Source organism: Acyrthosiphon pisum, chromosome A1, assembly GCF_005508785.2.
Source record: "Acyrthosiphon pisum isolate AL4f chromosome A1, pea_aphid_22Mar2018_4r6ur, whole genome shotgun sequence".
Taxonomy (NCBI): domain Eukaryota; kingdom Metazoa; phylum Arthropoda; class Insecta; order Hemiptera; family Aphididae; genus Acyrthosiphon; species Acyrthosiphon pisum.
The window spans coordinates 39,447,188-39,505,907 of NC_042494.1; the positions used below are offsets into that span (position 1 = coordinate 39,447,188).

The 58,720-nt window shown below is 26.5% G+C and overlaps 1 protein-coding gene across 1 annotated transcript; it reads left to right on the forward strand.

The window, feature by feature from the left end:
• The first annotated feature begins 4,131 nt into the window (after positions 1–4,131).
• On the forward strand, positions 4,132–53,171 carry LOC100164656 (collagen alpha-1(V) chain). The gene is made up of 32 exons (XM_029486220.1): positions 4,132–4,184; positions 12,082–12,145; positions 12,622–12,675; positions 13,233–13,287; positions 13,808–13,905; positions 14,703–14,771; positions 14,830–14,905; positions 15,154–15,243; positions 15,335–15,370; positions 16,766–16,845; positions 20,388–20,450; positions 21,625–21,688; positions 22,600–22,644; positions 22,722–22,774; positions 23,825–23,881; positions 23,959–24,037; positions 24,130–24,210; positions 24,517–24,588; positions 26,215–26,303; positions 26,398–26,470; positions 27,106–27,202; positions 28,135–28,234; positions 28,375–28,447; positions 32,898–32,986; positions 34,420–34,483; positions 34,748–34,792; positions 37,478–37,584; positions 40,968–41,075; positions 41,284–41,614; positions 43,317–43,501; positions 48,080–48,301; positions 52,547–53,171. The coding sequence occupies exons 1-32, from the start codon at positions 4,132–4,134 to the stop codon at positions 52,688–52,690; spliced, it is 2,916 nt and encodes a 971-aa protein (XP_029342080.1). The 3' UTR covers positions 52,691–53,171.
• The last annotated feature ends 5,549 nt before the right edge of the window (positions 53,172–58,720 follow it).

Sequence of the window (58,720 nt, forward strand, 5' to 3'; positions counted from 1 at the left end):
TTTCAAATGTCAAAAATAATAATTTAATAAGAGTTAGAGATTATACAACTAAATCATTACTTTATCCTAGTGAAAGCTTTCAAAAAATAATATATCAAATGTTGTATATTACCAAATATATTTTACTTACCTAATATTGACAATGAAAGTATAGGCAAGCAATTGATATTGTTAATTGAAATAAATATAGATTTTACAATTAAATGTCCTATTCATGATATAAAATATTTAATTTATGATAAATTCAAAAACTTTTTTCTGTTCACTTACATCAAACATATAAACCATATTTTGAACGGTTTGGATAGAAGTGATTATTCAAAAAGTACTGATATTATTAAAGCAGCTGCTTATAATTATTATTTAAAACATAAAACACGCAAACGTTTATAATTTAATATTTTGATTTTTGAATTATTATAAAAAAACTAAATATATTGTTAATCTTGAAACTACTTTTTTTTTGTTTGAATATTTGTCAATATTTTATGAGATCATTAGCTTTTTATAATTTAATTTATGCATTAATATAATGAAGTATTAATATTTAATGTCATGTTATTTGTTGTGTATTTATATAATAAAAAAAAAAAACTTGTAAAATTTCTGTGTATGTTTTTGTAAAAATAAAAATAAAATATTTCAAATGATCAATTGTAGTTTTATTATACTTCGCGGAAGCAGTTCCCGCGACGTCGTCGGTTCTAAACTGGGAAAAAAAAAAAAAAAAAAGTTTTATGATACTTATTATGTAAGCTTAAGGTAATATGAAAATAACGGTATGACCAGTAAGAACAAACATACCTAATGTCCTTATCTAGTTAGGTATTTACTATTTAATAATATAATAAATTAAATAAATAAAATAAATAATATGCAATGTACAAATTACAACATATTAATCGATATAACAGCATTAGATACTATCGATTTAAAGAACAATCGATTATACAAACTATCGATTTTTGTTGCAAAAGAGATTCACTCACTGCGCTAGTGTTCCCATTCTTCATGGTATCAGAATAAACTATCAAGTTGGCGTTCTAGGTATCTTTATTCTATGGGCACAACTTATAAGCTTACTGTACTTGAAATGATTTGAAAAGTGTAATATCTATTACTCTGAGGCATAAAAATCCAAATTGCTGCGGTATCTACCGACTAGGTAAAACACATTAACACACAAACACCTGCCAAAACTACCCAACTTTGAGGAGTTATATCTCATCAACGGATTAATGAAAAATGAAAATTTAAACGTGATAATTCATTAAAAAAATAGCTTTATTAATTTATGAAATTAAAAGTATAGGTTACCATTTGAAAATCAGAAGTTGATAGTGTTTTTCCTAATAAATATGAGGGTGAAAAATATAAAAAAATTATATAATTCTAGAACAGCGTAGATCTAAAATTTTGAAAAAAAAAAAATTTGAAAAAAGTGAATACTTTTTGAGATAATGAGTGTTTTACGCTTAATCAATCACCCTGTATAACATAATGATATTAAATAATGAAATGAAATATTGTCAGCATTTTTGTTTTTGTAAACAGAAACACAGAGAAAGTTTAATATTTTATTTAGTTTTCATTGTTTTCAATAACTTATTATTTACATATTATTATACATTTGTTTTGTTATATTAATTAAAAATGTATATAAAATGTGTGTTTAGTTGTTTCTGTTTAATGCAATGCAATAGTGTCTGGATTTCATTTTAATAAATAAATTGGACAACAATTTTATTAAACTGTTCATAGGTAAGCGATACACCGTAAAACCAACAAATGAACATATTTTGTAAAATGTTATTATAATATAAAACAATATATTGTATTTATACTGCATTAATGATGTGTGATGATTAAAATGTTAAGGTGATCTGCAGCAATACAGAATATTATGTGATACGTATTACATATGTATTATGTATAACAGGTGGGTAGCTAATACGGTGTAATCTTGAGGGATCATTATTTAGTTTAACGATCTGAATATCCAATGAAAAGGTTTGTTATTATACTGTATATGATGAAATGTTATCGAGCGTATATAAAACGGCATCGAGCGGTGGCGGTGGATAAGTAAACGAGTAGGTATTATACTCGAATAGAGAGACAGTAAAAAAAAAAAAAAATAAACTACTATAATATTACTAAAATCTCAAAGAATGCGTATATACCATATAAGGGTTATATACTTAACTCAAAGTCATAAAGTTTGAGCCAACGAATATATCTTTAGGGTTTGGAATCAGTTTACGGCGTAAATTGTGTTTCATTATTAAAGTATATTTATAATACTGAGATATTTCATTTTTTTTGAGCAACATAGGAGCGTTTATGGTTATTAGAAATATATTTTTCATACATTCATCAAAAATACATAATATATTATTATATTTGGGGTATTAAATATTTATTAACAAAAAATAAAAAATAAAACAATTTTGTTAGATACTTTGGTGGAGATTTATAGGTAGAGATTTGGTCATGTTCCTACTTTTAAGTTTTAAATGTTTTTCATGACTCCACGTTTAAATTTTAAAATATTTCGCTATGAATACACTCAATTATGTTTTGAGTGACTTTTCATCGGTGACATCCGCTCTCTCTCGATTATTTTTCAATTTAGTTCGTATAATAATATCACGATTATCTACAGAGGGATAAATAATCGCATTTTAGAGCGATATTGTCCTATACAGAATCATTGTGAATAGTATATTATTATTTATTTTTTATTACAATCAAGTCTGTTTTGTACTGTTTCCTCTCGGGTGTGTGTAAACCAACTTCAAGGCTACGATCGGCTCTCGGGTTATTTTCCCATTTCATTCTGCTATTTATTGTGTCTTTGCATTTTAATGCATTTATCTCGTTTGTTTTTAATGTTTAATTTGTTTTTATCATGTTTACGTCACGATCATTGTTCATGCGTGAAATAAATTCAATATAAAAAATAAAAATCACTGAGTTGAGCAATTATTATTTCAGACATTCAACGTTTATTATAATTTAATCTGGAGCAAAATATTTTTTTTTGATGATGATTTTGGTTATTTATTTGAACATAATATTAAATTTATATTAGCGAAGTAGAGTATCAACATTGCATATTATTATTTTCCTATATACCACGTTATGGGGCACGACAGACTCTTTCAACAGTTCATCGCCTTAAGGTAAAAATATGTAAAATATTATGATCACCCCGTTTATATATGTAATACAATATAATAGTAAATAGTTATACCATAGGTATATAAATCAACAAATGTATCTACATAACGAAAACATGAAAAATAATAGGACGAATTCTGAGTAAGGAAAAATAAATAAATTATAACTAACTTATTATTATAGTTATTACGTACTAATTAATATTCTCCAAAATTGTTTTTGTTAAAAGTAAGTTGTGGGTGGGGGTTTTAGGAAACGCCCGTCCTTTTTGACACAATACCGCGGCCGCAGACGGCAATTGCCGGAAAGATTATTTCTATAATATATAGGTATACGGCGGGGAGAATATAAAAAAGTGAGGTATATTAAATATTTTTATTGCCAAAACAACCCACCGATATTATACGCGTGTTTTATCCATCTGCGATGCATTAATAATAAGTTATTGATAACATTGACGATTGGTGGCGCTGATTGTTATAAATTCGATCGATTCATAAATATTATGGTAAGAGAATATCGTTCCTACCTATTTCCTTCGGCGTGGAAATTAATTTACGTATTAATAATATTGTAAATACGATGTAGATAAACCACGTGCGGTGATCGATCGTACGTCATTATAGCATATACCATGGCTACCATCAAAAGTATATCGTGATTACGTCGTTCGGCTCGATTTTTAATTTCCTCCTTTGAACATATCTCGTTCTAAATCGACAGTTTCAAAATTGCACCATACACAAAACTATTATTATTATTATTATTATTGTTATATGTACCGTATAAAATAGAAAGTGACGCTTTTGCCGAGTGTCCTATTATAATAAACTATATTTATATATTATATTATTATATTTATAAGCTGTCTCTTTTTAGATTCTGAACGGATGTGTGTTTCTTTTTTGTTTTTTTCTTCGTATCTGAAAACTTTTTTTGAATTCTTAAATGTTGAGGGTAACTGCTAGCAGTGAATTGGATCTAGTTTGTGCTGCGAGAAGGTAAAAAGTAAAATATTCTCGTAGCTATTCAACATGTTATCGGGTAAGACAAAAAAATTAATTATTTTAATTATTATTCGTAGAAACTATTAGTCAAATCAAAATATTGATTTTGTTAAAGTACCAATTAGCTTAAAATTAAAAAGAGCACTTAGATTAGTACCTTAAAATATAATAATGGTCATGTATACACACAAAATTACAACAAATCAATGTAAAACCGATACTCTTTTGATTCCGAAAAAAATATTAAGTTGACATTCACACGAAATAAATGACAAGGAGCTTTTTCTAGTTGAGATTTACCGTGTTTTTAGAGGTTGAATGACGAAATTCACTTTTATTCTGTGTTTCTAAATTTTATTCACTTACATTATCAGAATAAATGTATATTCGCTTTTACGGTAAATTGGATTCATCTATATTTCGCGCGTAAATTTCAACTAGTAGAGCGGCGTAAATGAAATGTACACACTTTTTTTACGGCGTATTACACACGCAGTTCATCGAAATAGTTTTGTTTTTATTTATTTTTATTCAATGGAGAATAATCGTTAGTAACTTGGTTTATTTGTGCCCGTGGCCAATTTTCGGTATTTTCGTACGTTGGTTTATAAAAAATAAGTTTAGCCGGTTTCCGGTACATAAATAAATATTAATCACTCACGTCAAAGGTATCAGCTATCGAAATAAACAATATTCTGTACGTATTTTGGCATTTCACAGAGATCGTGTCCGTAAACATTGTCATCAATATCAACTCGTGAGTCGTGTGTACCTGTGAACCTATATACATGATTATGCATCGCAGATTTGATGAATAATTAATAATGTACAGAGTGCGAATATATATAATGTATATGCGAGTTAAATATGGAGCAGTTTAAAAGCTACACGAACACGATATACCATAGACATTAAGTGTACCTACCTACGCAGGAAAGCTGGCAGGAAAGCTGCTCTCGATAGTATGTTGATCAGTGATCTCCACCATGCACGTTTAGATTGAAAAACTACAAAAATCTAGTTGCGATGTACATATATGTTTGAAAAATCTATAATTCGTGTCCGTGTCATAAAAACCACTAATAAAGTAATAAATATCCATTTGTTGCGAGCATTACGAATAATTTTTAATACCTACGGTCTAAAAGTTAAAACGCATTTTCGTATAATCTATTTATTCTATACCTGTATTATTGAATATCGGAGCTCTCGACAATTCGCCCGGCATCAAAGTCCCGTCCACGACTGAATTAATACTCCTAGTTATCAATGATCTCCGGACAAATGGATCGAAACTATTGGAAAGCTGCGATTTCAAGAGTTTGAAGGTGCACAAAAGATGTATATCAATGTCTAATATGTCTGTGCACACAAATTCCACAGCCGAGACACCAGAGACCGGGTGGAAATTAACAATAATATATTATACTTGGCATTAAGTACAAACGAATTTTTAATAAAATTACACTAGTATATATTAAAATCAATGAATTGTATACAAAATTTAGAGTACCATATGCGGTAGGTGCATATTATTTAAAATTGCGAAAAATTTGAATTAAATTACAAATTGTTAATTAAGTATAATCTATTTCTGGAGAATAAAATTAAATATCTACTTGTATAATAGAAGCGTTTATATACTGTAGGTAGCTGGTAGTTATACTAACTGGGTATCCTAATTTTTTTTAAGCTTATCTATTCAATATTATTATAGGTTTAGTCCCTCCTCCCCAGAGGTGGACTGTGGAAAAATCGGCCCAGGGAGATGCGAAGAACCCGCGTATTTTTAATAAACAAACTAGTAATAACATCTTAATTGTAAAGCAATCTTGGTTTATACAATTTTTAAAAACAGTGATGACAAATTTAACTTATTCCCACATTTAATGTATTATTAGCAGTATTGGTTGAAATCAGGGGAGGATTTGAGATCTAAGGCTCTTCAAAAGTTTACCATCCCTTTAAAAAAGTTTGGCACTGTATATTTTTTATATGTGATAGAACTTTTTTAGACTTTATATTAGTTATCGAGATAATATAACCATGTCAAAACACGATATGGGAGAGACTTTTTGTGTGTGTTTATACTTGCCCTTATTAATTCATAGTCAATTATACAAATCATTGAATCAGAGTAATCTGCAGACGGCTTATAAACTTTATCACACAGAACGTCATAATAACATCTAGAAAATATGGAATATCAAACTTATTGTTTTAAATATTAAGCTTTAAATCATTATACATTTAAAATAAACCACAGTAATTATTTTCATATCGGACCTGTACGTATTTGTTTTAATGGCCTGTCCTCTGATTGGTTGTAGTAAGAAATATTTGGATGGAATTAATTATAAATATATAATAATGATATAGGTAGGTATATATATTTTATAATAAATAATAAGCGAACAAAAAAATAAAAAGTCTAAAACATTTGGAAACTGATAATGTCCGTGAACAGATCAAAACAAGTCAAAATATTTTGTAAATACTATGGTATATAGAAAATGATAATATAAACATTTAGTAAAAATGTCATGGATCTATGGTAATTTGTTTTAGAGTTACACCAAAAACCAAAATTGATTTTTTCAAAAACCTCCCGATTTTGACCTTCCGATGCACCAACTAGACTTACTTTCCCGTCGAACAAGATACTGAAGTTGAAAATCGAAGCATTATTTCAACTACTTATTGTGTAGTGTGTATAAAGACACAAAATAAAATTAAAAATTAAAAAATTAAACACACATAATTGTAGAAAGTCAATACTTTCATCGCTTCGCTCATTATCTAAAACTCTGATAAAAAAGATTTGCATTGTAGATTAAAATACTTTCGAAATTATATTATAAAAAATAAATATATTTCACATAATATAGTTAGAAATTAGAATGCCTAAATAGTGTAATTGTAAAAGTTGCAATTCTTTATTTTTCAATGTATATTATTTACTTACGATTTAAAACATCTGCATCCGTACATTAATTCATCAGTTTAGTTGATTACCGTGACTCAAAATTAAACCAGTCCAGCTTGTGCGGTCCTCTAAATTTGATTTGGTACTTAACTTCTGAACTCCGTTATTCAGCTATTACCTTGATTTTATTTTCCGTAGAAAAACACATTCATTTTCAACATACCCGTAACGTTCTAACGTGTATGTGTAAAGTGTACACACCCTTGATAAGAGTTAATTATATAAAGCCCGTAGGACCATTATTGCTGTATCTAACCTTTCTTTTAATGAGTATATAGTGTCTGAAGTTTATTTACGTGTTACAACTCTATAAATGATTTATTTATCGAAAAACCTGCGATTATTGTTTTGGTTTCCAAAAATGATTTTGTTGTTTGCGCAAGTTATAATTTATTAGATTTTTGAACAGATAGAGCAACTTTTGTATGTAATTTAACTCTACACGTTTGAATTTCCTAGCCTAATATCCAGAGGTTAGGAAAACCCATTCGGTGAACTTTCAAAAACGTTTAACCTGATGCAGCAGAAGTAACCGTTTGATTTGCTTATATAAAAGGAAATATGATTAGGGCAAGATTACATAGTAAAATTTCTGCTTAAAATAGATCAACAGTATAATTCTCTGTTAGTATCTGCAGTAACAGGTAGCAATAATAATCGGCTTAGCCGAAATGTTGATACATCTAACTAATATTTTTGAAACATACATATACAAACTTCGGTACAACTATTCTCCGAAATTGGATTTAGATGTAGTTTTGGCTCACACATCATGCTCATTATTTGATTGGTTTAAAATGAATAAAAATAACTATTTAAAAGTGTTTAAACAAATAAGGAATAGACAGTTCAATTATTATAGATAGTTATTGTTATTTCTTCAGATAAGGTAATAGCATTGTTATTATAGTTTTTGTTTTAACACACATTTTTTTTTTTAATATAGAAGGGAGAAATTCACAACGTTTATTGTACCTATATTATTTTTGCTTTCAATGTTTCTGTTTGAGTAATGGCTTTTATACATGCCACATACAGCTCTTAATAAGAGAAACTAATATCTCTTAATTCCACATCAGTCACCTCCAAGGACTTTTTAAGCGTATTACCCATAGTATCAAGTAATAAGTTCTCCATAAATAATTTTTAATTCAGTGGGTACTCACTAAATATTCAGTATGAGGATGGATTTCTTTTAAATAAAATAATATAGCATACTTACTTTAATATCAAAAAAGAAATATTAATTTTTTAGGGAATAAACATTTTTAAAAGATACTATTCAAGTCAAACAAGTTCATTTAATTTTTGAAATCAGAATGTTTTACTATGAAAATTAAATAATTGGTTATTGTTAAAGTTTCAATAGTCAGTTTTTTTTTATAATTATTAACAATTATTGTTATGAAATTATAAATATCGAATCTTTATAAAAAAAAAAAGGTGGGTAAGTGGATGTCGCTCTGCTGTACAGTAGATTACAAGTGGGTCACTGTATAATGGATAGTATTAAATTTGAATTCAATGATAAAATATCACTGTATAAGAAAAACGATTCTGAGCGGAGACGGTTTGTCAGTCTAGGTATTAGACATACCTATTATAGGTATACTTATCGGTATACTTATCTATAGATCTATAGTATTGAAAAACAATTATATAATTATATAATAGGTATCAATAATAAATTCCAAATTAATCATATCACAATATCAATCAGGTAACGCGTTATACATCAACAATAAACCGTGGTACTATCGTAGATATATATTAGTATACTTTAGAAGTTTCAAGTACCCACAAATAATATTATACAATCACAACAAAATAACTAAAATAGTTATTCCAGGTTTTTTAATATGTAATTTCGTCCAAATTTGAACTTAAAATGACTGTAAAAATAAACTGTGCTTATGTATTTCATAGAATTATTGGTAACAGAATTAATTATTTACGTGGAATCTTGTTTTAAATTTTCAATCCTTAGATATAAAAGTTGAACATTTTATAAATTTTTAACTACAAAATAATTATTCAATTTTAAAATTGATAAATTTTGTTAAAATTTGAACTTCAAATGCTTATAAAAAATAATTGTGCCTATGTATTTTTAATATTTTTCAACTGCTATTGTAACAATGTATCAGGAGCTTTGTATTAATTTTTTACACTTTTTGGCCCAATAGATAAAACTTTATTGATATTTATAGAAAAAAAAACTAAAAAAATTGAAAACTTACAATGTCCGTAAACAGCTCAAAAAGAGTCAAATTATTTTCAAAATTTTATCGTATATATAAAATGCTAATATAAACATTCAGTGAAATTTTCAAGTTTCTACAGTCATTCGTTTTTTAATTACAACAAAATAAGAAAATCGTCTCATGAGAAATCAAGCAAATATCAAATGTCAAATTTCAAACGCTCATAAAAATTTAATTTGACTTTCTTATAGACATTTTTTTTTTTGATAAAGATAGATTATCCTATAAGGAATCTTGTATCACATTTTAAAATCTTAGTTCTAAAAAGAAAAATTTTTATGAATTATAAACTCAACATAATTAGGTAATTTTCGTGATTTTTCCATATTTTGTAAATTTTTAAACTTTAAATGCTAATAAAAAAAACTGTGACAAAGGATTTTAATATTTTTAAAATGTCATTTTATCAATATAGTAGGAGCCTTGTATTAAATTTTCAAGTATTTTTACTCAACAAATAAAGTTTTATTGACATTCATAGAAAACAAAACTAATTAAATTGGAAACTGAAATTGTCCGTAAACAGCTCAAAACAAATCAAAATATTTTGAAAATTTTATCATGTATAGAAAATGGAAATATAAACAACCAGTGAAAATTTCATGTATCTACGGTCATTTGTTTTAAAGTTACACCAAAAACCAAAATCAATTTTCTCGAAAACAGATTTTGTGGAAAAATTCACGTTTTTCCTTAATTTTTCTTTTGTTTTTCACGGCGCTTTTGAAAACTATTGGAAAAATGTTTGACCCCCCCCCCCAAAGTACCAATTAGATTCACTTTCCTATCAGAAAAGGTACTGTTGAAGAAAATCCAAGCACTTTTACTGTCCTAAAAGGTGATGACAGACACAAAAATAAAAAAAAAACACACATCAAAATCAACACATTCATCTGGAACGATGAATCTAAAATTACTAGTAAAGTAAATTTTAATGTGTAATCAAAGGATCATAAAATAACTTGTTGCAAAAAACGTACATATAGGGTGACTTTTAAAAAGTTTTTAATATATATAGGTATATCTTAAAAATATTATTTTAATTAAAACAAATTTTTATTGTATCAATTACGAGCATAGTTGAATGCATTTTTAAGATTTACACTTTAGTCTTGTATAATTTTCACTGTTATTATATAAATTACAATCTAAAAAAAAAACATAATAAAAATAGATGAAGTACTTAAACATTTTTATCGATGTCTTACAATAAAATTAGACTACTATTATTTCTTTGAAGATCGTTTAGGGTATAAGTGCAAAATGTTTTCAACTGGGTAGTGGGTACACTGTTAAAAATTAGAATATCAAATATAGGTAATTATCATATTTCAGTTATTAATTGTTATATAAACACTATAGATGACGACGGATAATATAGGTACTAATAAATTTAGTACACTAAATATGTCAATTATTATTATGATATTATGATGCATAAAAATTTAACAAAATATAACATTTTGAAAACATTTTGGCATGCATATTATAATGATTTTGTGAATCTGAATTATATTTTGATGAAATATTCGTAAAAAATAAATTGTAAAATAATAATACATGTTTATATGACTTTATATATATAGGTATTTACAATAAATAGGTACAAGTGATGTAAGGTAATACAAAATAGTTCAAAGTAAAATAAAATTTAATTAATTAAATTAACTAATATTATGGAGACGAGGGACTTGATTGAAGGAACCGTCCATTGACGGAACATCATGACGTGGAGTGTTTTGTTAGAGTTGAGAGAACAATGATGAGGTCATGAGGAGGTATACGAGTATAAGGGTATTTAAAATAGATTTTAATTCACCAGGGAACTTAAAAAGTGAGACTTCATTGTTGCTTATAGGGTTGAAATTTGGTTGAAATAATTGGTGACCCACTGTTATATTTGCAGACTTACGTGGTTTTGTCAGATTCTCAGTGGCTGGTTGTTGATGATGGTGTTCAGGAATAGTGACTAGTAGAGTTGGTTGGTGGTAGTTGTTGATATTATTGCTTTGAAATGTTGTGTTTGAGGTTCAATTGCTTGTATTATGTATATGATTTATAGTTGGCAGAGTATGGTCCTTTCATAGGGCTCATCTTACTATAAAAGATCCGCCAATTTTGTGCAGGATGTAGATTTTTCCCACATTTGACATTTATGCACATGACACAAATATATTATATACAGTACGTTTAGGTGTGCAGGCCATAGGTTTGAACATTTTGACACTGTGGGAATTTTCACCTTTTGTAGGGTTCTTTACCTCAAATCTTTGTATTTAAAAGAGAGATGGTGAAAAAAATATCACTATCGCTTCCAATGGGATCGATATCAATAAAAAGTTAATTAGGGGGGTTGTGGGTTGGGGTTTGTTTCCTGGTTTTCCAAGATATTAGTAACATTTCTCACAATGTGACCTATTTCATCTATTGCTGTTGCAAAACAGTTTCTGGAGTCGACGGGTGCAAGTATTTGATAACTCAGAGGCTTAGCGCACTATCGGACTATCTGAACGGAGCTATAATTAAATTATAAACGTATTATTGATAAACTATTAAAACAACACGAAATACTTCGCTTATGATCAGTAAAATAATTATTGAATGATTCACATGAAGTATTTTAAACTTTAAACACTACAAGTATCTTTATTGTATTTCAGGGTAATACAGGATTACCAGGAGAACGAGGAGAAACTGGACCTAGAGTAAATATTACATTTAAAATAATATTTTTCATGATTAAATATACATTCATTATTTTTGAACAGTTACAATATATTCACAAAAATAGGTATTTTAAAATTAAGTTTAATGGAACATTTTTCAAAATAAGTTTTTATTTAGTTTTTATATTATTTAAATATAAACTGAATGTTTACAACCTGATTTTATATCAAAAGTTATAATTGTTATATTTAATTTATACATTCTTTTTTAATCAATATTCACTTAAAAGTGTTAATAATTGTATCAAAGTAAATTAAATAAATGAGTTTAGGATAATGTCACACAAGAAATAGTTTTAAGATGTTATTAGTTATTTATGATAACAAAATGAATCCAAAGTTTAAATTAACTAATTTCATAATTATAATTAAAAGCTAATTTCCTAGTTTAATGCATTTAATAATTATTTAGATAAAAAAAGAATAATAACATTTATTTTTAAATACATTTGTAGGGATTCAGAGGCGCAAGAGGCCGTGAAGGATCTGAAGGAATCCCCGGACCAAAGGTATGCAATAAGGACATCGACTTATACGAAGCAGAATGTAGATTATATATTATGTATACTACTGTAATTTTTTAAACTAGAACAATAATAACGATTAATCAAGTTCGAACAGATAAACGATGGTTATAAATAGTTTATGAAGATAATTATAACTAAGTGTATTTATAAGTAACTTATAATATCTATAGTTATCACTTTCTTTCAAATTAGGTATATTCTTTCAAATTATGGTAAATTCCATACTTATTAATAATTAATATCACTACCAAATTAAATTTCTAGTTAAATAAGACTCAAAATAACATAATATTCGTCAAATAAAATCTGAGAGTCCACAACCTATTAACTATAAGAAGGTATATAAATTAATAATGTTAATTTTGAAGCGTATAAAAGTATCTTTAACATTGCATTGATTAATCAACTATTATAGATACCTAACATATTTTATTTACTATAATATAATATATAAATATTATTTACAACTAAATAATATATCAACACAGATTAATGTTACATGAAATTATATGTTTTTCTTATTTCCTAATTAATTACAGGGTGATACTGGACAACCTGGGCCTACTGGTGCTTTGGGAGAACGTGGAATACCGGGTTTGTAATAGTTAATTAATTATATTTATGAATATGGTACCATATTATATTATAGATTATGGTTTGTTTTATGTATATATCATTGTCAATCTCTGATAAGATGTATCAAAGTTGAATACGAGAAAATTTTAAAGTTTAGTTTAACAAGGCACTTAGTTATAAAGGTAGAAATACACGGATCTTATTGTGATGAAACGATACTACTTCGGCACACGTATTTATAGGGTGTTATAGGATTAATACTATGCATTTTGTAAATAAATTAAAAATAGTTAAATGTGGTAAGATACCGTGATATTACATAGCAAAAAAAAGATGTCACAGATGTCTTGTTGATTTTTATTTAGATATTATATATACATAGTATAATAAAATATAAATACCGTGTCGTAATGGTGGTTAAAGCCATTCCATTGGAGCGATTTAATTGTACAATAAATTCATAAGTGTATATTATTTAATCAATTAAAGATAATCATGCATGTTGCAAAGTATTAATAATTTAAATTGCATAGGACAGGTGCGGATGGCTTAAGAGGATTTGTCGGTCCTCCAGGTGCTCCCGGAATTAGTGGAAAAGATGGTTTACCTGGCTTTCCGGGAGAACGAGGTCCTCCAGTTAGTATCTTATAAATCAACTAATATATTATACAAATTAAATCATAGGCGTGTTTACGGGAGGGGCCGGGTAGGCACTGGCCCCCCGGCAGACTGTGCCTCCAACAAAATCATGCCAGGATAAAAAAAATCGTTTGTACCCTGCAGGACATATAGATTTTGATTAATTGTAATTTTTTTAGTTACGCATTTATTAATTAGTGATTATATGATCATTATAATATTATGTTCATCAATTTTTTATAACTACATAACATGCGATGATACTGTTGTGCCCTTTTACCAGGTCTTGCGCTGTGATATCATAGTTAAATACTATTTTATCTAACCAGTGATAATATTGTTTTATTAGCTGAAAATATCCAATTACCGATTATCATTTCAAAAATGTGTTTAGATATTTTACGACTTGTTAAAACTATTTAAATTTTGTCAGAAACTCAAATTATTTAATACTGATTAGTTAATAGTTTTACAATTTGTATGTTGTCTAACTTGTATAATGGATGGGAAAAAAGTATTTTTATTATTTTGATAATGGTTATATTTTTTGATCATAATTAAAAAATATTCCTATCATTGTGAATTTTGTAACAAAAAAATGAATGTTTCTTCATGACTCGAAAAAAAATAGGTCTAACAATTTAAAAATTTGCTGTGCCCCTACAGCCATCCAAGTCTGAACATGCCTATGAATTAAATTGTCATAAAGTAAAACCATATAATACAAATATATATTTAAGTATATTTATAATAGGTTTTAGAAATATATAGAATAATAAAATATTTAATTTTAGGGTGACACGGGACCAATAGGTGTTACTGGAATCCCTGGAGTCGTTGGGCCACCAGGTCAATCAGGCGAAGTTAGTATATAGCAAATAATCGTATTTTTAAAATGTAATTTGAGCTTTTTCATTATAGATAGGTTCTGTTGGAGAACCAGGGCCATCGGGTCAACCAGGATTACCAGGAGAAGCAGGAAGACCGGGTGACGCAGGTAAAAATAATGAAAAGAAAAATTATTACTAATATTTTTTAGCAAACTTACTATGATATTTTCTTCTATAAAATCTATACATTATCTATTAGACCGACTTAATAATATATTATTACATTATGAACTTTTTTGAAAAATTTAAAAAAATATACTTCAAAACTATAAATTTTAATTTTTTTTTTATTAATTGATCAATATATTATTATAATATTAAATACACTTTTTTTTTATCATATTTGACTTAATAGGAAAAGAAGGACTTCCAGGTCCAGTTGGTCCACCTGGAAAATTAGGCGAGCCTGGTTCCCCAGGACTACAAGGGTTCCCAGGGGATAGAGGTAAATCGACATGAATTATAATTTTTTGTTATATTTGAGTAATTCAAAATAAAAACAATTTTGATAAAACAAATCGTCAAATTATTCACAGGATTTCCGGGAGTACCTGGAGCAGCAGGACTAAAAGGTTTGTATTTTAAAATTTGTATTATCAGTAAAAATTAAAAATATTATATTCAAAGTATAATCCACTTATTTATGATGTCCCGTTTTATATACGGGGAACTTCCGTATATTAAATGTCTGTCCCGGTGTCCTGAAAAAGCTTTCATGACGCTTAAATGTCCCGTTTTTTAAACATGTCCCATTTTCATACTTATAAAGATATCTAAAGACATTACAACCGCAATAATAGATGCTAAAGTTTATACAACTTCTACTAACTACAAAGCAAATTAATATCATTATATAGGTACCTAAATATTCAAAAGGTATAAAAATTATTTTTTTATATAAAATTATAAGGATATTATTTTAAGCCTCAAGTTCTATTGTTTAAATTTTTTTTTTATCCAATAAAGTATGATTTGTTATTTTATTAAAAATTAACGTTTTATTTTAGTAAAAAAAATTAATCCCGTATTTTATAATTAACCACCCTAACTTATGACTATTGTCTATCAAAGATAATGTTATTGAATCAGCAACGTATTCTTTTCAATAATATATAGCTGTTTTTTTGGTTTTATTATTTTTGTTTCCAATTCTACAATAGGTGGTATATTATAATACAATACTAAATTCTGATTTAACATAGGTACAATACAACAATATTTTAGTTACAGTATAAATTACATATGTGGAGTCTATAGTAGGTACTCAATTTTAAATTTTTTTATAACAAAAAATTCTGAATCGACATATTTTACGGAAAAAAACAAAAAAAAAATATAAAATGTCAGATATTTATTTTATACCTACATATTATATAAAATGCTAATATAACCATTTGGTAAAATTTTTTAGTATCTACCATTCGTTATTGAGTTACACCAAAATAACAATTTCGATTTTGTTGCGTAAATGTTTCAATTTTTTCTTAATTTTGTTTATATTTTTCCAAACATTTAAAAAAAATTTATGAATTTTCTAACGGAAGTCACAAATTTATTGATTTTACAATGAGTTCCTTTTTTAAATTTATTTTTTATTTTTGTGTCTGTTTACACGAGATGTAGTCGAAATAATGCTTCAATTTTCAACGTTGAGGGACGTTTCTTCCAAAAAATTGGATCTAGCTAGTACTTTTAAGAGGTACCTAATAATTTAAAATTCCCCGTATTTTTTAAAACAATTCGGAAAAAAGAACAAAAATTAAAGAAAAACGGGAATTTTTACGCTAATTTTGCGATTTAATGAAATTAAATTGGCTTGTAACTCAAAAAATAATAACCGGAGATTTTTGAAGTTTTCAACAAATAGTTGTCGGTACTGTAGATTCACTTATAGATCTTCAAGAAAGAATAGTTAAGTTTCTCTTTTATTTTACATTGGTTTTAACATTAGAAACATGATTTTTAAGGTGACACTGGACCTCCAGGTCCTCTTGGATCAACTGGAGATAAAGGACAACAAGGCGAATCTGGCAAAGAAGGACCACAGGTAAAAGAATGCACACTTACAGCGTTATTTAAATTGAAAAAGATAGTTACTTACATGGTATTTTTTCAGAAATAAACTTTTATGGACATTTTTTTTTATATGAACACCTCACAAACAAATAAAACTTTATTAATCAATTTCAGTTTAAGTCAATTTAGAAGAAAGGTTTTTAAATAGTTTTAACGAAATGATAAAAATAAATCTTAAATTACAGTTCCCGCTGTCCAGCTTATTATTATTATTAGTATCATTGAGGAACCGACTTTTGTTGCATCCTGTAGTATATAATATATATTATAGACACACTCGAAATTCCTCCCGTGAATTTTTTTTGAAAAAGCTTAAGTACTAGATTTGCCTCCCGATTTTTAAAAATATATCGTTCTATTGAATGATAAATGAAAAATATATGGGTATTTAAACTTCAAATCTGAAATCTGAATGTTATATGGGAATCAATAACGTTTTATATTGTGGTAGGCAACGTAAATGCATACCTAACAAATATAAGTGTTTTGGTCCAATTACTGAATCCTACTCATCATTATATTTGCTTTATTTTTCTCACTTTTTTGCTCATACATTTGGATGAATTAATATTTCCACATCATCTATTAACAGCCGACGTGAATACATAACGGGTAAGAGGACAAACATAAACCCTTGTTAAAATATTACTTTATCATTTTTATTTCTTTTTTATCGGCAATTTTACCTAAATGTTTGAAACGACTATTAAATTCAATCGTTTATAGTTATATACACTCATTTATATATATATTTTTATGCTATGTAAACACATTAAATAAGATCAATAGTAGAAAAATAATATTTATTATTTTCAAATATTAAAAGGATTTACAATTTATTCTAATTTTTAAAATATTATGTATGAATATATTTATGAGTTATAGTATAACTGCATCCGACCCACGTACCATTTTTACTGGCCCGTTCAACATTTCAAATTAATTTATAAAAATATAAAACGTTAGGATTTTTCTGTATTTTATTTTATTATATTTATAAAATTATTGAAATCGATAAAATATTCATCGTAAAACGTAGATATGAATAATTATCTAGTATTTAGCTATTATATTTAAATAATATTATATTATTTATAGGGGCATGGTAAACAAAAAGTTTTTTTTTGCCTTCTATGACATCTCTATTTCCCTCTAGATTTTCGCACTTTCAAAATTGGCTCTCTAGTAGCATTGAGTTGCCCATTCCTGAGTTATACAAAAATGAATATTATATTATTAAAGTAATATAAAAATATTATTTTATTTCATTATCAATAATTATTGTGTTATATTTGATTTATAAATATTAAATATTATATTCTAAACTGTTCTGAAATTGAAAGTTAGATTCAATGAAAATGTAAAACTATTAATTTTAGATAGATAAGTACCTAGGTATACCTTTATCTTTAATTAAAAATAAATAAATATATTTCTTATTACTAACGTTTATTGAGCTACTTATATCAGACCGTTAAAAGATAAATAATATAAGCTAATCCATAATTTAAAATATACGATTTATATCAAATATGTAAGTGTATTCACTATTCTGAATTAAAGACTATACAAAGACTAAACACCATGTAGTATTTTTTTTATTTTGGAATAAATCTTCTTTTGACGAATTCTACTTTTATTCAATTCATTCGAATTTGATTAGTGTTTTTTTTTCAGTTATTTCAGAAAAATTCCAAACTCATCAGGTCAAAATAAATTCATTTGAAAAACTTTGTTTAACTTATAACCTTTTAGAAACATTATTACGGCAGTATCCGAATGAATAATATTATAAACAGCTCTAACAGCATTTTAATGTCTATATTTGGTAGGTACACAATATGCACCTAATAACTAATATTAACCGTAAGATTTGTAAACAATACTTTGTAGAATCGTATTTTTTTAATCATTTCAGTTTCAATGCCATGTGGCTTTGAGTGTTTAGTCGAAATTTTCATGTACGAAGTATCATAATATGATACCCCTCTGTTATCACTTATGAAAATAATTTTATAAAATCATATAAAATTGAGAATTATTATCATAACCTAAATGATTACACGATAATATTCGTAACGTTTCGTATAATGTTCCAAACATCAGATTAACACTGAGCTATGGTTTATCGATTTAATCATTTAATACAATTTTTTTTTCTTTTATCAGTTGTTATCAGTGGTCTTATCAATTTAATTCATGCATGAAGAGGTTAAATAATTCTTGTACGGGATTAAAATTCCTATTAAAACAAGAAAAAGAAAAAATAAGCTATTGTTTTGTTTTAATCACAAAATAGTTTACTTGTATACAGTTTTCAGAAGTTCTCCATGTGCTTCGAAATTTTGAATGTATTTAAATTATATTATACCTAGTATTTATACATGTTATATTATTTTATCATTTTTAGGGTTCCGTACGGTAAAACCAGACCCTATTCTAAGGCTCCGCTGTCCGTCCGTCTGTCACCAGGCTGTATCTCATGAACCATGAAAGTTAGAAAGTTAAAATTTTCACAGATTCTGTATTTCTGTTGCAGCTATAACAATAAATACTAAAAATCATAGAATATATTATAATATAAGCAACGTTGCCAACATGTTTATAGCTAATGATGATACGGAACCCTTCGTGCGCGAGTCCGACTCGCACTTCACCGGTTTTTTTTTTATATAATTTACATACTCAATGGTATTATGAAAATATAGAATATCTATCATATGAATATTTTGAAACTAAAAATCAATAAGCACCTAATTATATTATCTGATATAATATACATTTGAAATTATTTTTTATGCATAACACAAATTTCAAATGTTGGAATACAGTATTCAATATTCTTATTCTAGCTTTTAACATAGCTCCAAGGTTTTGTTATTGTGGTAAAAGTATGTTAACGATGGTTATAATTTATTTACCCTTAATAACGAAGAAGATTTTTATTATTTCAATATTTATCATTTTATCATTAAAACATATCTTTTGATAGAAAAAGAAAAATCTGGCGTTATTTTAAAATGTATTTATTTATCTAGTTATAATTTTTTTTTACCAAGATTATATATATATATTATAAGTAATTTGTTTTTAATAATAAATTATGTTTTGTCTATTATGAACATCTTTGATTTTCTGTTGTAGGTATGCGTTAGTATTAAAATCTATGTGTAAAACTATTTTAAACTAAACTCTTAAAATATAAGACAAATAAATATTTCATTTAATTCCCACTCAAAAAAAAAAGTCTTAGAAAACTTCCTCAACTATGTTTTTGTCGATAAACGATGACTTATAGTTATAGTTTTAAAAGCACTACACAAGTGAAATAAATTTTAAGTTTTTTAAAATTTGAATTATATCAGAAAACCTTAATAAAACGAATTTGATTTGAATGTATTTATTGACCATTGTATCAATCCTTAAATAATTGTCATATTAGGTATTTAGTGTCATAATTAATATTTACTTGATTTTTTTATAACTTATATTATTATTATTAATATTATTTAGGGTGCAGAAGGACGCAAAGGACCTACAGGTACACCAGGTGCAGTTGGTTTAAAAGGAGATAAGGTACAGTGTTAACAATACATAGGTAATATAATTAAAACTTCCAAAATATTACTCTTTAACACACGAATAAAGGTTTAATTGTTAGACACAAAAATACACGATTAAAAAATAGTAAATTATTAAAATTAAATTGTATATTTCCTTTATTTTTATAAATTTATACTCCTTGTAAATCTAAAGAATGACAAAAAAATTAAAAACTAGTTTAGTAATACGTATAGCTTATTAAAGTTTCAATTGATAAGAATAAAATTGTTAAACAATTTAAGATATAGACGCATTCATTTAATTATAATTTTCAATCAATGTACCTAATTAAAATAAAATATATGAATATTAAATTTTTTTTATTGATTATGAAAAAATTTGACTTGTATGACTGGGTCATTATCACTAAATAATATATCTAATTTAAAAATATATTTAGGATATTAACCTATAGAATTAAGTAATAGGAAATTATCGCTACGCACCCCCTCCCCCCACCCCCCCCAAATAAATCCGCCACTGATAAAAGTAATTCATTGATATTTATAGTGTATTCAGTATAATATCATGTTTTTTCTTGAAGAACCTGATGGTATTTCTTTCAATATTCAGATCTAAACCTAAACTTTAACCAATAATACTAATATGACTTGCTTAATGTCCCCCTGTGTGTTCTTCAAAATGTATTCATTAATTATATGTTTAATATTTAGAGTTGCGCTGCACGATTTACATTCAGAAGTATAGATTTTTTTTCATAAAAATGCATGTCTTAGTCGGGTATGCACAATTATTTGAGATGTTGGTATTTGGGTTTCTGTTCCACCTTATGACCTTAATCGTTTTATTTTGTATAAATTGATTGTTTGACTGTTCCTATATTTTTCCATTTATTTAATTTATTTTTGTAAATCGATGTGCGGGGAGATTTCCATGAGTCATGTGACAGGTGTAAGGATGGCCAATTTAGTTTTAAGAATAATAAAAATTTGTAAAATGAGTAACGTGAAATAAAAGTTTAATGGTGGAATTAAATTGTTCTCGTTATACCACAAAATATAAATCCTATTTTACAGGATTGTGCATGGTTGTAAACTGTATAATTGTTTTCAAAAAAATATGAACTGATATTTTTATGATATAAAATATTTTATATTTGTTTTTAATTCAACTTGTTTCAATTTAGGGTGAAATAGGTCTTACTGGACCAATGGGAAACGACGGAATTGCGGGAGCACGAGGCGTTCCAGGTTAGTACGTTCAGTTTTAAGACAGTCTATTATAGGTAATCATTTTTTTATAAATAAAGATGTCTGTAATTATAAAAATATTTTTAATATTGGTTTTTTCACTAAATGCCATGTGTTTTGTATTGATTTTAAGAACTCAAGATTTTCATATTTTACTTTTAATTGTTATTTATTTTGTATACTAACTGTATTGTCAAATACTTATATATTATAATATAATAAGTGTGCAACGAAGGAATTTTCAACCATCAGTTTTTCATAATATTAATTTATTTCCTTAATTGTATGTTTAAGAGGACGTCGTACCCACCCATATTGTTTCTATCTTACTAACGCATAATACACCAACATTTACGTCCAGCAGTTCCAATTTTGTATTGTTAGCTTACACATAAAAGTGAATTGACCTATTATCAAACTTAAATGTAAGAACATTATCTGTGTTCTCTCGTTGATTTTTTGCGATTTTAAAATGTTTAAGTAAATCATATAAACATTTTCAAATATTAATATTTTAAATACTCATAACTTACTTAAACGAAAAAACACATAATATAATGTTCTTGCATTTAAGTTTGAATATAGGTTTAAGCTAACAATACAAAAAAGGAACTCAGGGACTTAGTAAGAGAGAGACAACACATGCGGGTAGGACGTCCTCTTAATTAATCGAATAGGTAACATTAAATATAATTTTTCATAAAATAACGTTAGACTTATTTACTCATATTTTTATAAATGTAGTATAAAATATAATCGCATGTGACTGTTATTGAGATTACTGTTTTAAGTTTTTGAATATTATACTAAAAAAAATAGTAAAAATAAAAAAAAACACTTGCAACTAGTACCTACCTATCTGACTTTGATTAATGTCTCACGTAATATTACATATTTATTGTTTTCTACAGGACCACCAGGGCCCGTTGGACCACCAGGAGAAGACGGAGATAAAGGTGATATTGGGTCTAACGTTTAATAATATTATCAGCTTTGTCAATTGTTATCAGGACCATCAATTATTCCATAACAGGTGAAATCGGCGTTCCCGGAGAAAAAGGATTCAAAGGTTCAAAGGGAGAAATGGTAAGTAATACATTTTTATGTTATAGATGAAATAATATTCTACTTGTTATTCATTATTTTGACCTACCTTACTAAATGAACGACATAACCGCATGAGTGGTTAGGAGCATAATAAAATACAATGTGTACATAATATTCAGCACAATATTTAATCAATACTTTACTTAAATAAAAAGTTTTTAGTGTCGTAAATGTAGATATTTTTGAAAAAAAAAGTACACAATATTGAGGAATATATTTGACACACATAATAAAAAAATAGTGTTACCATAAAATGCCTACCGCGTATAATTGTAATAAATTACTAGTATATATTACTAATATATTTAATAGGTTTCTATCTAATTTGAATTTATTAAAATAATTTGATATATTTTTAATTATTTTTATTTTTTGTCATTATTATTCAAATAATTATCATCAACAACGGTATTTTCTAGTGTGTTAAGTATATAACTCCTAAGTAAAGATAACCACTGACACCTAATATATTATTAATACTGCTTAGAACATTAAAAACGTGTAAGTACATCATAAATGTCCAATCAACATTCAGCTTTCAGCGTGGTTCTGTTGACCCTTTAACATATACAGAACATTTTTCAAAATCCACTTCTAAGACAATTTAAAATAATCCAATCTATACCTACATAATATAATATCACTTATGGTAATTACAATAGTCAATAAATAATAATAACCTAACATCAAAAATATTGAATATAATTAGATTCATTCATTTTAGAATTAACATTCATTGGAAGATATCATTCACTCCTTATGATTTTCCAAATTAACTATAAAGTAACAAGTACAGTTAGCTTTTAATAATTATCTTTATTCATCGCACTCTTAAGTCCCCCTATTTTCCCCACTATTTGTTCACTCTATTACGGCTTAGTTATATTATTTGTCAAAATATTTATAACTAAGTATGTTGATTGCTACTGTACATTTATCAACTGCCATACAATGTCAAAACGCATTGCGTATACCTAACAGTATAACAAAACATTTTTAAAAATGCATTATAAATTTTTGTATATCTAGGGTCCAGTCGGAGCATTAGGAAACCCCGGATTAAGAGGAGAACCAGGACCAGTTGGAGTGTGTATTGATAAATAGTTACCTATTTCAAAATTATACAATTATTTTAACGATAATAATATTTTACAATCCCGTAGGTGCCAGGAGAAAAAGGTCCGATCGGAGAAATAGGGAGACAAGGAGCTAAAGGAGAAGAAGGTTCTATAGGAATTACAGGTGAAAAATTGACAAATTTATTCTGCGCTGCAATATAATTGGCTTAGTACTGTATATATATATATATATATATATATTTATTGTGTACTTAGGACCACCTGGACCGCCGGGGACACAAGGTATTCCAGGACTTATCGGTCCAAAAGGCGAGCTCGGAGACGTTGGTGCCAAAGGTAATAAAATGTATACATTATGTAGTTAAAATTAAATTTCATTATCTACAGTATCTATAGTATCGACTGCCAATCAGTAATGATAAACAAAATCAATACAAATCAGTCACCCCACGTTTTCTGTACATGACAGTCTGTAAAAAGGTTCTATTATATTACTTTGATCTTTGCTATATATTATAATGTATAGCATATTAAATTAGTGTAATCTAATTTGAGTGATATCGTTCGATCTACCACGTGTGTAAATACACGGAAGAGCTTTAATTTCATTAATTAGTGTTAATTGAAAGGCAATTGATATAGGTCCCGTCGGTCAACCTGGAGCACCTGGTGAAATTGGCCCAAGAGGATTTAAAGGTGTCGATGGACAGTATGGTGAGTACAAATGAAGTAGTAATTATTATTATTATTATAACTATTAACATTTTTTATTTTATCAGACTAAAAAATATACCTATTGTCGAGAACATTTAAATATGATTCCATTGCACCACAATTAATATAGTACCTATCTACCTAATATAATGATTTTCCAAATAAATAACCCCGGAAACTTAGTCCCCGATAAAAATCCCGAAAAAAATAACCCTATAGTAAAAATGATGTCTACCCGTAAAAACTTACCCAACACATATTCACGAGATTTCAATGTCAATCTATGTGTGATTTAAAAACAAATAGTACATTTTTTAGCCATAGTACATTAATATTTTAATACAATTTCAATTATATAATATAAAATATAAAACAAATAATACATTTATTTTGAAATGTAAATAATATATAACTGTCTCCGCACTGAATTATTTTTAATGTATACAATAATTTATCATTGAATCCAAATTTAATATTATTTTTGGGAAAATCACAATTTTACGTGTGTTATACATTTTACTACACGCAATGATATGCAAATATTTAGATCTATTTTCACTAATTATTTATATGATTACATGAACCAATTTTTACTGTTCTACGGTAAGGTGATATTGACTTGAAAGTTTATAATAATAGTCAATAATATAATAAGATGGTCTGGATAGAAATACACACTAGTATAATAATTTTATTTTTTTTAAATAAATTTACGATCTGTACTTATTGCCATAATGAGCGGAGCAGAGACATATACATACAAGGTCGTAAGACAACTAATTATTCAATCAACATAGAGAGAAAAATAAAAAGCTTACAATTTACTTGGACGTAAAACATGAAGTTTTTGTGGAAAGCAGCCGCCAGCCACCCATTGGCGACACTTGTCAGAAGGAAAATTATAATAATTAAATATTAATTATTGTCCCCCTTGCCTATGCAAACCTTTTTTTATAATTTTGCAAAATCTCACATGGAGTTATTTTTCCCATGGTTATTTTTTCACAGGGTTTATTTTTGGGGACTAAATTTCCGGGGTTATTTTTCCCTGGTATCTAATATGTTAGGCTGAAACACGATTGAGCATAAAACATATTTTTTGCGACATGATTGAGCAAATTCGTCGGCGTATCAAAGGAAATTGGAATACAAAAGAAAACCTACACGGTTGAGCATAAAAAACTCAGCAACGTTCTCATTTTCCATTTTAAACTATATTATACAAAAATATTTATTTAAATAATTATAATAGTTCAAAATATAACAGATCAAAAAAATAACATGATTTTATAGTCAATAATATAGTCACATTTCATAAATCTGTTTGATAACAATTATAATAATAGTTATGAAAATAATTAAATCAAAATATGGTACGAATTAAAAAAAATACTGCATGGTTTATAAGCCAAGAATACTATAGAGTACCTATATGCTCAATCGTGTTACTAAAAAGGTATATATGCTCAATCGTGCTTTACCGATATATTATAATATATTATGGTGTTCGGTATTTCAGAGAATTCAATCAAAATAAAGTAAACAATGTCTGTTATTATTATTCTTATTGTAAATGTCTAGTGATTTATGTAATGTAAGTACTGAGAATGTCATGTCGGTGTATAGGTCCAGCGGGTGCAGACGGCCCGACCGGCTCTAAAGGAGAACCAGGAGTAGTTGGACCACCAGGCCCACAAGGTCTCGATGGCAAACACGTATGTCCGTTTAGTTTAAATTGCATTCATTTTAAATACCTACCTATATAATGTCAAATTTCGTACATTAAAACATAAATTCTAAATTATTTAGGGCGAGCGTGGACCAATGGGCGCAAGAGGAGATGACGGAAAAATCGGATTGCAAGGACCAATAGGACTAAGAGGTTAGTGGTTTTTAACTTGTATGTTGTGTGTGATATAAGTAAATGTTATATAACCATTTGAGATTTAGATACAGTTTTTGTCAAATCATGATTTTTAGATTACCTATTTTAAAAACCTTCATGTGTTGGACTTTGGAAATATTAAAGTAGATAAACTATACTATGTCTAGGTAGTGTTTTATACTGATTTCATTAGGTACCTATTTCAATGACTTTCGATGTATTATTTGTAATGACCATAATATTAGTTTATTATACCTAATAAATTATTACAGTAAACTATTACATATAATAACTTAAACTACAGTAAAATGTCAAACATTTTTTATGCTGAACTAAAGTAAAACTCTACTATTTAAACTTGTCTGATATCTTATTGACGATAACAACTCAATACGTTATTCATTATTATTTATACGTATATTAATCAAACATTATTTTTGTCAACTTTTTGATATTAGGTTGAAATAAGTAACGTCATATTCGTATTTTTTTTGTTAGGTAATTCAAATTCAAATACAATTTATATTCCCTCTATGTTGACACTTTTTTTTGGTATACAAACATATTAACAAATTATATAAGTGTGATATCCTGCATTTTAAAGATTTAATTTAAATAAACGTTATAAACAGGTAACATTGGGCCAGAAGGACCAAAAGGGAATGCAGGTGTTCCAGGATTTCCAGGAACTCAAGGCGAACCTGGCATTCAAGGTCCAAAAGGTGACAGGTGAGAAATACATATGCCTATATAAATTATGTAAATACAAATAATTCCAACTTTTTCGATTGTAAGTGGAGTCAGCATTAGTTTTACATAATATGTTTTTTTTAAATAGTTATTTCGTTTTTGTCGTCACGCTTTAGAGCGGAATATTTACTTCAATCTTGAAATGGTTTTTAGTATACAATTTTAATTACCTAGTTGGTTTTCCGGGAGATGAGAGGGGTAACAATCACAATCAAATTAATATTAAATATTAATTAATAACTAACAAAAAAACAAACGAAAAGCGGGAATATTTTATGTTACACCAACTTCCGAACGAAAAAATTTAATTTTTTTAATATTATTTAGAAAAGAATAACCGTAAAGACTTACATTTTTCTTAAATATTTATGTGAACATTTTCAAGACATGATTACATTTTCAAAATATTTTAGGTCTTTTATTGCTATTTATAAACATCTGTAATTTTCAGCTTATTTTCGATTTTTGATGTTAATAACATTTATGTTTGCCAATCAAAAAGATTGAAAATATAAACAGAAGGTTCCTTATAAGTTTTTCTTATATAAAATTAAAAATTTTAAAAATGCATAGGCATTAGGAAAAATTTTTTTTATAAGATTTTACTTTGTTAAAGTTAAATTTTTGGGCAATTTTAAGATATATTTATTCTGTAATTAAAAAATTATATTTATCTTAGGGACCAGAAACATTCCACCAATACATATATTATTATTTTCTATGCTCAATAGAATTTTCAAAATATAACATAATATTTTTAAGCTATTTATGTCAGTATTATATGTGAGATTTTTAGCGAAAATTAGTTCAACCAAACGAATTCAGTACTTAAAAAAAAATACTAGAACTACTTTTTGTGAATTACTAACTAATTTTAAATATTATGTTGTGTAAATGACTTAATTGCGTAGTGGTCGAGACGGTGACGATGGGAAAATAGGTGCTCCAGGACCTCCAGGTGAAATTGGTCCACTCGGTAATCCAGGTATCGTGGGTCCTCCAGGACGAACTGTAAGCTACGTTTTGTTGAACTTAATTTAAATCACATAGAAAATTTAAATAATAAGTTATTTATTTTAAATTATTATACTTTGTTATGCTAAAGAAGCTTTTTTTTCAAATATAATATTGTGTGAATCATGTGATTTTAGGGAAACGAAGGTCCACCAGGATCTCAAGGAAGTTCAGGACTACCTGGAGAAAAAGGCGATCAAGGTTTAATAGGTAAGCATAAATAAATACATTTACATTTACTATTCAAATAGGTATGCAAAAAAAAACTACCTACGGACAATTTTTATCATAGACACAATGGTTGAAAACAATTTGTGTATACGTTTTATAAAACTATCATTATTATTTTAAATATTCCTCAAGTTTAATTTTTTTGTCATGAATACTTTAAATTGTAAAATAGAAAAGACTTCTTTTTTTTTCATTTTATTACTCGAGTAGTAATACGATGAATGTCATATTGTACGTCTTGTATTCCAACAAACTAGCTTCCTCTTTCGTGAAAAGTTATCGTCTTTTTTTTTGCATTTAAAATAAGCTTAAATGAAAACACACGATCGACTTGTTTCAAACCTCCACATTTAAACAATAGTAATAAATTATAAATCAATAAAGATGACGAAAGTTATTATCGTTAAATGACTCGAAATGTAAACTATTATTCTTCAATTGTTTTATATATATTAAGAATACTGTCTTAAACATTTTTTTTTTACCAATTGAATTATGAATATTCAGGTAATATAAAAATAATTACTGTGTTACATGGCTAAATCCAGGTTCAATGTCAGAATTATTCTATCAAAAAAAAATACATTCATGATACAGAAACTAATGTTGGATATTTGAATGATTTTTATCATGTTAGTTCAAACCAGTAAATATATTAATATTTTTAACTTTAAAGCAACGAATCAACAAAAATATGAATCTTGATTTGGTATAAATGGTCAATTTATTGTTTAATGTTATTGTAAAACAAATTCCTGGAAAACTATCGCAGGATAAATAATATTATGTTAATGTTTCAATCGAAATAGGACACATACATTTGATTTCAGTTGATGATACATGCTGTAATAAAGTACCAGAGGATCTAAAGTAAAAAAAAAAAACTCAATATGTTTAAGTAGTTAATGTTTATTAACTATTTTTTTTCAATATGTGACCTATTTTATTAGAAAACTGTCGGCTTAAAAGTTAAGTGATATATACTGATGTAATACCGGCAGGAATCACAGTGCCACACGTTTACACTTAAAACCACTTGATACATTTCCTGAAAAGTTGCAATCAATTTGACACTTTATCATTGACTTTCGGTTTAAGTCGTTTAACTTACGTAGATAATATTTAACACTTCCTAACCAATTATTTACTTTGGCAAGTAAAAAGTATTCAAATCGACCATTTAGCCGGCAATATGCCATAAACATAACTGGGTAATCTATTTTTCATAGTACCTTCTTATCAATAAAATATCATGTTGTTATTTTAATAATTGTTAAATTATAATAAAGACCTATGAAGGGGATAGAAAAGATCCAATTAAAAAACGAAAGGTCGATATACTCTAACTAAAAGTTTTGAATGAAAAAACATAAAATTATGTTTTACTCTTAGAAAAATCAATGAAAAATCATCTTAAAATTGTAAAACTAAGTAACTGATGGATGCATTTATTATGAGTAGCTTTCTGAAAATCAACATGTTTAATCATCATATAAAATGACAACCTAATATTTTGCTTATACATACATCTGTTTTAAAATTGTATAATATGATAATCAATATTAACAAAACATTTAAACCAAATTATTCACAACAGGTATAAGTGAATTTTAACTTAAGATATAACTTTAGCCAGTCTAGCAACAACAGTACCTACGCTCACTATTGTCTTTTTTTCTATAGTAGTATTTTTAGTAAGTTAGCATTATTTCTTACTTTCCCGGGAACACACAATAAACACCCAGCCCTGCACTGTGCAGTTTGTAACACAGTAACGCAGTGGCCCTATCCTCCTCAGTGGTCTCCAAAAATCAGGGATGGAAAACGTTTTTAAAAAACGTTATTAAACGGAAAAAAACAAAAAACGAAAATAATTAATGAAACGAAAAAAACGAAAAAATGAAAACGAAAAACAACTGAAAAACAATAACAAAAAGTCCCAAAAATGAAAAAAATTTAATAACGAAATCAAAAACGAAAACGAAAACAAATTATAGTATTTATACCACGAAAAAAAAAATTTCACTTAAGTCTTTACTATTTAATTTATCAATAATGCAGTTTCAAAATTTAAAAACATTTTAATTTGAAATCAGAAATTTTAAATTTTAAATTTATATATAAATTATAATTTTGATTTAAAATTTAAATATTAAGAATAATATTTAACTTTTAAGTGCATTTCTATATTGCGCGTTACTATTATAAAAAAAAACAAAAACAATATTATCAAAAACTTTATTTGGAAAAAATAGGAAAATAACGTTTTTAAAAACGTTAATCAAAAACGTAATAATCAAAAACCGAAAACAAAAAATTAAAAACGTTTTCCATCCCTGCCAAAAATAAACCACAGTTATCGGCCACGAATAGACGTATAATACCGGTGTAGATATTATATCCACAAAACTGCATATTTTATCTTATTCTGTCGATCTACAAAAGTCCAATGCATTTATTATTAAGTACACACCAACGATAACGAAACATTTACTTGATTTTAAAACCTTTATCCACATATGTATAGAATATGTAGGTAGGACTCACGTTTCCCAAACTTTTATTACCTACATAATAATGTTATAGAACATACAAATCGTAAGTTTTGTATACACATACTCAGTAGTTATGCATTTTAAGATATTACCTCCACGAAACCATTGTTTTTTATAGTACCTACAATCTACAACACCAACCGGAAATTTTATTTCAACTCTATATTACCATTATTCTACTGATTTATGAGTAAGTCGTAAACTAAAATGTTATGGTCAATTCAATAATTTATATGATAAGTTCACCTACTAATTTATTTATATTTTGTGTGTGATAGGTTTGGTTATTTTAGGTTAAATAGGTAATTAATTATAAATTGGATTTAACGACCAAAATAAATAATCACATTATCATAATTGCATATAAAAGTAATATTGATTTCATTAGAGACAAAGTTAATTTAAAATTTCTCATGTTATATAGTAGATTGATTGTTGGTCGGTTAGTTTTTTATCCTGTACCTGTATGAATTATTATTCTTTATGGGCTAAATTAAATACATTTTATCGTTGCAAATCACTTTAAAAACAATCTTTAAGGTAAAAATAAAAATTCCTTTTTTGGTGCTAATTTAGCATTCAATTTTAACAAAAATATTAAACTAAAATGTAAATATTGAGTTTTTGTTAACGATAGTACGGTACCTATAATATCATATATATATTGTTATATATTTGTAAATAAATATTTATGAATCATTCACAAGTCATAATGGTCACTACTGACAAGGTTATCTATAATTTTGTTTTTTTATGTTATGATAATGATATTATATTTAGGTAGGTACCCAAATGACTAAATAAAAAATAGGTACACACTAATATGGATTTATGTGTATATTATATTTTCTTTAATGTTTATAAATCCGATAAACAACATATTTTATCATTAGACTAGACACCAAGTAGGCTTAGTTATGACAAGTTTTTGAGCTAATTCTCTGGGTGGTATACAGTAAGTTCGAAGGACGTTGGTAATGGATAATTAATATTAATCATAACTCCGTGGTAAGTGATATGAATTGTTATCAGTTATTACCATTTTCCATTTTGATACATAAAATTACACCAGGTTTATAAAATATTAGAATAAATGGTTGATCAAAATATTCTTAATTAAAACCAAATAAACAAATAATTGTTATAATAACTGATGTTTTAGAACATATGCATTTGAAAAGTAGTTCTTGTATTATATACACTAAATAGTCTAACTAAGGAATTCCAAAAATGTCATCAAACCTTAGTTAAGTTACCATTATTAAATATTGGAGGACAATAACTTATAAATCGGTTTGAGAATACCTATAATGGTCATGTCTTGTGTGTATCCGGAACAAATATTAAAAATGTTCAACACGTTTAAAAACATTTACTACTTTTCTTATTATTTTAACTATTATAAAAAATAGTATAAATAGTAAATACTGAGTATTATCATATTTAATAAAAAAAAAAAAGTTTAAACGTTAAACTGTAGTTATACCTGATTAAGTTTTTTTATTCTGGTATTGACGTGTATAGGGGAAAACTAACTAGAAATTATATTTTGTTTTAAATATTAGAGTTGTTTGTTAAATCTAAAACAATAAGTTATTTAAGATTTAAAAAAATTTTAATTTTTAGAAAATCCGTTTTGGTTCAATAGTTTTTTTTTATTTAAATGTCTGTATGATAGTCTTATCATCCTACATATTTAAGATGGATGCAACACTCAATGACAACGCAGTATATTTTTATTATATTTACCGAAGTTCATATATTTACTAACTACTAAGATAATACATATTTTTTCTATAATTCAAATTAGATAGTTAAAAAATATAATTATCTTAAAATAAATACATTTTTATTTGTATGTTTTAATTTTTCAGGGGGTTCGGGTTTACCCGGACCTGTTGGGATATCAGGCATTCCGGGTGCACAAGGACCTCAAGGACCAATAGGTTCACCTGGTTTAGCGGTAAGCCCATAGCATTATTATTTTGTTTTTATTGAAGTAGATCATAATGTTTTAGGAATATCAGACTACATTTATTTTTGATAATATCATAACGGATTGGATTATTGAACAATTTTAAGAAAATATAACTTTTATGAAAAATATTTTTGAATGATACAATTATGTATTCATGTATTTCAAATGCATCAAACGCATTTTTTATACCTATTTGAACTTAATATAATAACTACAACAAATGATTTAAAAAAACATGCACGGGTAAGCAAGTTCGTTTTTCTTTTGTAAAATATCCCATTTTCATAACACAAAGACTTTACTCAATCATAATACGTAGTGTAGAATGCAGACGTCTATATTATTATTTTACCCCTTCTTGTTTAAACTTTAAAAAATAGAGATATTATTGGAAGATTTTTTAATATATTTAATAATATAATATGAATAAAGAGCAACGTGTAAAAGAAGCAAAAATACTCTATAACACATAATGATGAACAATTCAGTAAAAAAGGACTTTATGCAAGTTTCAGTACTTAAAATTGTTTCGGAATTTATAATATCAACAACGTTGAATATATAATTAACTGTTTGGGTGTAGGTACATTTTTATTATAAATTTGTGTCAACACCAACCACTCAATTTCAAATCGTATTTTAAATTGTGTCATAAATTCGTTTTACGTTTTAAAACAGTTTAATTCAAAACAAAAATATCAAAGTACCAATTTGTTTTTACTTAATTAAATAAGTTTAAACATCCGTTCACATTTTATAAAAGAACTTGGGTTATGATTATTTTATTTATTCAATATTTATTCAAAATTATTAACTAATTGATATATAATGAAATGCAGAAATACAATACTTTTTAGAATCATTAAAACACTAGATAAATTTTAGATTACAATAACGATACATATAATATAATTATTTTAAATACCACCGTAAAATTATCGATACTATTAATTATTAACATGGACGTACGTTATTATACTTACTAATTATTGGTATAACTATCTGAATTACAATAATTCATATCATTGTTATTTGTTGTATTATTATAATTCCATTGTCATAAATTTCCATATTATCGCTTTGTGTCATACATGTATGTGTATAACCAAAGTGATTTAGTCGAAAACTGATTTTCAGTAAAATCCCGGTTTTTCATTTTAAAACGACATGCTCGACAACTACTGTACAGCAGAGCGGTACTTACTTGTCCACTTGTTTTGTTTTGAGTATATTTTATCCCGTACACGGACAAAAAAAAACAAAAATCATTGTGAATCATTAGTCAATATATTCATCGCTCCATTCAGAATCTAAAATAATAGGAAATATGTAGGAATAATAATAACTAATAAGTAATATATAATTTAAATGTCTTGTCAAAAATTATGAAAATAATATTTTTATTTCGTTAAACACAGGGTGAAGTTGGTTTACCAGGAAGATCAGGAAAAGACGGAGAACCAGGAAAAATTGGTGAAATTGGTAAAAATGACTTTTATATCAAAATTAAAAATTTTTCTTTCGAAAAAACCTAATCTATATACTTTAAATTAAATTAATACTGTAATTTGTTAGTTATGTTTCATTTCATTGTGATATTATATACTTTTTTTATATTTTTTTATATTTACGATTTTTAACATACACTAATCACAAAAAAATATTGGTTGTTTACTATCAAATACCTACACAAAAATATTCAAATAATAAAAAATGTATGTCTATATTTCATTTTATTGTCAACAGGGCCTTCAGGAGAAAAAGGAGAAAGAGGAAAACGTGGACCAAAAGGTATGATCAAATATAATAAATAATACTATTGTTACATACGTATTAACATTGCCACCGTTAATCGAGCACCGCGGTTGTGACTTGCGACGCAGAGCTATAACTTATAAGTAAAAAAAAAAGAGCTCGTGACACGATCGGCAGTACTTATATTAAACGAGACGGCCAACTCGTATTTAACCTGTGTAATTTTACGAAAAATGGTCAGACCTCTCTGTAGTCTAAACTAATGAATTGATTGACTTGAAATATTTAAACAGGTTGATCAGTATGCTCTGTAGATGATACTTTTATACATTTCAAGTCGATCGGAGGATTACAGCTTGAGTAATATGCAAAAGTATTAGCATAGTCATTAACCAAAACGCTATTTTTTCAACAATACAACAATTTGTATATTATATGTACGCACCGCCCATATTTCCCCTTCCAACCGGAGTATGCCTATGCATATTTCCGCCGCTTGTCGGTTGCAATCGCTAATTAAACAATGCGTGGTAGTGGTAGTGTGGGTAACGCCAGTATAACAGGCGATTTTTACGCCCCCCCCCCCCTCCCTCGGTAACGGGGGTAAGAAGACCTAGGATATATTTACGGGGGGTAAAACAAACCTAAGATATTTATACCCCTGGTAAAATTTTAAGGGGGGTAAAATTAGTCTAGGTTAAATTTACTATTTACCCCCAGTAAAAATACACTAGGTTATAAAAGAAAAAAAATAGGTTAACTATATCCAAAATTTTAATTTAAAAAATGAGTCATATCAAACATTACGTGTAAAAAACCTTGCTAAGAAAAAAAAATTAAAATTAAAAAAGTTAAGAGATCAAAAAAGTGCTAAGTAATTTCTAAAATTCATTAGTATAGAAATTGTTTATAATTATTTGTATTGGATAAAGTACGATAATTTAATACAAATAAATTAAATTAGCTTGGTGGCTACTAATATGTACGACTACAACTAAACGTATAATGTTGAAATAAATATTTACATCCCCATTTTATATTTATATAATATTACCATAACATTATTTAAGTACATACTATTCTAGCGAGGATTTTTAAACATAGTATCTTTGTTTAGATGATATATTATATAATTATCCTATTTCATGAATTGTATACTTTAATATTAAATACAATTTATATTCAAATATATATTCATTTTACAAATAATAAGCAAAATTATATATAATAATTGTTATAATATAACACACTTTACACGCTTAACACACTTATAGAAGCCAACGTTTTAATAAAAAGTTTTACTGTTTAAGAAAGCAATAACTTCACTTTAAACAACATAACGTTGAAAATTTAGAATCAACTTAGAATATACTTGTAATAGAAAATTACAACGTACATTTAAATACCAATGATTTTTACATTTTCTGACTTTGAAAGGTTAAGATTTAAGTAGCTAGGTACATTAGAAGTCATTAATGAATTAATAGATACTCTACAGTTAATAAATTATTTTATAAACTATAGTTGTCTATGAAAAAAAAAAAAATTACTATTATTTAAGTGAGTAAAACTGAAATGTATTAAATTTAGGGGTGGAACTATTAAAGCTGAAAATAATTTAAAAAAAAATTATAAGCCTCGTGATGAATTTTTTTTAGCAGTTATTTATACGATACCCAATGAAGAAAATATTTGATGATTTCTCGATGTAGATACCTAATAGTTATACAATAAATACAACACCCATAAATTAATTTATCTGGATTTTACCATCGTGTGAAAAAAATATGTCTGATCAGACGCAACGTACCTATTTGATTTCTATACATTGTTTGCACGGTTGTTCATAAATCAAAAAATATTTTTTACAGTAAAATTTATTACGTATATTATTTATCTGACGTATATTTGATAACATCCAACCATAATACTATGTACATAAATATTGTCCTAGACATACTGACCTACTCTGTACCATTTGTAGAAAAACACAAATATTTTTTCTGTCAAACGACGATATTTATTATGTAAATAGGAGTAACATTTTGACGGGGCCTACAATTATTGTGACACTATTAATTAGTATTAGCTAATATACTATCGTTATTCTACTTGAATGTATATTAATCATACTAGGAAAATGTTTGTAATTAGCTGTATAATACAACTTATTAAATATAATTTAAAAAATGGTCATTCGTAAAGTAATTTTTTGGTATGAAATTTCAATATAAACGATTATTTAAAAATATTTCTTGACTTCAAAAGCAGTCAGCTTAGTTTTAGAAACTATCTTAGTACTGATTTAGCCTTAAATAAATTAACGTTGCATCGTTCAAAATATTTTTTTTTCTCACAGCTTTCTTAAAAATATTGAAATAAGTTAGTTAGTTATAATAAGTTTTCATTTTATCTAACCACGTTGAAACGTTGATTTATAAAATAACTATTTAAAAAAAAATGTAATCACAATGTTTCGTATTTCCGCATGAATGAAATGTCATTATTTAAACTAGTACTTCCCCATAATATTAGTACTAAAACTATCATTGAGTTCAAGCGGTTTTTTTTGTGTTTTTTTACTTATATTCATATATAATATAATGCAGTATACACAACCTTCAAAAAATGGCACTACACTACCTTGGGGCAACGATTGCTGTGGCTTTTACTATAGTATAATAAAAACAAAATGTCATATTTACGTAACTATTATTTTAGGGCATCCTGGAGATATAGGTCCAATGGGTATCAAAGGCCATGAAGGCGAGAAAGGTGATAAGTGTGAACGAGGAGATCGAGGATCTGAAGGTCAAAAAGGAGAAATGGTAATATAAACCACTATTTAATAAAGTTTCTTAAATATTATCAATAAAAGTACTCCTCACCTGTAGCGTATCTACGGGTGAGGGTTATGGGGGTGTACCTCCCCTCCCTGGAGACCAAATAAATTTTGTACACAATACAACATGTACCTATAGAATAATATGAATATAATATGTGTATACTGAATGTCTATTAAAAATTATATCAGTTCATATGAAAGAAAAAAAAAATTGGATATCCCCCCTTGAAAAATTCCTAGATACGCTACTGCTCCTCATATATAGCATAAATATTTCACTATACCTACTAGAATGCTAATGAAATCTTTTTAAAATTTAATATCATAGTTTTGTAGTTTGTGTTTTAAATAAATAACCACGATATTAAAACCAGTGAATTCGTAAACATTTTAACATATTTAATGAACAAAATAATTTATTTTATTTTTTTAATAATTCATTGTTATTGTATAGTACTTACGCCAAATTACCAATCACAAAAGATATTTCCCGTTTTATAATTTTACTGATTTGTTGGTTATGTACCAATATTTTTTATCTTACTTCAAATTACTATAGTAAGTAGTAGGTACAGTGTAATACTTAAGTTAGGTAACGATAATATCTGTAGATAATAGATATCAGTTATTATTTTTATGTTTTAATATTGAATTAAAACCATTGTATTATGTTGATAAAAACTAACTATAATTATTCATTATATCAATTTTAACTAAAATAAAATAATCTTAAATAACAATTTTTGAAAATTCAACTTACTTGAAACAATATTCATTAAATAAGTATCCAAAGTTTTTATAACAGTACAAATTATTTTATCAATTTATTATGTGACATGAACAATAAAAATCATAAGATATTTTTTAACAATGTATAAACAAAGTAATAATACAACATAATAAGTTTTCTGGTAAAAATGATTGAAAAATATCAAATTATGGCTATTGATGGTAAAAACTATAAAAATATTTGTAAAAATAAAAATTATTATAACTTAATGGTTAGTATAGTACCATACTTTGTGTTAAGCATAACATATCAACCTTATAATTATCCTTGAAAGTCATTTTCTATATTATCAAAAGATGATAGTAAAATCATTTTTAAATGTTTAATACAGGAAATTATCCTATTCTGCATAATATTGAGAGGTTTTTTAGAGAATCTCTAAAAAGTGTTTAAAATTGTATTAATACACCACTATCATGAAACGATCGTCAAACTCTGTGTCCCGATTTACAGTCTGGATATTGTTAGATAGGTAACCTAATACAAATGTCATAGATATTTATTATTTAATGTTTCATTTAATTTCATAAAATTATAGTTATTTTGGAAATCTTCGTAAGTAAACGCCTTTAATATAAGTCATAAAATATATTTTAATTTCATTGATCCATCATTAGCGTTCAAAATTTCTGTATAACAACTTCTATGCTCGGTCATCACTAAAAATCAGTCATTTTTTTTTTTTTTAGGCCCCGGCTCATTATTTATTTTTATTCTGCAAATACCTATAGATTTTTATATATATATAATTTCCCTTTTCAAATATTCAATTGCTATCAAACCATTGAAAACGGTATTGTCCATAAATATAAAATTTCAATTTTAGAGAATAAGAAAGAGAGGGAGAAACATAATGTAAAACTGTAACCATTATCTAATTAAAAAAGTCTCTTGGTATTTTTAATAATCATTTCCTGGAGAAATTTTCAAGAGTAACTTATTTAATATGAAAACGACCCCTCCTCATTAACAAATATAATGTTTTTTAAACGATCATTATTTTGATTAACTATAAAAACTAAAACTTTGGTAAAAGTTAAAAATACGAATACTGAAATGTTTTAATGACTTGATTGCGTATGAGTTAACATTAATTGTAACTATGTATTTAAAAAAAAATTATAAATCAATTTAAAAAGGATATATTATTATTCTTGATCAAAAATACAAAATATACTCAGGTACGTTGGTCAAGATATTTTATTTCAATTAGGGTAGGTACGGATTTTTTTAAATATTAAATGTACTTTTGTTTTCCTATATTAACTGGGATTTAGTTTGCACTTATTTGTACATCTTAATAAGGATATGAGATGTTAAATGTAATATTCCACCTGAAGGTGAATACTTTAATCGATATTAACTCTAATTTAGATTGTAGTATAACAAAATTAAAATACCATAATGTAAAAATACGATTTATGATATTATTATTATTATTATTATTATTATTATTATTATTATTATTATTATTATTATTACTATTCACGAGTGTCTTAAGACCTATTCAATATAAACGATATTACAACCAAACAAAAGAAAAAGTTAGAAAATTGTTTTTTGCTTTGTGGGGAAAAAACAACAAGTATTTACAATAAGGTTTTTGTGCTAAATGAGAGTCATTTGTCAAACGGAAGTGAGGATTAACAACAACAAAAAATGTTTGTTAAGATAAATGGGTTTATGTTTAGTATTTACTATCTAGAAACATAGAAGCATTGGATATTTGATTAAAATAATTTAAAAAAAATTGGAAAATACCTCACTTAGGCTGGTAGATGAATCAAAGAATAACAAAGCATTTAATAGATTGGTTTATTCGCACATCCCATAAGGACCATTTTCATTTACCTAATTATTTACATTTGTTATCACTGGTGAATCCATGATTTTTTTTTTTTGGTAATTGTATAGTCATCGACTACAAATGAATGCATATTGTATATAAATATTACATTAAGGGGGCTATTGCGTAATCAATTCTAAGGAGTAAAAACTAGGCATTTTATATTTCTGTTTATCTGGGTCTTGTGTATGTGTTGAAAGTAAATGAACATTAGTTTGCGTAATTCGTAGTACTGACTACTGATCACGTTTTATAGGGGCATCATAGTGACCGGACGTCTGTAATTTTACCTACGCGCATGCACATGTCACCTTATATTGCTTTATAAAATGACAAACATTTTTTTTCAAAAAATACTACCTCTGACTTCAATCACTACGCTCAATAGGATGTTCCGATTTTAATTTTGAAAGCAGATTTGAATTCTCCTCTAAATTTACAATGCTTTAACTGTCGTACATTTTTCATATTCTATATCAATGTATTTAAATTTGAATTATGAATATGTTCTATTTTTACTCTTTTTGTTAGTAAATTTCTAAGTAAAAAAAAATAAAAATCAGAAAAATGAAATTTTCAAAGCACAGATAGTTTAGTGACGAATTCTAATTTGCTTTCAAAATTAATATCGGAACATTATATTGGGCGTAGTGATTGAAGTCGTGAGCTATGTTTTCGACCGAAAATTAATCATGCTCCAGCCCCCTTAAAACAAATTATTATTTCTCAGGGTCCCATTGGATTAATAGGAACTAAAGGCAATGATGGTCCTGTTGGAGTTCCAGGTGTTGAAGGTTTGCCAGGTCCCAAGGGAATCGAAGGAGTAGCTGGAAACAAGGTTTGTTGGAACAAAATGTTTTATTCACTTTCTAGAAATAAAAATGAGAACAAAGTTAGTTTTCAATATATATCGAGTAAGTGACGTCGTAATTCTTATTAAAATCTAAAAAACTTCTTCTCTACTATTTAAGTAAATACAGTTACAGTAGTTTTCAGAAGTTCTTTTATCGTTCATTGAAAAATATTCGATTTGTATCTCTGTGCAGGGCGAACAAGGATCACCAGGACCTCCAGGTCCTCCGGGACCACCGGGTGAATTACCACTATTACCACCTGAATTGGCAGGATTTCAGCAAAACTCTTTGGCCCGATGGAGGCGAGAATTCAATGACATTAATACCGAAGACAGTGCAAAAACAAAAACGGGTAGTTCGGAACCAAGTGACAATAACGATGGCCCTAAATACATAGACATTGTTAGTTCAATTTACAGTATGAGACAAGACTTGGAACGAATAAGAAAGCCCGTCGGAACCCGTGAAAACCCTGTCATGACGTGCAAAGATTTGTTTTACGGGCATCCACAGTTTAAAGATGGTAATTATAATTATATTCATATGATAGACGTTAATTATTCTACAGTATTTTACCACACGAACTTACACAGTATACCTACGAAAATTGTATTAATAGTTATCAAGCAATTTCCATTATTAACAGTATACCTATACGCTGTGAGACTTTAGTGAAACAGACAAGAATAGTTATAATAACTTATATAATCAGAAGCTATTAATAATTGTAATAAATACACCTAAGTAGTTGACAAAATACATAACACCTCCATAAAAAGTTATATTCGTGTTAAAAACGGTTATTACCTATAACTCCTACGCACAAAATATCATACAATATTTATGGGGTGGTGTATTAATTTGTGTCAAATAAAAACTATTTGTGTACACAGTTTTTATTAAAAAAGATACTAAAATTATCATCGGATTTCAGAATTATTTGTCCGATTCTTTAAGAACATTTAATTTTTTCAAAAACTTTCTCCAAAACTATTTATTTGGGTCAGTGTATTAAATATAGTATATCACATGTATGATGTATCCTAACTGTTTATAGTTTATTTACTAAAAACACGATATAAAAACAGTGTTTGTTTTTTCGATTAATTATTTTAATGTAAAATAACTATGATTCATAGCCTACATGCTTCTATTATTTACCGGTAATGTACAAATTAAAATGCGCAAGTGATTTTACTGTTTTAATGATAAAGTTATAAACAATTTTATTTTGTAGTATATCGAGTGAATATTGATAATTATACAGATTTTGCGCTAAGGTAATGTCATGTTGAAGATAGTATAAAACTGAACACATTTTAACAGTTTTATAACATAAATATTAAGATGATTTAATATATTATAGGTATATATATATATATATATTTTTAAATAAAATTTAGTTTAAAATTTTAAACTACTTTGTTACTGTCGTTCTTCTAGGCTAGCGGTTATCAAACTTTGGTACGCAGATTATAATTAAATTAATAAAGCAATATTTTACTGACTCATAGTTTTGAAAATATGAATGTATTGACATTTTAAATAATTCTGTTTGTTTTCTGTGATATGTGACTGATCCGATAAAAATAGTTTTAGAACCTTAATCTAGTCTGTTAAGGATATTTTTAAGACATGTCATCGAACAAAAATCATACATTGTATTCCTCAAAAGAAGATGTGTAAAATATGTTTTAGGTATTCGTTTGAAAACGAAATTAATTTAAATCGATTTCTATTTTACATTGATGGATGCAAAACGACATTTTTTGACAACAATAATACGTGAGAATATTGTCGTACTTACAAGAAATGTATTTTTTTCAAATAATAGATATAAATTCAAAAGTGAATTTCAATGAACAAAACCGTTATGAATTTGTCTATGTGTAGTAATACTAATAATTTATTCCATTGCCGTTGGCAAACGATATATATATCTAGTCGAATTCAAGCAAAAGTAATAATACTATAATTTTGGAGCGAGCTCAATGTATAATGATTGATTTCGCTAGGCTATATTATAATCGCTACCTGACCGCCAGACGGACCGTTTTATATTATTGATAATCATTAATAATAAGGTCGGATGAGAATACATTGTATAATAATAATAATATATTATGCGTTGGCATGTTACGAATTGTATCATTGATATTTCCGTCCGACGTGTCTATAAAATTATACTGTAATATCGGTCCGACGACGGTGTTAATGCGTTTTAGGATGGTACTGGATTGACCCGAACTTGGGTATGCCATACGACGCCGTGTACGTGTACTGTAACATGAGTAGCGGCGGAGAAACGTGCGTATTTCCAGATATACACTCAAGTCAAATGCCGAACATCCCGTGGCGAAAGGAAGGCGACAAGACGGACTGGTATTCAAATCTCAGGGGCGGTTTCAAAGTAAGATATTATTGAAATACGATAATATAGTAAACTGTGCGCGTCTGTGTCGTACACTCATAATATACCGTCGTCTGCGGCGATGTTGCAGCAGGTATACGAAAATATATTAAAATGAAATGTGGAAAAACAACGTTTGCCAACTCGAAACACAAATCGAATTACATTTTAATCGCCATGATTGCTGTGGGGCTGCAATTTTTCGGGTAAACTTTTTTTCCCCGCGTTCGTTCACCGCCATTTTCCACACACATCACGGTCGAATGATGCGTCATAAAAAATCGTTTTATGTATACCCCGGTGACAGCATTACCGGCAATCCATCAGGATACATTTGAGGACAGAATCTCGTGTAATAGTTATATTTGGACATTTTAATGTAACCTACTCCTCGGCTGTTTTATTGTGATGACGACTGCTGGAGTTCGAGTTCGATATTTGTTTTAGGACAACGGAAGAATTTTTTCAATGATTCATAAATAATATTATTTATTAATTTCCATTGCGCGTAACTTCAATATCGTTATTTAATAATTATTATGACATTTATCATTTATGTGTATGATTTAATTTCATAATATTATATCATTGGATTTTCCAGATAAAATGGTTGCTAAAAATCGTAAATTATATTTAAATATATTTAAATAAAATGTTATTACTTATTTGGTATAGATGCATAAAATATCTCGTAGGTATTATATTTTTATAATTCTAGATTTTCATATAATTATGATTTTTAATCGATTTCTCTTCGATTATACTTTAATAAGCAATTTGATTTTCACTAATAATTATTCTGTGTATGTTGTGATGTAGGTAATAGACATTTTGAGTAACAAAATAAAATAGAAAAAATATATTTGGAAATTTAACGAAGTACTTAAAAATTTAGTTTTTACATTGATGTTAGTACCCACCTATAAAATAATATATTTGTACACATTTTTATGGAATCGAAAAATGTATAAATGGTAAAAACTATGCTAACAAAAAACCACTCAAAAATATTGACAAACATTATGTTCGATAAATAAATATTGAAACATTTTTTATTGTTTGTACAGAAATATTCTTTCCTGCTGCATTTATTTTACTCATCCCTAATATAATGCCTTTAAATATAGGGCTGATGCAAGATGCGTTGTATAAATCCCATAATAGTCTTCCATCTAACATTTGTCATCTTTGACGAGTCTTGCACAAGGTATCTTACAAGAAGATTAACGCAACACCATATCAGCCTTTTCAGTATAACTTCGAGTCTTCGGTTATAATATTGTGATATATTGAACACATTCGTTACTATAAACACGGATAATTATACCTGTAACATGTACATTTATTAGGTTTTATATAATATGTAATATAATAAATTGTACAAAATGACACATCATTGTTTAACGATTTAGTTCTAATCTATATTCTATTTCATGTAGTCATGTAAACTCGCTCTATAAAACATATTATAAGTAAACATTTTCATTAATGAGCGTCTCATGGGAAATTAAAAATAACTTTTAAAATTCGGGAAAATAATTAAGATTAATGTTGTGGATTTGAAAAGCACTTGAATAACAATCAAAATAATACTCATTGAAATGAATAAACTCTTGTATGTTTTCTAAATTGTTCTAAACACCACCTTCATAGTTAGCAAAAATCAACAAGTTAAAATGACCCAAGGGTCACGTTTTAAAATCATTTTTTTTAGGAATCCATGGAATGCATTTATTTTGCTTCAAATAAAATAAGAAAACAAACTATAATAACTTTTTTGTATGATACAAATAAACATTGAACTATTATTATTATGTCTTAAGTGTACCTAATAACTACTTAGTAGGTATCCCGTTGTACTCTACAACACAAGTACCTACAACAAATTTACTTTTAGAAGGAATTCTAATCGTGAAATATGCATCTATTATCTTCATAAACTTACTATAAAATAGTGTAACTTGATATTCATAATTTTAAACATACGAGTAATACCCACTAATCATAGGTAACATATAACCAATGTTCATAATTTTGTGTAAGATTAAACGGAATTAAATTTACTGAAATAAATTTAAAATACTATTCTTCTTTGCATTGATTCATAAAAAATGAGGTAGGATTATTATTTTACTCCGAGTTTTACTTATCATGACCACATTGCTCTTTTATATCTTTTTTTTTAAATTAAACAGAAAATATTGAGCTGAATCGCAAATATTTGAGTCAACCAAGCTTTTTTAAATTACCTGTATAAATTTAAAAATCCAACCTATCGACTGTTTGATTGTAAAATCTTTAATAAAAATGAAAAACAAAATTAATAATCATAAAATCTCTGAAAACTTTCCGTCAACTTAAAAGTTTTAAGTCTATAGGATTATACATAGTAGTAGTCTATTGTTCAAGAATTTTTGAAGAGTAGAAGAGAGAACAGTTTTGAAAATTCCTGATTGTAGTTAAAACTAATTTAATGTAAAATTTCCAACATCTATTCCGTACATGAATGCCAATAGCAATTAACAATACTTTGACAAACTATCTTTTTTATTAGATTAAACTATATTGTTATTTTTCTAACACGTCTCAACGATAGCTCCATAAAATCACAACAATAATATTAAAAGATTCAATCAACACTTTTCTTAATAATCAATATTTGGCATTATGTATACAAAATAAATATGTTAGCAATATAGCTCTAATACTAATTAGTAATTAAAAATAGTAAAAACAATACATAAATGTAATCAATTTTTTTTAAACCCGTACAATATCATATATATTAATAACAATATTAAAAAAAGCAGGTAAGTGGATGTCGTTCTGCTGTACAGTAGATTACAAGTGGGTCATTGTATAATGGTTGTATTAAATTTGAATTCAATGATATAATATCATTGTATAAGAAAAACGATTCTTAGCGGAGACGGTTTGTCAGTCTGGATATTTTATATTGTTATTATTTATTTTATCATGTAGGTAATCAAGTTGAACTAATATTAAGATATTACAATTTTTTATTCGTTTCTATGGTGATAAACAAAGCGTTAGAAATTAAAATCCCATTTTTAGCGTTTTTTCGTAATTTTTCGGTGGTTTTTCCAGTGGCATTAAATAACTATTGAGAAAATCGAAAAATGACTCTCTAAAGTACCATCTTGATCCAATTTGCTAAAAGATAAGGTACTATATGTTGAAATCGAAACACTCCTTCTGTAAAAAATTTTGTATACAGGATATAAAAAGAAAAATAAAAAAAAATAATAAACACCATTGTAAAAACAATAGCTCCCTCGCTCCGCTCAGAATCTAAAAAATTACCACAAAAGTATCTCAAAGGCATTTTTCTACATAAAATAAATATTGCATACTTATGTGATAATGTGTCTATCTAGTATCTACTATTTAAAACTATATTATTATCCATCTGCCTTTTCTAAGCTATATTATATATAAGCGTATATATAAGCTATACGTTTATATTATTTTTATCGAGTGATATGAAATTACTACATGATTTTAAGTGTTAGTGTTTAATTATTACAAACATACACAATAGGGACTATATGAAAATAAAATTGATTATCGACATCTGTTTCATTTACAAACTCAAATGCTACTACTGGAACAATAAAATATTAAAATAATCCACCTAGTTTTTAAAATACCCATTTGAAAATATTTTCATTAAATAATTCGGAAAAACTTACGTTTCTAAAAATGTGTACAGTAAAATTAGTTATACTATAATACAATATACAAATGTTTAGCAATCAATGATTTCTTGAAATTTTTACATGGGCAAATAATTTATTAAATGTTATTTTCTACCATTATGTATTTCAAGGTGTTAAAAGTCAAATTAATTGTTCAAATCATTGTATAAAAATAAAAATATGATTGATGTAAAAATATATATTTATCTTCAATAATATTGTTTAAGTACTATTACAAGTGATCGATAGTTACCTAATAAAATGTTTTAAAAGTAGTACCTCCCTCATTAATTGAAAATAATCGTAGGTAGTCGTCTATTTTTTTACTTAGCAATGTCAAGTCCATAATTTCAAACTAAAAATATATCAATATCTTGTCAATCAATTTATAATTTTCGAAACAGACAATAAATTTAAAAATTATTTTATAGTAAATAGGATTTTATAAAATCAATGTAAATATATAAATATAAGAAAATGTCAAGGTTAAGTCTTCGATATAAGAAATATCAAACTATTATCAAGTTATCAAACTAAGTTAATTTCACGCTGATATCCGACCAAATTTTATCGTTACAAAAAGCTTGTTGCATTTTGGCTAGGTAAAAATATTTTTTTTTTTCAAGAACAATATAGTAATATATTTATTATAAAAATGTAATAATGTTAATTATATTATTAAATATTAAATAATAGGTAGGGTTTTTATTTGGTATTAACTGTTTAAGCGTCTGTATTAAACAATAAAACATATTATTAAATATGGATCAACGTACTATGGTAGGTAGGTAAAATACTAAAATGCAAATGCAAAAGTTTCACTAAAATATATATTTTTCACGATTAATATTGTTAATAGATTACTTACGAAACTGTGGGACCAGTGCAAATGAACTTCCTACGATTACTCAGCCAAAATGGATATCAAAACTTCACGTACACGTGCATCAATAGTGTCGCGTGGTTCAATGCGAAGTCCAACTCATACGACATGGCAGTCAAGTTTATGGGAGAGAATTCTATACAATTTTCGTCTGAACCGGGATCGCCCAAAGTGGACGTGTTGGTCGACGGCTGCAAAGTGAGTAGATATATTTTTGTTTTTTGTTATCGAAATACGCTCATTAGTTTTAACTTTTAAGTAATACCTTCTAGAGTTTTGACACGATATTTTGATAACGATTAAGCACTATAATGAAATGAGGAACGTTTTGCAGTTGAGTGGTTTACTGCAGAATCGAAACATTGCCTGAAATCAGTATGTTAACTTTTAGTTTTTAGGGTAAATACATTTATAAGGGTTATTATTTTTTAGTTATCAATATTTCAGTTCAAACGTTCTGTGTTTCAATAAAATTAAGATTTTATTTTGTTGTTTAAAATGAGTAATAATAATTAATTTGTATAGCTAAAGATTGAAATTTTTAAACAATATTTCACGTAAGTAGTTCATACTATATAACCAAAAAATATAAAAAATATATAAGCAAAGTTTTTTGTAATAAATATTTTAAGTTTAATTTTGGATGAAATTAGATATTTAAACGAAGAATAACGAAGAATTTCAGTTATTTTGTTGTAATTAAAAAATATTATTCGTGGATACTTGAAACTTTTAAAGTAAATTATTATGTTTTATAATTTATACACACAGTGACATTTTCATATGCAATGTTTTCGGAAAAAATAATTCAATCTATCGTAATAAAAAATTACTTTAATAGCAATAATATCATTAATATACTTAGTAATATAGTAATATAGTAATAATTATTATACTTTTGATTTAAAAAGTATAATAGATAATAATGAAGCATTTGGCTTGCACTGAGGTGAGTAAAGCGAGACGAGTACCCAATACCTAATCTCGTGTCCCATACTTTTTCATTTACAAAACCGTTAAATTGTTATACTTATTCTCGTCATTTTTTTTTTGTCGTGCTTATTTTTCACCCTTATATTATACCTACCTTCATTTTATTGATTTCCTTTTCTTAAGTTCGCGTACATATTAAATACGTTTTATTTTTCTGAAACCTTTCTTTCCTTCTCAGTTCATTCCCAAACCATTTTCTATTTTATTTACTATCAAAGAGCCTTTGCTTACACTAACTCCGTACTATTATTATTTTGCCTTTGGCGTTATTAGTTTTATACAATATTGTATGAAACAAATACGCGAATGCATGACATGTAAAACTTATCGTTATCGGATGAAAGAGTTCAGACCATCAGCCCTTTTTACTATCGACAAAATAAATGTATGTTTAAATAATTCTGTTATAATATATTTTCGTGATAGTTTAGATGTTGAGATTTTTTTTCAGTAAATAATATCTCGTACAAATTGCAGTTAACTTATAATCTATAATAAACATATCATACAATATTCCAGAACATTTGCTGTATGTTCATTAACACTCTAATTGTAACAAAAGATTTATAATTCTAAGCCACGTAATAGCGGTAGATGAACAATTAATTTTTTTTTTTTTTGTGGATCGCACAAAACCGTATTTTAGGTACCTAATAGAATAATGTTACAAGTGCATAAGCCAAAAAAAATAAAGTTGAATACGCACAAACAGTGTTTACAATATTTATATGAAACATGTAATATACAATAATACATTCTACAGACTACAATAACACCGCCATCTACTATTATAACAATAACATTATAAGTATTTTTTTCATAGAAGTGTATAGTAATGATATATTATAATATTCGGAAACTATTGTAAAGTTTGCAAAATCGATATGTACATAATATTATATTATTAAATGCATAAAAGTGCTTTTCTAGAAATTCCGGATGTGATATAAATGTACTGATGCTTTTGTCGTAGCTGTTTGTTGAACTGTGAGAATAACTGAGAATTTATTCATCATTCACATAAATTAATATCCTGCACATTCTATACTATTTCCTTAGGAATTATGACTTAGGTATTAAGTCTCCGAACTATTTTCATCTCATGATTCAATAAATGTTTTGTATTTATGTGTATTGTGATTTGTCAAACCTTCTATTCCCGGATTATTTAAATTTGATTGGCTCGTTGTTCTTGATAACTATTACACTTAAATCAAAACCTAATTAAAATAATTAGGATATATTCAATATTCATCTAAAAATATATCTAACTTCAATTACAAAACATATTAAATAAATTTAAAATTCTGATAATTTTTGCAGTTATCACTGTGGACTATCATTGATAGATAACCATAAAGCAATAAATATTCGATTAAATATCATTCAGTATGTTCGAATTAAATATGATCACACTTGTGGTATTAATAATAATTTTAAAAAATAAATAAATTCCTTACTACAAAAACGTTTCTCAAAAAATTATAAATATAAAATATTTTTAATAAATAAATACTTAATCAAAATAATAAAATTATAATAGTATTATAAATGTCATAGTATGGGTACATAGTATTTATATGAAAATTACTTCGTTGTGATTTTATGTTAGAATCTGACAACTGCAAACATGTTTTTCATAACTAATATATCATTTTCATTAAATACACAATATAATGTCATCACAATTGTATATTGCGTTACGGCTCATTTTTCATTACTGGTGAGTTGTGACTAAAAGTCTATTGAAAATCCAGAGGTAAATTGTATTCTTAAGTCTCCTAAACCAAGTTGTTTATTAAAAAAAGTATATAAATCTTTTTATTATTCAAATAATACAATTAAAAAAAAAAAAAAATATATTAATAATTTACTTAAGTGATCAATAACGTGTTCAATTTCTACTTATTACCTAATTACTTTTAGATTCTGAGCGTAACGACGACTGTATTGGTTTCTTACAATGTATGTTTTTTTTATGTCCACACACTTTAAATATTTGAAAAAACACTCCGATCTTGAACCTTGAGGTTGGTTTCTGCATTCTGGTACACTCTGGTAGCAATTCGGATCCAGCACATACTTTCGATCAAGATAAATTAATACGAAAAATAATATTATGCTTTCATTCGACGGTTTTAGTTATGTTGTAATTTAAAAGAAAATAATTGCGTTATAGAGACTTGAAACTTTTCTCAATATAGTAAATTATTGTTTAATAAGCAGAATAATATTTTCTAGTCTTACCTAGGATATTTATACCACAAACCTATATTTACACCATTCTATAAAACCTACATATCGGTATAAGATAATAACAATAATATAATAGGTTTATGCAAAGGTGGGCATTAACTAGTTAAAAAGTTAATTTTTTTTTAACTTTTTAACTTAACTAGTTAGTTTATTTTCTAATCAACTTATGAAATTAACTAGTTTAATTTACAGTTGAAATAACTTAGCTTTTCTCAGTTGATTTAAAAAAAATCCATCAAGTTAAAAACATTTTGAAATTTTTCGTTTATACGTAAATATTACTATGTTAGTATAAAATAAAAATAATCCAATACAAAAACACAAACATTTCTGTTCTTTTTCTTGATAACATAATTTTGTGTAGGTATATTCATATGTTTTATTGAGTTGAAAATTATATATTATGCGAGGTGCAATTATAAATGTTTTTGAAAAATTAATCATTTTAAATTATAAATTGACAATTGTTATGTTTTAATGTTATATAATTTATATTATTCAATTGCTATATGATATAAAAAAATATATTTGGTAAATTATTAATTTGAGATGAGCTTAGTTTAAATTAGTAAATAGTAGTAAAGTAAAAGTAAAAGGGTATACAGTGTACATTATGATAAAATTTCAATAAAATTGTTTTTATAATTTATAAATTAGAAACTAAAAAGACCATTCACTCTTTATGTGATTTACATACTAATTAAAAAATAAATAGATTAACTTTTTTTAAACTGAGTTAAGTTAATTTTTTTTCTATCTTAACTTTTAACTTATCGAGTTAAATTTATAATTTTTTACCTGTTAACTTTTAACTTATCGATCTTGTGTCCTCATAACTTAACTTAACTTGAGTTAATTATTTTCATTAACTTGCCCACCTTTGGGTTTATAATAATTAATAATATAATAAATGCTATGTTTTTTTTTACCCATTCGGGCCGGTCAAAACCTTTGCCCCTCTCTATTGAAAACTGAAATTACACCACTGATATAGTAGTTACCTATAATGAAATAATATTTAAAAAGAGCAACATTTACATAATCATCAACCTTTTTCTAAGCAATCGTACATTTTTACACATTCTTCAGCAATTGAAGCATATTGAAATAATACGATTTAGCGAATGCAATTTTTAAATTTATGCAAATAATAAACGATTTTATTATGTAATGAGTTATATTGTTTTTTTCTAGACAAGAAAATCTAAAAGCGAAACCGTATTTGAAATCCGTACCAACAAGTTGGGCAGTCTGCCGCTGACAGATTTCTATCCCATCGACTATGGGTTGCCACAACAAGCGTTCGGTTTCGAAGTGGGACCCATGTGCTTCAAATGACACGCTCATTCGTCGTCGTTTTATGTGTTTAAAACTATAATGATTATTTTTTTTTTATGATTTTATGTTTAACTATTTTTATTACTTTTATTGTATATTAGTGTGATTGTAACCATAACTTTACAATCCCTTATCGTATATATTTTATATACTTTTTGCAACATATTAAACAAATCCATAATTTACGATTTCCGTCTTGGTACATTAATAAATTAACTCAACGATCGATGCATATCATAATAGAGTATAGACGTTTTATTATAGCCAACACTTGGGAGTAAAAGTCATTGTGAACTTTAGAGTTTCGAATTGCGATTCGTTTTGTTGACACATTTTTGTGTTTTATAATAACTCCGTGTATACAAAACTGGAAAACAAAACGCAATAGACAATGTGAGTGAAAAAACTACAATAACAATGTTTTATGTCATATATATATTATGCTAAGTAATGAAAATAAAATAATTTATACAAAATTAAATTTGTTTCGTTTTTTATTGCTAGTGATATTAATTTTAAAATCGAATTGTGAATGGTAAATACTTAGTGTCTTACGATGTTTGTCCTCAATATAATATAATATTATTCTAAGCTTACCGTATGGCTTAAACAATGTAACTCCTTGCTAACATTTTTGAATACTCATTGGAAATAATTAGTTCAACCTTTTAATAAATTTACAAAGATTACTTAACTCTCGTTATTTTTCTAATTGGGATTTTTTTTTAAACATGAATTAACAAAATTTTGAAATTATTATATGTTTTTTTACATTATTGGAGTTTTTGAATGTTATATAATAAGCATATTATTATTATATACTAAATAAAAACAAATGAAACCAAAAATGTGTTGGCTTGTAATATTTTCATAAATATAAATTAGAAAAATAAATTATTGTAGAAAAGAAACATAGCAAACACTATATAATTAAACTAAAATAATAAATAATGATTTCGATTTGTTTTGTCATCATTTTCTGGGTGGAGCAATGAATTGATTTACAATGTTGTGTGTGTTTTTTTTATTTTTGTTTCTAACGTTAATTTTGAAGCAGTAAAAATGCTTTGATTTTCTACTTTTCATTTCTTTGCTTTATATTTCTGGTAGCAAATTGAATCATGTTGGTACTTACTACTTTGTGGTATCAAAATTAAAATACTCACATAACTTTAAAAAAAAACCGAAAAAACAAAAATTCTTTATTATCTGTAGAGACCTGAAATTCATAAAATGTTAAATTTTTATTGCTAAGGCTTGAACATTTTATAAAAGGTTCCTCAAATAGTTTTTACTGAAACCTAAAAATCTAAAAAATATTTAAGCAAAAGCACAATATTTTTTTTATAAACATTTCTAGTTCACACTTGGACGAAATTTGGTATTCGAACAAAGAGTAAGGTTTTTGGTTATTTCGTTGTAATTTGAATATATTATTGATGGAAACTTGAAACTTTTAACGAATATTAATATATTTTATATACACAAATATACAATGACATTTTAAAATTCAAGGTCTTTGGAAAAAAAATGAATTTAATTAATAATATAATAATATAATAAATAACTTTTTTCTTAGGGTCAAAAAACTTCATAATTTAATATAAGGTTCCTCATAAGTTGTTTTTATAGCTATTTTAGCTATTTAAAAATATTTAAGATACATAGGTATCATTTTTTTTATAAGCATTTTGAGTTTATATATTAAGAAAGTTCAACTAAATCGCGAACATTTGAAATTTATTTTATAATTAAAAATTTATAAAATGTTTAATTTTCAGGCCTAAGATTTTAAAATGTAATACAAGGTAGGTATCACATAAGCAGTTTATACTGAAGTAAAAAATTTAACTATTATATAAGCAATTTTTTTTTTGTGGACATTTGTCAAGTTCAAATCTAGACAAAATTAGATATTCAAAAAAACATTGATGATTTTTTTTGTAATTTAAAAATATTATTTATAGGGACTTGAAACTTTTACGTATAATATTATATTTTATATACATGATGGCATTTTAAACTATTTAGATTAAGTTTATGCAATTGTCTATTTATTCCACGATCCTATTCACATTGTTCTACGGTAAGTTGGTTTAGACTCAAACATATATATTTATATTGCTTAATTTAAGTAATTTCTAATACCAATAAAGGCGTCAGACTGTCTCCACTCAGACTCTACAGGTTTTCGTATGCAACGATAATCCATTGAATTCAAAATGAACAATTTTGTTGGTCATTACTCTTTACACTCGACACTTACCTACAGTAAAGCAGGGCGATTACATGCATGCCTTTTATTTTATCAAGTGTTGCCATAATTATGCACGTCCAAAAACCTTGAAATTTACATATATCACTTATGATCATTTATCACACATAAGTTATAATTGTAATTAAAAAATTTAAATTAATATACATTCAATCATTCAGTTCAACTAATATATCTACTTTGTAATTATTAATACTGTGATAAATGATAATTCAATGAATAAACAAAACAATACATAGGTACAAATTCTTTAAAAGCATTTAAAGTTAATTTTTTTTTTTAAAGTGTCAAAATCATGAACATTTTCAAATTAATTTATAGTTATAATTTAATAACATTTTCAATTTAATAGATAAACCATGAAAATGTAGTAATTAAAGTTTCTCATAAGTTGTTGTTACAAAAACCTGAAAATCTTAAAGATATAAATTTACAAATTTTTTTATAAAGGTTGGTAGGTATTTCAAGTTAAAATTTTAATAAAATTGAATATTTAAACCAAAAATAATGGTTTTAATAATCACTATGTCGTTATATAAAAACGTTAATCGTAGGAACTTGAAACTTCGCGCCATCACGTATTTCGTAAATGCATACATGTGAAATGTTTGTAACATTAAGATTGAACTTAAGCTACTCATCCCGATCTACGGTACGTTGGTAAGTTCTAAGTATAAAGTTGTTAATAACAGCTTTTAATAGTACCTATAAGAAATAACATTAAAATAAAATAATTCAACAATTACTAAAATAAACTACTGATAGTAATGTAAATATATAGTAATTATTAGAAATATTCTTAGAAATCTATGGTGACAGACGATCTCCACTCAGAATCGGTTTTCATCGTATTCAATGATTTATGTTTGAATTACAATTTAAGACATCCATTACAGTGACCTAATCAATAACGATATCTATTTGACACCTACTATTCCCTGATTTTATTTGATGTATAGATAATTCTAAAAAAATTTAATTTACTAAATTAACAATATTTGCTTAACATTCAGCTATTTTTGTAGTTTTGTATAATTTTCAAGCAACTCACTTCAATTATATGATTGTTATTCATAACAAATAAATATATTTTTACTTTGAATTCAAATATGAACCAATAGTTGATAAGTGATACTGATTAAAGTACATAATATAATATTATAATGAGGTATCACTACTATTCAGCTCAAGTTTTACTAGTTGCAAACAAACAGATTCAGCATCGATGTCAAAAAGTTATTCACGTTGATATGTTATAATATGGTGTATTGTGGAAATTACAAAATGTGTTTCTGGTGTTTAGAATATGCCAAGAAGGGACTGGTTTACTTGCCATGATGACTACTGTGTAGACGAAACTACCTACAATTAAAGATTAAACTATATAACTTGAACTATTCATAACTTATATTTGAGTTGAAAACACTCAAATATATCATCGCTAAATAATTTTATGTTCGTAAGGTAAAGGTTGGAAGTAAGCATATCACCGACTACACGTTTCTAAATTATATCAATGGTTGAACAGTGTACAAATACACTAAAAATAATACGTATGATTCGAGAATTGGTTACAGATTAACAGCTTTATTTATATTTTTAGCTTTTTTTTTTACTATATTGAATTTCATAATTATTTTTAAGCTCTGTAATGGTCATTCATTTCAATGACCTTACAATACTCTAATTATTATTTTAGAATCAAGCTGTTATTCGCCAAACTGATAGAACTTTTAATCACTAGTACTAACCAAGATAAATATAATAAACGTGTATTTTAGTTTCTACACGTCGTATTATATGTATATATTATATATATATTAGTTTGTTGTTTTAAACCTTTTTTTCTCATATTTCTTTATAAAATAGTAAACAATTTTTATGATTACACAATGTACAAAAACTAATTTGTGCTCCCTTATTGTAATAAATAATAAAGATAGTTTATAATATACAAGACACGTTACTTATTTAAGAAAGCATATTAGGTATTGTCTTTTGTTATTAATAAAATGACTGAATGTTAAAAATTATTTCTAATCCTTTTGTTTTCACGATATAAAAATTATAGTAAATCTGTAAATTATAGTATTACTATATTAGTACAAACACTAAATTCATATTTATTTTAATGATCTGGTACAGTAAATTTGTTAACTTAAACGATATGTCATATGTGCCAATGTAATGAATAATGATTAATGATTACCTATTTGACTAGTTACATGGAAATTAATTGTTTAAAATGTTAGGCAAAGACTAAAAGCTTAGAAGTTAAAAAACAAAAAGCTTTATTTTAGGATTACGAATATATTGTAATTAAAAATTTTATATTTATACTTGTTACACAATTTTATGAACAATTTGTTAAGTCTGTTATTGTTTTATTCGAGCTTATATTGGACCCAACAACTTTAATGTAGGAACGACTTTAAAAAATGTGAGGGTGGGAAGATAATACGTTATGTCTATAATGTACTTTTATAAAGCAATGGGTTCGAAGAACATACATATAAGTGCGGAATCAAAACCTCTTGTGCTGAGAAAAGTTTGATACTCTTACAAAAGATACTCGATTTTCTTTTAAACCTCATCACAACTATTACAAAGACTAAACGACAAAGATTAATCCATTTGACCTTATATTCACCGATAAACATGTATATATCACATAATAAAATATTTATTTTTCATTGTCTACAAAACATATTACTTACCTATAAGTATATAATACTGTAAAGACAGTACACAATTTACCAAGACATAATATTACAACCATCTCGCAGCGAGGCTCTCGCTATAAGTAATCATCGCTGTCGATCTTCACGAAGGATAAATATGGCTAATATAGTGGATATAAGAGGACCTCAATAGTAATAAAATCACGATTACTTTCTGGTTTGGTTAAAACTTAAATTAACAATTTTAAATATTTAGGAGAAACAATAAGCAATAACTTAAATTGCGCTACTTACCACGTAAACAATTTTCGATATCCAAATTTTATTTTTCCAAAACAAATACACGATAGCTAAGTGTGTTTGTTGATTTATTGAATTTTAATATGATGTCCAAAAAGTACAGCAATTACAATGTAATAACGTGTTGGCATACTTTGATTAATGATCCCATAAATAACAAAACGTAATATATCGAAAATACCAAAATTTTATGAATATTCTCAGGAATCGTAATAACTATAGTGAATATTTTAATACTATAGGTACTCACCGTGAAGTTTTAAATGCCAGTATAATCAACCTTCTTCAAAGTTAATTATGATTTGTACTTTTTCTTGGGAATATTAATTGAGGTGTCATTTTAAAAACTCACAGTACGCAATTATTATACTTTTAGAAATTATGTAAATAAAAAAATTCACAAAGGAAAAAAACGAAAAAACACTAATCTGATAAAAAAAATTATGTATCTTTATGCATCATGATATCGTAACCAAAAGAATTGCAACAATTTCATCACTAATTTGATATTTCATAATACTCAAAGAAACATATCCTATTCAAGATTTTATAATTTGTAGCTGACGAAATACAAGAATAACATGAATACGATACAAATATTCATAATCATAATAATAACGTCATATTCATTATCTGAGCCAGTATTAGGTAAATTGAAATCCAGAGTGATCCAATCACTGAATTATTGTTATATGTGAAGTTTAGTGATTATTTTAACCCTTCAACATAATATGTACTTATATACCGCTATACAATAAAAACAATATTAGTGGG

Excerpts from the sequence above, each read along its gene's own strand:
- LOC100164656 (XM_029486220.1), top strand. The coding sequence starts at position 4,132 with ATGTTGAGGGTAACTGCTAGCAGTGAATTGGATCTAGTTTGTGCTGCG. Across the intron at positions 4,185-12,081 it reads CTAGTTTGTGCTGCGAGAAG|TATCTTTATTGTATTTCAGG; the intron begins GTAAAAAGTAAA and ends AAACACTACAAG. Across the intron at positions 12,676-13,232 it reads AAGGAATCCCCGGACCAAAG|GGTGATACTGGACAACCTGG; the intron begins GTATGCAATAAG and ends AATTAATTACAG.